Below are 72,089 nucleotides of genomic sequence, written 5' to 3'. Positions count from 1 at the left end.
TCCTAGACGTCATAATGGTAACGCCCACACAACGTCAAATTCTAACATCATTAGACGTTGATATTTAGTTAGTTTTAGGTTGTGGCATTAACTAACCAAAATCCAACGTCAAGCCAACGTCTTAAGCCAACGTCATATTGATGTCAAATACTGACATTTAGTCGTCAGGTATGGCGACCAAAACCCAACTTCTATTAGACGTCATAATGGTAGCGTCCACTCAACGTCAAACTCTAACATCATTAGACGTTGATCTTTAGTTAGTTTTAGGTTGTGGAATTAACTAACCAAAATCCAACGTCGAGCCAACGTCTCAAGCCAACGTCTCAAGCCAACGCCACATTGATGTCAAATACTGACATTTTGTGGTCTGGTATGGCAACCAAAACCCAACGTCTCGTAGACGTCATAATGGTAACGTCCACACAACGTCAAACTCTAACATCATTAGATGTTGATCTTTAGTTAGTTTTAGGTTGTGACATTAACTAACCAAAATCCAACGTCAAGCCAACGTCTCAAGCCAACGTCTCAAGCCAACGTCACATTGACGTCAAATACTGATATTTAGTCGTCAGGTATGGCAACTAAAACCCAACGTCTCCTAGACGTCATAATGGTAACGTCCACACAACATCAAATTCTAACATTATTAGACGTTGATATTTAAGTTAGACTTAGGTTGGGGCATTAACTAACCAAAATCCAACGTCGAGACAATGTCTCAAGCCAACGTCACATTGACGTCAAATACTGATATTTAGTCGTCAGGTATGGCAACCAAAACCCAACGTCTCCTAGACGTCATAATGGTAACGTCCACACAACATCCAACTCTAACATCATTAGACATTGATCTTTTGTTAGTTTTAGGTTGTGGCATTAACTAACCAAAATCCAACGTCAAGCCAGCGTCTTAAGCCAAAGTCACATTGACGTCAAATACTGACATTTTGTGGTCTGGTATGGCAACCAAAACCCAACTTCTTGTAGACGTCATATTGGTAACGTCCACACAACGTCCAACTCTAACATCATTAGACATTGATCTTTTGTTAGTTTTTGGTTGTGGAATTAACTAACCGAAATCCAACGTCGAGTCAACGTCTTAAGCCAACGTCATATTGATGTGAAATTCTGACATTTAGTCATGAGGTACACTGTAAAAAAAAAAAAAAAAAAATCTATTTTACGGAATATACCTGTACATATTTACAGTATTTTTCTGTTATTTTAAATTATAAGTAAAATTCTGTAAAACAACATCTATAAATTAAAAACTTGACTGTTATTTCAAGTAAGCTATTATATCTTTAATGACAAATTATAGTAGTTCTCATTTTTTAACACAGGAAAATGGGTGTATTATTTATACTGTATTTTTTCTGCATTCTTAAATTGCATGTAATTTAAATGTAAAAATTCCCCAAATAATCTGTAATATGTAGCTCATTATATTAAAGGTTTATGCCCATACTAGCTGTTTAGCATTTTTCTTTGTAATTTTAAAGTACATCATATTAGTTTTATATTTAGGTGTTTTTACATTTAACAATTCTGAACACAAATATAGCTGACTTACATCAAATAATGCATAGTCTGTTTTTAAAGAGTAAAGCTGCACTACTCTCCAGGTTGAAACTTTCAGGCCTCTGCCCAGACACCAGTTGATCCAAATTACTTTGGAAAGGAAATTGTGAACAGAGAAAAGTACACATAATCTTTAAAAGCTCAAACTCTCCAAAATAAATCCATTGACTTTCACAAACATGGCATACAGCCATTGTAAATTATTGGTATGTTATCTGATCAGAATGTGCATTTGTTATTTGTGTGAGAGAAACCCTATACCTACGGAGAAATTTGAAATTAGAAAAAAACAGAGCATGGAGAAAAGGGTCTGAAAGGACTGGATTGCATACCATAAAATTTTGAATCCTCGATTTGTCAAATGTGCATGTCTGCATTATGGAAAGACCATAATTTACCATAGTTTACATTTTCCCATACCATGAATGCTGTAACGGCATTACCACTGCAGTCAACAGTGTAATCTGTAGACAAATGTTGCAATTATGACAGTATTTGCAGTAAGTGTTACTGTAGACAAAGGAATAAACCAACAGGTGGTGTAACACTGTCTGCAATACAGCAAAGGGTCAGATACAGAAAATGCCACAGTTGTATGCACAGCTGCATTTAGGCATAAGAGTGGTTATACAGTTGAGACAAGGGATTTGCTAAAGTTCAAAAGGGTCATTATTGGTCATGTGAATGTAACTGTAATTTACGAGTATAGACAGACATGTACACACTGTCTGTACTCCTAAACCTAACCCTATTTCAACTCTAAATTCATAGGGAAATTATAGGTGAATAGTGAATAGCACACATACACTTGTAAGCATAAGTGAAAACACCATTTTACCAATTAATTACATGTAACAGCCTAAAAAATAAAAATCAATATACATACATATTTGCAATTTTTTGTTTAAAACTAGTTTTTTTCTACAGTTGCAATGTTATTTGATGTCTCTCTTTGTTGCTTTGGTCGTGATTGGTTAATCTAAACGTCATCCAGGAATCTGGCCAATGACAACTGGGCACGCCTCCTACCGCTCAAATTTGAATTTACACACCAGTCCATTGCTGCTCTGTTTATCTGCAGTCCTGCTCCGTTCAGTGCAGTAGTAATGGCTTTTACATGGATTATCACATATCTGACAGATGAATTCTTATTTTGACCGATTTTGAGTTATGCGGTGCAGATTGAGAACGAAAAAGCGCGAATATGAACACGGACACAATGGCTAATGGACACATATTGCAAACGGCAGAAGGTAAATACCATTTATAATTTTTCTACTGTTACTGTTAAAGTGATATGCTAATCGCGATGACATAATCTGTTATTGTTTTGATATTATGTTTTAATAAAGATAAGGCTGTGTGTAATGACGATGTTGTGGCCATGATTTAAAGTGACTACTTTGTGTTTTTAAATATTTGTTTATATCACGGAATGTAAATATATCCACATAACATAGTGCTACGAGTTACTGACGTTTTAATAGAGAAACATGCATGAATGACAGAATAAATAGCGGGACATGTATGATGTTAATACAGAAGGCCGCCGTTTGCTGATCTTATTTTTAATAACAGTATGAAATAGTAAAAATAACTAACGTTATATTGTTATTTTATTGTAAAATAAAATGTCTCACTGTGCAACATGAAAAACTGGCATATACACTTGTTCAACAGAGAGGACATGAAACCACCATTCTTGGACTCTGAAGAATACTATGCAAACCATGCTTTTGGATCTACTGTTAAGTTTTTGTAATAAAGCTGGTGAGTAGGCGTTTTTTAAAAGAGCGCCGTTCATCCACTCATCTACATTTCCTGCCAGTATTGAGACTCGAATCCATGACCTTCAGGTTACAAGCCTGACTCTCTAACCATTAGGTCACAACTAGATCATTAAATTAGCCAGAATGTCTCATAATGTCAAATGTTGTTTATAGAAAAGGTACACAAATGAAGTCCTTTTCAATAAATCTCTTTTTTTTATTTTATTTTTTTTATTTAACCCCCAGATGCAGCAAGGATCCAGCTGATTACTTCAGATTTGGTGGACTGCTCTTTATCTGCTGTGACTGTCACTTCTGGTGCAGAATCATGGACCTGTATTTGTATGTTTTGATTTTACTTATTACACTTGTGTAGCTAGTATTCAGGATTAAAATACAATGTAATTTTTGTCCACATATATTATCAGAGCTATATGGAATCCAAGAGGGTCAGTCAAATATTGAGAAAAAACACTATAAACCTGATTGGGAAAATACAAGCTAAAATACAGTTCTCTCCACAATCTTTTTCAAAGAAAAAATCATGATACTATAACCCTAACTTGTAAGATAAAAATGTAATTTTTAGTTTTTCAATTGCTCCTCAAGAATTCCTCCTCTGGAATTTGTTTACATAAATTTACATCTAAATAATGAAAGTTTTAAGCATGGAATACACTACACGACTTCTGAACAGATTTTTAAAACAGATTTTTGACTTACCGACTTTGTAAATAATGACAAAGGAAAGCTGGGCATCATATACTTAAGCCTGTAATACACTACACGATTCTTGCCCTGATTTTCCGCCAATTTACAGTCAGGAGAAGTTGACGCTAGTTGCCGAAAGTCAGAGCCAGTCTGCAGATTTGAGATGACAGATTCCATAGAAAATTGCAAAGTGTATGATAGTCACAGACTCTGGTTTTTTAAGCTTCAGACTCTGATTCTATCCAGTCGGAGGATATCAAACGTTTGATATTTTCAGCCGATTTTACAATGCATATTGTTTTCATTTGTCATGCGTCTCCTAGCAACAAGGCTCATGTTTCTGAGTGAGTTTGTTGTGATCGGAACAACTTTAAAGTCTGGTAGTGTATGATCCTCAGTCATGTAGTGTATGATGCCCAGTTTTCCTTTGTCGCTATTTACAAAGTCAGTATATGTATGATGCCTAGTGTTTTAAAAATCTGTTCAAATTTTAAAAGTCATGTAGTGTATTCCAGCCTTTAGAATTAACAGTCATTTGAAACAGTGGCAGTCTTGTAGATGTTTTGTATTTCTTCTTTTGAGAATATTTAATTCAACTTCTGATCAAACTGTTCTGTTAATTGGTACAGTATTGTAAATGTTGAAATGTATTTCCTTTCAAATTTGTACTTTTTTTTTCTTCAATAACTGAATGATTACATTTTCAGTTTTGTACAGTATATGTACACTTTGTATTTTGTCTTTCAAAATAAAACTTTTAATCTACAATCTTGAGCATGCTTTAACACTTTCATTTTTTTGTTTGTTTTTTAATAACCTGTAAAATAACAAGTGTTTCTCTGCAGAACTTTTGGGCTAGTGCTTTCAGCAGTTTATTGAATGCGTTTGATCATAATAATCTAGGAAAAATCTGAATGATAGTGTTCCTCTGTACAGTGTTTAGTGATGTCACTTTATTGAATTTGTCAGTAATAATCTAAGACAAATCCATAAAATAACAGTTTTTGCACTGTAAAAAAAAAAAAGAAAGAGTCCAATGACTGGCAGTAGCGGCTGCCAAACAAAAACCATAAAACTGAAGTAAATTTTTTAAAAATGGGACAAACCACGCTCATATAATGGTGGAATACCATTCATAGGCCTTAAATACGGGACGATTCTATGTTAATGTCAAGCCCTGTTTGCAAATATGTGCTAATATTGCCAGCTTCTTGGAAAATTATGGCAGACTGCTGATATTACTGAACTCATAGTGTGAAATATCCCAAAACATTGCTTTTGGTGCCATATAATAGTCATAAATTGCTCAGTCAGTTGTTCTTTGTTCTCTCTTTTGTGTACATGCAACAGACCCAAGTAAATGTTAAGAGATGTGTTCACATCCTCACTGCCTTTTAGCATCAACATCAGGAAGGTTTTAGGTTTTGAAATTGCATTATATCAGTTGTGTCTCCAGAAGATAAAAACCTAGCAGTTTGGGTGGGCCCATGATCTTCCATCTACCACCACAGTAGAACCAATGTGACTTCTACACTAGATATGACAAACTTGACACAAACTATAACAAGCGGTTCATAATGTGTTATGTATAATCAATTATTTGGACATTTAACTCCTCTTCCTTTTGTGTTCACAGGTTGATGACAAATGTGGTAATGGCCAGTTTCAATAGGGATGTAATGCAATGTCTGTCCATTGGAGATTGACGGCAATTTGACGATGGGTTCTGACGTCAATCTTACGTTGGGTTCTGACGTCAACCTGATTTTCATTTTCAACCAAAATGCAACGTCTATCCAACGTTGGAGATTGACGTCAATCTTACGTTGGGTTCTGACGTCAGTCTGATTTTCATTTTCAACTAAAATGCAACGCCTATCCAACGTTGGAGATTGACGTCAATTTGACGTTGGGTTCTGACGTCAACCTGATTTTCATTTTCAACCAAAATGCAACGTCTGTCCAACGTAGGAGATTGACGTCAATCTTACGTTGGGTTCTGACGTCAGTCTGATTTTCATTTTCAACTAAAATGCAACGTCTATCCAACGTTGGAGATTGACTTCAATCTTACGTTGGGTTCTGGCGTCAATCTGACGTTGGGTTCTGACGTCAACCCGATTTTCATTTTCAACCAAAATGCAACGTCTGTCCAACGTTGGAGATTGACGTCAATCTTACGTTGGGTTCTGACGTCAATATGACGTTGGGTTTTGACGTCAACCTGATTTTCATTTTCAACCAAAATGCAACGTCTGTTCAACGTTGGAGATTGACATCAATATGACGTTGGGTTCTGACGTCAATCTGAGGTTTGGTTTTGACGTCAACCTGATTTTCATTTTCAACCAAAATGCAACGTCTGTCCAACGTTGGAGATTGACGTCAATCTTACGTTGGGTTCTGATGTCAATCTGACATCGGGTTCTTACGTCAACCTGATTTTCATTTTCAACCAAAATGCAACGTCTGTCCAACGTTGGAGATTGACATCAATCTGACGTTGGGTTCTGATGTCAACCTGATTTTCATTTTCAACCAAAATGCCACGTCTATCCAACGTTGGAGATTGACGTCAATCTTACGTTGGGTTCTGACATCAATCTGACGTTGGGTTCTGACGTCAACCCGATTTTAATTTTCAACCAAAATGCAACGTCTATCCAACGTTGGAGATTGACGTCAATCTTACGTTGGGTTCTGGCGTCAATCTGATGTTGGGTTCTGACGTCAACCCGATTTTCATTTTCAACCAAAATGCAACGTCTGTCCAACGTTGGAGATTGACGTCAATCTTACATTGGGTTTTGACATCAACCTGACTTTCATTTTCAACCAAAACGCAACGTCTGTTCAACGTTGGAGATTGACATCAATTTGACGTTGGGTTCTGACGTCAATCTGAGGTTGGGTTTTGACGTCAACCTGATTTTCATTTTCAACCAAAATGCAACGTCTGTCCAACGTTGGAGATTGACGTCAATCTTACGTTGGGTTCTGACGTCAATCTGACATCGGGTTCTTACGTCAACCTGATTTTCATTTTCAACCAAAATGCAATGTCTGTCCAACGTTGGAGATTGACGTCAATCTGACGTTGGGTTCTGATGTCAACCTGATTTTCATTTTCAACCAAAATGCAACGTCTATCCAACGTTGGAGATTGACGTCAATCTGACGTTGGGTTCTGACGTCAACCTGATTTTCATTTTCAACCAAAATGCAACGTCTATCCAACGTTGGAGATTGACGTCAATTTAACGTTGGGTTCTGACGTCAACCCGATTTTCATTTTCAACCAAAATGCAACGTCTGTCCAACGTTGAAGATTGACGTCAATCTTATGTTGGGTTCTGACGTCAACCTGATTTTCATTTTCAACCAAAATGCAACGTCTGTCCATCGTTGGAGATTGACGTCAATTTAACGTTGGGTTCTGACGTCAACCCGATTTTAATTTTCAACCAAAATACAACGTTTCTCCGACGTTGGAGTCCAACGCCAACCTGACGTTATATTGACGTCCGGTGCCTGCTGGGTACTTTTACTCTTACTCAAGTACATTTTTAGTGAAAAAACTGTACTTTTACTTCGTTACTGTGGGCGACGCTCCTCTCGTTACTTTATCTTAATGCAGTACAAGTTAAAAATCCTTCATGAGCGATGCCCGTTCGCGAATGATTCATTCTTTTGAGTCAATTCTGTTCGAAGGCTTGATCAAACCAGTTGGCAGACCAGTAAATCGGTTCGCGAATCAGTTTGAATGATTCGTTCAGTTCCCTGCCGCACGCGCTGAGTCGTCTGAAGCGGTTCTCACTCAGAGTTGTAGAAGAGCGTTGAAGACGTGGCTTTGGATCAACAGGCAGTTGAAAGCAAAGGCTATGGTTTGCTAGCTATGAAGACCTTTATTAGATGAACACCACGTGTGCTGTCGGTTCCACAGGTATAGATTCGATTGCAGTACACGATACCACTATGACATTGCCAGTTTGTTGTACATGTACCTTACACATTAAATACAATGTATAATTTATTCATTAAATAAGCAGAGTCACAGAGTATGAAATAAACACCCGATAACCCGCGTTAGTTCCAGGAGGAATGCTTTGCCTGGAGACAATTAATATTGATATTTTCACAATATTTACGCTTTCAGAAATAAAGGCTACATTTGTTTACATTTTGCAGAACAGACGGAAGAAGATCCGTCAATGTGCATTTTTTTCGTTATGTTCAGATGTTCTGTAGCGGTCATGTGAGGAATTTTCACTCTTCTCCGTGTCAGAGGTTATATACATATATACATTTATTATACATAATTAATATACTTTAAAATAATTTTATTTAATTCAGTGATGCAAATCTGAATTTTTATCAGCTGTTACTCCAGTTTTCAGAGTCATATGATCCTTCAGAAATCATTCAAATATATTGATTTATTACCAGTGTTGTTGAAAAAAACAAAAAACAAAAAAACAGCATATGCTGGTTAGGTATGTTTTGAAGCTGGGATGCTGGTTTATGCTGATCATGTGCTGGTCTTGAGCTGGTCGGACCATCGTAGGACCAGCACATGACCAGCTTAAACCAGCTAAGGACCAGCTTAAATCAGCTCAAACCAGCATCCCATGCTTCAAAACATACCATACCAGCATATGCTGGTTTTTTCATCAGGGAACAGTTTTGCTGCTTAATATTTTTTGGAACCTGTGACATTTTGTTCAGGGTTCTTTTATGAATAGAAAGCTAAAAAAGAACAGAATTGATAATAAATCAGGCTGATAAAAATTCTGATTTGCATCACTGAAATAAATTACATTTAAAAAAAAAACATTAAAAGTATTTTGAACGGCAGTGTGTGTGTGTGTGTATGTATGTATGCATGTATGTATATCAAATTTTATCTAAATATCTATTTATCTAAATAAGAGTATACTATATGCAGTATATGATCCAAAGTAACTAGTAACTAACTACTTGAGTAGTTTTTATCCGTACTTTTTACTCTTACTCAAGTAACTATTCAGACTATTACTTTTACTTTTACTTGAGTAAATATTTCTTCAAGTACTTTTACTTTTACTTGAGTACAGTTTTTGGGTACTCTACCCACCTCTGGTCATAAGCAGAAAGCCCCCTGGACAGATGGCCAGTTCATCACACACATTCATATTCACACTCACTTACAGTCTCCAGTTCACCTGTCCTGTATGTCTTTGGATTATGGGAGAAACTCAGAGGAAACCAGCATCAACACAGCGAGAACATACAAACTCCACACAGAAAGACTCCTGGAGCAGCTGGGACTCCAATACTGCACATACAGGACCTCATTATTCTAGATTGATGTTGTTTTTAATTTTTTTTTTTTTTTTTGCAATTATTGCTTTTTGAATTTTTTTATTGTATATTTTTCTCAACTTTTTGTATTTATTTTTGTGTCTTTTATTTTTCACAAGTAAATTTTGTATGTGTAATTTTTTTCACAAGTAACTGTTGATGAGTTTTTGTTTTTGGTATATAAAGAAATGCTGCTTTTCTCTTTCATTCTTTGTGCTGTAATACAGTCAGTAAAATTAAAAGATGTTATTCTTATCCTAAAATGAAATACTTGTGTGACAAATCATTCAAACTTTTCATTTCACTTTAAACAGTTTCAACCTCTGTAAAGTGAGGAGATGCTGGAGGAACATTCATTAGGCAGAGGGTCACTGTTGCAGTGTCAATATCACCATGTGTGCTGCCATCTCCAATGATAGAGTCCTTTGCCACATGCAAACTATCAACATACAGAATGCCTCATCACATTTCTTGATGCTCTAAATGAAAGACTGGTTTCACCTAAAGAGAGAGGGCTGTTGATGGATTTGCCATGCAAGTAGATATTTCCATTGGTGCATTGCAACACTGCAAGGGAAAACATCCAATGTGAAGTTCTGAGTATTTCAACTCTTTATTTTGTTTTTTACAAGTCAAGTCAAGTCAAGTCAAGTTAAGTTGAGCTTTATTGTCATTCCGCTACATGCGGGGGCATACAGTGGAACGAAATGTCGTGTCCCACAGGACCACGGTGCTACAAAAATACAGGTATACAGCAATGAAGTAAAACAATATAAACATATACACAACTATCCTACTGATAGATTTTGACTATAAATATACTATATATAATTTTTTTTTTACCTATACATAAACTAAAAAATACAAACTATACGAATACTTACAGATAAATGTAGAGATAAATACTGTACATGTGCGAAGAAACATTGTGAGTCAGCAGCTGGCTGGGGAACAGTGCAGGATGATTTGTAGTGCATGAGTATGTAAACATACATATATTACTGAGTCTTTTAGTGGGATTTGTATACACACAGCAGTGTGTGTAAAAAGTGACTAGTGCGCATAGAGGAGGAGAGTGTGCTACTACAGGTGGTTTGTACAGGCCCACTCACCTGTGTGTAGCACACTTCGATTGCACAAAAAAAAGTTCCATAAGTTTCAGATGGTCCATGTTTCAGGAGGTAGGGTGTTTGTATGGGGTTTCAGAGAGGGGTGGGGTGATTTGAGTTCAGGGCTCTCACAGCCTGGGGGAAAAAGCTGTTGAGCAGTCTGGCAGAGCGGGCTCTGATGCTTCGGTACCGTCTTCCTGATGGTAGGAGCTGGAAGAGACTGTGGGAGGGGTGTGTGGAGTCCTTCACGATACTGTTGGCTTTGCTGGAGCATTGTGTGAGGAAAATGTCCAGGATGGAGGGGAGAGGGACACCGATGATCTTTGCAGCTGTGTTCACTGTCCGCTGGAGGGTCTTGCGGTCTGCTGCAGTACAGTTCCCATACCAGACAGTGATGCAGCTGGTCAGCACACTCTCAATGGTGCCCCTTTAGAAAGTGGTGAGGATGGGTGGAGGGAGACTTGCTCTTTTCAGCCGGCGGAGAAAGTGTAGGCGCTGTTGTGCCTTCTTGGAGAGTGACATGGTGTTGGTGGTCCAGGTGAGATCCTCTGTGATGTGCACCCCCAGGAATTTAGTGCTGCTGACTCTCTCCACAGGCGAGCTGTCGATGGTCAGTGGGGGGTGATCACCGGAGTTTCTTCTGAAGTCCATCACAACCTCCTTTGTCTTACTCACATTGAGGGACAGGTTGTTAGTGCCACACCATTTCGCCAGCTGTGCCACTTCCTCTCGGTAGTGCGTTTCATCATTGTTGCTGATGAGACCTACCACTGTTGTGTCATCAGCAAACTTGATGATGTGGTTGGAGCTGGACTTGGCAGTGCAGTCGTGGGTCAGCAGCGTGAAGAGCAGTGGGCTGAGCACATAGCCTTGTGGGGCACCTGTGCTCAGTGTGGTAGTGCTCGAGGTGTTGTGGCCGACACGGACTGACTGAGGTCTTCCGGTTAGAAAGTCCAGAATCCAATTACAGAGGGAGTTGTTAAGGCCCAGCAGGTTTAGTTTATTTATGAGCTGTTGTGGGATTATTGTGTTGAATGCTGAGCTGAAGTCAATGAACAGCATTCTAACATAAGAGTCTTTGTTTTCTAGGTGGGTAAGAGCCAGGTGGAGGGTGGAGGAAATTGCATCGTCCGTAGAGCGGTTTGGACGGTATGCAAACTGGAGCGGATCAAGTGTGTTGGGGAGGCTGGTTTTGATGTTGTGCATGACTAACCTCTCAAAGCACTTCATCATGATTGGAGTCAGTGCTATGGGACGGTAGTCATTTAGACAGGACACAGGTGATTTCTTTGGTACCGGTATGATTGTTGTGGATTTGAGACATGTGGGGACGACTGCCTGGCTCAGCGAGGTGTTGAATGAATGAGGCATTTATATAGCGCTTTATTGTGTATTGCAATACACCCAAAGTGCTTTACAATTATGTGGGGGGGTCTCTCCTCAACCACCACCAGTGTGCAGCATCCACTTGGATGATGCGACGGCAGCCACAGGACAACGGCACCAGTGTGCTCACCACACACCAGCTATAGGTGGAGAGGAGAGAGTGTCATAGAGCCAATCAAGTGGATGGGGATTATTGGGAGGCCATGATTGACAAGGGCCAGTGGAGGGAATTTGGCCAGGACACCGGGGTTACACCCCTACTCTCTACGATGGGTGTCATGGGATTTTTAATGACCACAGAGAGTCAGGACCTTGGTTTAATGTCTCATCCGAAAGACGGATGTTGACGGTGTTGAAGATATCTGTTAGGACATCTGTCAGCTGTACAGCACAGTCTTTCAGTACACGGCCAGGTATGTTGTCAGGACCCGCAGCCTTGCGTGGGTTGATCCTAGATAGGGTCTTCCTTATGTCGGCTGGAGACAGACAGAGCGCTTGGTCGTTGGGAGGTGTGGGCAGTTTTTGTGCAGGTGTGTCATTCTGCATTTCAAACCGTGAATAAAAATGGTTGAGTGTATCTGGGAGGGATGTGTCATCATCACAGGCCTGTGGCGGGAGCTTGTAGTCTGTGATGGTCTGAATGGCTTGCTGAATGGTGTGTCTCTGCTGTCTGTGAAGTGATTGTTGATTTTTTGAGCATATGACCGTTTTCTATTTTGTACAAGTTAGACAAAAAAATATAAAGAAAAACAAAAAAACAAAAACAATGCCTTTACGATTAATAAAGACAGAGAGAGAAAGAGCAAAGGCTGCTAAAGGCAGTTCAACACTGCAAGCATGGATTCAAAGCTCCAGCAAGCCAGCATGTAAAACATCATATAGAATATTTAGCAGTTTGTCACACTTTAATTCTTGTAATTAAATATATTTCCCATTATAATCACTTGTCTTAGTTGATAGTAATCTATAACACATCAGGGGAGGATCTACTGGGGTGGCAACTGCCACCCTAAGAAAAAACTGTGCCACCCCAGAATTATCACAGAATAAAATATAAATGTAAGCAGTTGTTCATGTGCCACTTTTCAACTGCGGTGATGACAGCGTAATGGAAAATAATGGCAAAAAAACAAGTCTTTCATTAAACTGTGCATTATGGTTGCGCGCACACGCAGCGCGCCCAGTGTAGTCGGCTTCATTAGCAAATGACTCTTATGAACCGGTTCTTTTTGAGTCGAAAACACAAAGCGCAGCCCATTCACTAACAAATTGTTTTTACATTTGTGAATCAGATACTGCTTCTCGGTTTATTCAGAAGTCCTCTGAGAAATTTTATCCCATCCGGATATGTCTGAGATTCATCCCGTAATTGTTTGGTGATCTGATTCTCCGACCACTCGCTTCACTTTCATCATGGATATAGGCCTTTCTGCCATATCGGATGAAACAATAACATGAAATCAATAAGAAGATGCCGATCATGAAAACTAATAGCAGATTTAGGTAAGAATCTTGTATTGCAGTTTTCTCTATTGTTAACATAATATAACTGATTTTAGCTGGCCCATTTTCCCAAACCATTAATTCAGTTCTCAAAACAAAGACACATTTCTCAAAAAGTTTAACAATGAGTAAGTTAAACATTAGGTAGCAAAACTGATGACACCAATCAGAATCTCAGCATCCTAACAACGGAGAGAGGAGAGAGCTGAACGAATAATATAGCCTACATGGGTTTTATACTTACACATTCAGTATAATTACAGTACAGTACCAGTACATTAGATGATGGAAATTTCACTATTCTATATGTACAGTAAACTGTAGCACATGTTGTACACCTTCAAACTTGTTACTGTCAAATTTTATTTGTAACCATTTTTTATGTGTACTGCATGTCTGCAGAACTGAGAAATGACTGCCTAGAGATATAGCTAGTCTTGTGTCAGAAGACCAGGAAACTGCTATAGTACTGTATACTGTAATGAAATTTGACCAAATGTGCAGAGGATGCTGAATTTATTTATTTATTATTTTTTACTGTACTTTATTGTGGTGCATACCAAGTTCATTTACAATTCTTTGGTATTTGAACTTTTCTAGTGTTTTTCATCTACTGCAAGATTACTTTACAGTAGTAAAATTAAAATGATCTGTTCCCAAAAGTTAATTGCTGAATTATTAGGGGTTCAAGCACTTGTGCTGAAATCCTATTGTAATTGTTAGGATTTTTAAATTTTTTTTGAAATTATTATTCTTCTCCGGTAAAACTGATCGTGCAGCCCAAACCATAAGGCCTAGAGAACTGACACTGTAGTGTCTTCCGCTGCTGCTCGAAGAATCATGCACAATCTTGGAGTTTGATACCAAAAGGATAGACTTTATTATCTATTTAACAAGAATAAATCCGAGACCCTTTCTGCAGAAGAGTCTCTCGAATGTCTCTCGGCTCTGGTATATATACAAGTTTTTAAGGTGGGTTCCTATACATTAGGAATTTCTCTTATGTATACAATTCTACATTTCACTTACGTATGCAATTCTATCTCTCCCTTAGGAGAAGAGACCTCCTAGACTTGTTATGGTAAAGGGAAAAGCCCCCCCATTTCTCCAGATGTTTTCTTGTCTGGACAACCCTGCCACGTAGGCACTTTTTGCACAGAGGCCTTAGAACATAATGGAAGATTAAATGGATATATTAATGGAAAGATTCACCTTGATTATACTTGATTAATTTGGATCTTTAACAATAAAAATCTTCTTCAAAACTTGGTCAGATCGTAGTAGTATTGCTCGCTATTCAGATCCAAAGGCTCACCCCAATCGGCCAAACGGGGGCGCTACAGCGATCAAAAATGTGAAACTGTGAATTTGTATTAACAAGCACCCACCCCCTTAGTGCCATTTTTTTGGTTTGGATTTGGTTTGGGCCACTGCCCCTCAAAATGTCACACTACCAAACACTCCTGAGATAAGGGAACGAGCGTTGTGTGTATGGGGAAAACTCCTGTTTTACTCTGTACCAAAGCCTAGTTGTTCACGTTTGTGTAGCTGCACAAACCAATGGCGCTTTAGCCTGCCAGAAAGGGCAGAGCCGACGTGTATATAACATTCAACAGTCATCGATTCGCGTGCAGCTTATAGCACGGCAAGTGAAACAACGCTCGTTCCCTTATCTCAGGGAACTGAGGTTACGCGTCCAATCATGCCATGCTATGAGCAGATAAAGGACATCCTGCTCTGCGAGCCCAGTCTCGGCGCACTAATAAGGACCCCTAAAAACCTGAGCACATTGTGCTCCAAGCTAGTAGCTGAAAAGCACTAATATAACCAACTTCACCCATGGGGAAAGAGTGGAGCATCAAACAGACAGAACTCGCGCCTGCAAAGCAGGGACGTCTAAGTAATAAAATCTGGCAAATGTGGACAGCGACAACCAGCCGGCGGCCGCACAGATCTCACCAATAGAGATTCCGCTGGACCAGGCCCAGAAGGAGGCCATCCCTCTTGTGGAATGGGCCCTCACACCTGTAGGGCATTGCAAGCCTTCTGAGGCATAAGCCAAGGCTATCGCATCGACGATCCAGCGAGAAAGTCTCTGCTTTGTGGCCTGCAATCCATTTTGGTGGAGTCCAAAGCAAACAAAAAGCTGCTCTGACTGTCTAACAGGCTAGAGTGCTCTAACTGTGCGTTCACACCAGACGCGACTTGCGCAAATAAATTGCGCTATTCGCGCGTAGTTGGACGCTTGAACATTTTGAGTTTACTCATTTCATTCGCGTGTGAAATTCACTTCACAACAGACGCGAATTCGTGTCAGGGAGGGGCTTCTGCCAGGCGGCTCCAGTCTTGTTGTGAATGGCTGACATGGATTTTGTTGACTCTTCCACTTCTATGGAAGCAGAATAATGACAATAATTTTTGAAACATAAAGCATGCTGAATTCCACAAATCGAAAAAAAAGATGCATTGCAATTAACAGTGCTTGAATTTTAATGCCTTGTATTTCCAGGGCTTGCATTTTTAGGTCCTGAAATTTAAAATAGTTGTTTATTTAAGCTGTGAATATTTCAATTCAAAATATTTCACACACATTTTCATAATTAAAAATTCAATAATTCATATTCACTTTCCAGAATTCACTTCCAAAATATTCAATCTGATTAAAAATACGATGTATAATATTCGACAGGCAAATTTCAGTCATTTTATTTCACTTTCCAAATTCGCTGCCACAAATTTAGTGGTTAAAATTCGGCAGAAAATTCAGCGTTGCACATCCGGGAACCGCAGGAATAGCAGTAGAGCACCGATGCATGATCTCCAGCTGATGTCAGCCTCTCACCAGCAGGTGGCGCAAGCGGCTGTTGATGAAGGCCATATGTGGATCAAGTCACTCATTTACAAAAACTGATTTGCAGAAATGGAGCTAGCCCTAGAAGTTTTGACCCTTCCTAGCCCTCTGAGTTCGATTGCTTCAGTCTGTTGTGCTGCTGAGAGGTTTGTGTTTGTAGCTCCGTGTACCTTCGCTTTTTATTGAATCTCTACCTTACTTTCAATCCCTTTTGTCTAAAGTGATAATATATAACTTAATTCCCACCATATTTCTGGTGTTATCTTTCAAACTAATCTAACTAATTTGATCGTTCTCCTTTAAAAACCGCGAGTGCAGCTTGTTAGCCCGTTAGCTTGTCACTCGCGGTTCCATTTGCATTTCTATTCGCCTATTATTATTTTATTTTTCCTCGCTCCGTTTTCACGAGCTCATCAAACAACAGTGGTAAGTGGTAAGTTAAGTTGGTATCATTCATCAATCACGGTGAGTAATGGCTTCTTCTCCGGCTATTGTTGTTTGCACTGTTTGCCACATGTATAGTTTATCTGTCTCTGTCAGCAGTGAGGGATTCACATGTGATAAATGCAGGGAAATAGTTAGGCTGACAGAGAAGGTTTTAGAACTAGAGACACACATCCAAACTTTAGTTGAGGACAGTAAGAATGTGAGGGCTGTAGACACTGCTTTGGATGCGACTAGCTCAGGGAGTCCTGTACATTGTTCGGTTTCGGTTGAGCCCGTGCAGCAGGGCAACTGGGTGACAGTGAGGCAGCATAGTCGGGTCAAAACACCACTCTTCCGTTCCGAACAGAACATCAAACAGGTTCTCCCCACTCAGTGAAGCACCCACTGAGAAACCTGATGAAAGTGCTCTGGTTATTGGCGATTCTATTGTACGGAACGTGAAAATAGAGACACCAGCCACCATAGTCCATTGTTTACCAGGAGCCAGAGCGCCTGACATCTTGGCAAATTTAAAAGTGCTGACTAATGCTAAACGTAAATTCAGTAAGATTGTTATCCACGTCGGCGGTAATGATGTTCGACTTCGCCAGTCGGAGATCACCAAAAATAATGTTAAAGAGGTGTGTGAACTTGCAAGTACGATGTCAGACACTGTAATATGCTCTGGTCCGCTCCTGCTTACCGGGTGATGAGATTCATAGCAGACTGTCGTCACTTAATGGCTGGATGTCTAAGTGGTGCCCGCAAAATAACATAGGCTTTATAGACAATTGGAAGAATTTTTGGGGCAGACCTGACCTGTTGAAAAGAGATGGTGTTCATCCCTCCTGGGGTGGTGCCGCTCTTCTCTCTAGAAATATGGCACATAGTCTTAGAGTTTGTACTTGACTAACTGGAGCCCAGGTCAGGAAGCAGACAGACTGGCTAAACCGATCGCCTGCTAGCCGCCTCATGTCACCAAAGTCAGTTAACTCTCAGCACATAGAAACTTTTTCACCTAGATATCACTCTATAGAGACTGTGTCTGTTCCCGAACTAGAAAATACAGAAAACATCCAAACCAAAGTAATAGTAACAATTTAATTGATGTTCAACAAATAAAAAGCGATATAATACAGATAAACACATGATAAAGCTTGGCTTATTAAATATTAGATCCCTTTCTTCAAAAGCACTTTTGTAAATGATATGTTCACTGACCATAAACTAGATGTGCTTTGTCTGACAGAAACCTGGCTAAAACAAGATGATTACATTACTTTAAACGAGTCTACACCCCAAGATTACTGTTACAAACATGAACCGCGTCCAAAAGGTAAAGGGGGAGGTGTTGCTACAATTTATAGCAATATTTTCAGTATCTCTCAGAGGTTGGGTTTCAAGTATAATTCGTTCAAGTAATGGTGCTTCATATAACGTTATCCAAAGAAACAAGTGTTAATGATAAATCCCTGTGATGTTTGTACTGGCTACTGTATACAGGCCACCAGGGCACCATACGGACTTTATTAAAGAATTTTCTGATCTTCTATCGGAGTTAGTGCTGACTGCAGATAAAGTCCTAATCGTTGGTGATTTTAATATCCATGTTGATAATGAAAGAGATTCGTTGGGATCAGCATTTATAGACATTCTAAACTCAATTGGTGTTAAACAACACGTGTCAGGACCTACTCATTGTCGAAATCATACTCTAGATTTAATACTGTCACATGGAATTGAAGTCAGTGGCGTTGAAATTTTGCAGCAGAGCGATGATATCTCAGATCATTATCTAGTCTCCTGTATATTCCATATAGCTAAAGCTGTAAAGCCAACTTCTTGTTACAAATATGGTAGAACCATTACCTCTACCACAAAAGACTGCTTTATAAATAATCTTCCTGACTTATCTCAGTTCCTCAGTATATCCAATAGCTCAGAACAACTTGATGATGTAACAGGAACTATGGACTCTCTCTTTTCTAGCACTTTAGATGCGGTTGCTCCATTACGCTTAAGGAAGATTAAGGATAAGAGTCCAACACCGTCGTATAATGAGAACACTCGCGCCATAAAGAGAGCAGCCCGGAAAATGGAGCGCAGCTGGAGGAAAACTAAATTAGAGGTATTTCGTTTAGCTTGGCGGAAAGTACCCTATCCTACAGAAAAGCATTAAAACTGCTAGATCTGATTACTTTTCGTCTCTTCTAGAAGAAAACAAACATAACCCCGGTATTTATTCAATACAGTAACTAAATTAACGAAAAATCAAGCATCAACAGGTGTTGGCATTTCCCAAGAGCATAGCAGTAATGACTTTATGAACTACTTCACTTCCAAGATCGATACTATCAGAGATAAAATTGTATCCCTGCAGCCATCAGCTACAGTATCGCATCAGATAGCGCACTATAGACCCCCTGAGGAACAATTCCACTCATTCTCTACTGTGGGAGAGGAAGAATTGTATAAACTTGTTAAATCATCTAAAGCAACAACATGTATGTTAGACCCGATTCCATCTAAACTACTAAAAGAGCTGCTTCCAGAAGTCATAGATCCTCTTTTGGCTATTATTAATTCATCGTTGTCATTAGGATATGTCCCCAAAACCTTCAAATTGGCTGTTATTAAGCCTCTCATTAAAAAACCACAACTTGACCCCAAAGATCTAGTTAATTACAGACCGATCTCAAATCTCCCTTTTCTGTCAAAGATACTAGAACAGGTAGTATCCTCACAATTATATTCCTTCCTAGAGAAAAATGATATCTGTGAGGAATTCCAGTCAGAATTTAGATCGTATCATAGTATTGAGACTGCTCTCATTAGAGTTACAAATGACCTGCTTCTATCATCTGATCGTGGTTGTATCTCTTTATTAGTTCTACTGGATCTTAGCGCTGCGTTCGACACTATCGACCACAACATTCTTTTGAATAGACTACAAAACTTTGTTGGCATTAGTGGAAGTGCCTTAGCATGGTTCAAATCATACTTATCTGACCGCCATCAGTTCGTAGCAGTGAATGAAGAGGTATCATATCGATCACAAGTGCAGTATGGAGTACCTCAAGGCTCAGTACTAGGGCCGTTACTTTTCACGCCTATATGTTACCCTTGGGAGATATTATCAGGAGACATGGTGTTAGCTTTCACTGTTATGCTGATGATACTCAGCTCTATATTTCTTCGCGGCCCGGTGAAACACACCAAATTCAGAAACTAACGGAATGCATAGTCGATATAAAAAACTGGATGACGAGTAATTTTTTACTGCTAAATTCTGAAAAACAGAGGTGTTAATTATCGGACCTAAAACCCCACATGTAACCTAGAACATTATCTAACACTTGACGGCTGCTCTGTCAATTCTTCTTCATCAGTCAGGAACCTAGGTGTGCTGTTCGATAGCAATCTGTCATTTGAAAGCCATGTTTCTAGCATCTGTAAAACTGCATTTTTTCATCTCAAAAGCATATCTAAATTGCGACCAATGCTCTCAACGTCAAATGCAGAAATGTTAATTCATGCGTTTATGACCTCAAGGTTAGACTATTGTAATGCTTTATTAGGTGGTTGTTCTGCACGCTTGATCAACAAACTACAGTTAGTCCAAAATGCAGCAGCTAGAGTCCTTACTAGAACCAGGAAATATGACCATATTAGCCCGGTTCTGTCAACACTGCACTGGCTCCCTATCAAGCATCGGATAGATTTTAAAATCTTGTTAATTACTTATAAAGCCCTGAATGGTTTAGCTCCTCAGTACTTGAGCGAGCTCTTATCACGCTTATAGTCCTCCACGTCCGCTGCGTTCTCAAAACTCCGGCCGTTTGATAATACCTAGAATATCAAAATCGACTGCGGGCGGCAGATCCTATTCGATTTAGCACCCAAACTCTGGAACAGTCTACCTAACACTGTTCGGGAGGCAGACACACTCTGTCAGTTTAAATCTAGATTAAAGACCCATCTCTTTAGCCTGGCTTACACATAACACATTAATACGCTTCTATTATTCAAATCCGTTAAAGGATTGTTAGGCTGCATTAATTAGATCAACCGAACCGGAGCACTCCCCATAACACACAATGTACTCGTTACATCGTAAATTGAATGGCATCTACGCTAATATTTGTCTGTTTCTTTCCTAGTCTGTTTCTCAGTCCGTATCCGATCAGATGGTGGATCAGCACCAAGAGATGATGTCTACAGCCCTGATCGTCAGCGGAGACCAGGACACCCAGATGACCCCCAGAGATATATCCCCAGATATATCAACCAAAAATAACAAAATAACTAAAATATAATAAAATACCTAACTACATAATACTACTATTGTTAGAAATTGCAACAAAATTAAAATAGAAATATAAACTTTTGAACTGCGGGTTTCGTCTGGTCAGAGGAGAACTGGCCCCCCGACTGAGCCTGTTTTCTCCCAAGGTTTTTTTTTCTCCATTCTGTCTCAGAGGGAGTTTTGGTTCCTTGCCGCTGTCGCCTCTGGCTTGCTCAGTTGGGGACACTTAATTTCTAGCGATTATCGCCGATTTGATTGCACAGATACTATTTAAACTAAACTGAGCTAGACAATGACATCTCTGAATTCAATAATGAAATGCCTTTAACTGAAAATTGAGTGTTTAATCTTATCATTATACATTACTGACACTCTATCCTCCAATTTGATACTGTTAAGTGCTTTGACACAATCTGTATTGTAAAAGCGCTATATAAATAAAGGTGACTTGACTTGACTTGACTTGATTATCGGGGCCAGTATAAACATGTGGAAACGCTGATTGTGTGTATGTTTAATTCAACATTTTTGCTGTTTCCCGTAGCCTACATATAAGCAGCTTTCTCTACCACAAAGGAGATTATAATGCTCTTTTACCCAACGCTGAAGTACAGAACTAACATTACATCTGAGGAAGACATATATTGCTTTCGGTTGTTTAGTTTCTGTAACTCTGTATCATGGCTTGTGTGTGATTGTGCTGTAATACTGGGGTTCCCCTCATACTCACACTCCAGGATTCCCCAACGACGCGTAACGCGCCTCAGTGAACTAATACAGTGATATAAGACCTCAGATCTCAGAATACACCTTATTGATGATTATGCGAACTAAATGGACAGTTAAGCAGATGTAGAATATGAACGAACACGTAAGGTTTCACGCTGTTTCCCTCAGAAATCGGTTAAAGAAAACACATTACGTGGCTCAGTAGTGCACTAACACAATAACAGCTATTAGACTTGTTTGAGATGCGCCTTGCCTTAAATGTAGGCGAGAGTAGACGGCTGCAGTGAGGGGAGGAGTGAAATAAACGCAGTCAAGACGGACAGTTCAGACCTCTCGAAGTGGAACAGATAGACTATACGAGATCAAAGGCGGATATCGCGTTATTCTCACTCATGTGCTGTTCTGCTAATAAATGTGATATAATTTCAGTTCTGTTGCTTTTATATGCATATAAATATGATGAACAGGACACTCAAAGTGCTTCCTATTTAATCCCATACGAAAGGCGTATTTATCATCCATTCTACTTTACAAACATGTATTTTCGATTTTTATAGAAATATGACAACAATCACATATCTCACACAGAGATCGCACTGTCATAGTGTTTGGGAATATTCAAGCATAATTTAAATACACAATCACATGAAATCAGATAAAAAAAAAAAAAAAAAACATTTTAGCAGAGAACACAGCATCACAGTTGTCTGAACCAATGAACATTAATCTGTGTCGTCAGTCAGTCGCTTCCCATCCTGCTTTTGATCCGCACAGTCGGTGGAGAGCAACTGCGCGTGACTGCTCAATCCGACACAGCCGCCTCACCGTCCCAAGAGTTTTTTGGCACACGTCAGCATGACATGACAACAAGGCGGATGTAACTCGGACACTTTTTATTTATTTATTTATTTTAAAAGATGTTTATGGCAACTATTATTTATTTATTTTTCTCTTTATATTTCTTTTTTGTTATTGCTATTATCGAGGTATTTACTGTTTTGTATTCTGGTTGTGTATGTATTTTATTGCTTTGACTGTATCCCCTGTGAATGTTATATGTTTAATAAAAAATTTAAAATAAAAAGAACTCAGACACTTTTCTAACCGGCATGCATCTCGCGGTGATCACCGGTGATCGGTTCTGCACAGATTTTGTTCATCTCAAACAAGCCTATTAAAAGACCAAACTCAGATCTTACTAATGATGCAAACAGATGCAGATATGAACACAAGTTACGGAACGCGCAAAACTGCACGTTAAACATTTCCCATAAAGAAAACACTTAACACGGTTTGCCTCAGTGATAATAAATGATTAAATTCAGCATCTAATTCATAAAATATATTACTGTATATTATGAACATTTAAGCAGATGAGCCCACAACCAACAAGTTTCACCAAACCATTTTTTCTCCCATAGAAAACAAAGCGCGATATTATAGGTTTTAGGTTTGATATTCACTGCATATTCGCCTAGGCTGCTTTAGGGACCGTCTGCAAATTTACCTCACAGTACAAAACAAAGTAATTTACTAAATTATTTAAATGTAATTATTAAATTCAAATCATTTATTAAAATTAATGTTTACAGTAAATTAATAATTTACTCAAACTGACTAAATATATATTGCCAATAACTCACCTTAGACAATAATTTCCCTAAGTATGTACACTACACAAATATTTGTAAGAATTTTTAATTCACCAAAATGGGATTTTTCGTGTTCCAAATGCTGTATGTTACGAGTGACCAGACTGACTTACTACAGTTGAGATTTTGCCAATATCTTCCTCATTGTACATACAGTATATAATCATTCTTAAGAAATTAATTCACAAAGTTTTTTGTTTTTTGGCGGGGGCACTTAATTTCTAGCGATTATCGCCAATTTGATTGCACAGATACTATTTAAACTAAACTGAGCTAGACAATGACATCTCTGAATTCAATAATGAAATGCCTTTAACTGAAAATTGAGTGTTTAATCTTATCATTATACATTACTGACACTCTATCCTCCAATTTGATACTGTTAAGTGCTTTGACACAATCTGTATTGTAAAAGCGCTATATAAATAAAGGTGACTTGACTTTTGAGGTCTTACAGATTTTTTGTTTTTGTTTTAAAAATGAAAAAAGTAAATTGTACATACAGTAAGGGAGATATTGGCAAAATTTCACTACGTACTACAACCTGTAGAACATGAAAAACCCTTTTGGTGAATTACTGTAGTTTTTTTTACCAACAATTACCAACATCAATAATAATGATCACACAGTTGTTTTGTATCTAGCAATGTACTACAACCATTGGAACATGAAAAAAAAAAACCTTACCAGTACAGTATATATATTGACAAAATCTAATCTGTAGTAAATCACTATGAGCAATACAAGCTTTACAATTTGACTGTGTTAAATGTTAAAAGTCATTTTAATTTAAATACATTGGACGTTTTAACCCAGTTGGTGGAATTGTCAGACGGCTCCTCAGGTTTACATTTGCTGCACAAATACACCTAGGCAGTTTTGAACTCCTTTTTTTATGTTGATATAAAGTGGTTGCTTACTGTTAAAACTAATCGTGGTATTGATATCTTTGTAGGACTGTCGACTATAGATCAGTGGTAAGGGAAAGCAACGAAAATGCAGCGCGTTGCTTTCTTCTGACCTCATTTGCATGCCTGCATATAGTTTGCATAATCATCAATAAAGTGTATTCTGAGATCTGAGGTCTTATATCACTGTATTAGTTCAACTGAGGCGCGTTACGCGTCGTCGAGGAATCCTGGAGTGTGACGTATGAGGGGAACCCCAGTATTACAGCACAGCATCACACAAGCCATGATACAGAGTTACAGAAACTAAGCAACCGAAAGCAATATATGTCTTCCTCAGATGTAATGTTAGTTCTGTACTTCAGCGTTGGGTAAAAGAGCATTATAATCTCCTTTGTGGTAGAGAAAGCTGCTTATATGTAGGCTACGGGAAACAGCGAAAATGTTGAATTAAACATACACACAATCAGGGTTTCCACATGTTTATACTGGCCCCGATAATCAAAACTTCTAGGGCTAGCTCCATTTCTGCAAATCAGTTTTTGTAAATGAGTGACTTGATCCACAAATGGCCTTCATCAACAGCCGCTTGCGCCACCTGCTGGTGAGAGGCTGACATCAGCTGGAGATCATGCTTCGGTGCTCTACTGCTATTCCTGCGGTTCCCGGATGTGCAACGCTGAATTTTCTGCCGAATTTTAACCACTAAATTTGTGGCAGCGAATTTGAAAAGTGAAATAAAATGACTGAAATTTGCCTGTCGAATATTATACATCATATTTTTAAACAGATTGAATATTTTGGAAGTTAATTCTTGAAGGTGAAAATGAATTATTGAATTTTTAATTATGAAAATGTGTGTGAAATATTTTGAATTGAAATATTCACAGCTTAAATAAACAACTATGTTAAATTTCAGGACCTAAAAATGCAAGCCCTGGAAATACAAGGCATTAAAATGCAAGCACTGTTAATTGCAATGCATCTTTTTTTCGATTTGTGGAATTCAGCATGCTTTATGTTTCAAAAACTATTGTCATTATTCTGCTTCCATACACTTCTTTCTGCACACTTCCTCTGAATAAACACATCAACTCAATATGTATATATATATAGCTCAAATTGAGTAAAGAGCGTTTTTTACAACTTAACAGATTGTCCGACCTCATCACTCACTTTCTTCCAAGCAAGATCCATTTTATTCCTGTTTCTGTAAAAGTATGAAGATGTATCACCATCTGCAACAGGGAGTGCCAATAGGGGGATCACCTGAGCTCTGAGAGCACCTTAGGAACATAACCATGTCTTGGGTTAAGAATGACTTTACAGTCATTAGGCCCAAATTCAAGAGATGAGGTGCTAATTGACAGCACTTGTAAGTCAAGTCAAGTCAAGTCACCTTTATTTATACAGCGCTTTTAACAATACAGATTGTGTCAAAGCACTTAACAGTATCAAATTGGAGGATAGAGTGTCAGTAATGTATAATGATAAGATTAAACACTCAATTTTCAGTTAAAGGCATTTCATTATTGAATTCAGAGATGTCATTGTCTAGCTCAGTTTAGTTTAAATAGTATCTGTGCAATCAAATCGGCGATAATCGCTAGAAATTAAGTGTCCCCAACTGAGCAAGCCAGAGGCGACAGCGGCAAGGATCCAAAACTCCCTCTGTGACAGAATGGAGAAAAAAAACCTTGGGAGAAACCAGGCTCAGTCGGGGGGCCAGTTCTCCTCTGGCCAGACGAAACCCGCAGTTCAAAAGTTTATATTTCTATATTTTATTTTGTTGCAATTTCTAACAATAATAGTATTATGTAGTTAGGTATTTTATTATATTTTTAGTTATTTTGTTATATTTTTAGTTTTATTGTATTTTAATCAAGGTCTTCACTGGAGATATGTCTCTGGGGCTCATCTAGGTGTCCTGGTCTCCGCTGACGATCAGGGCTGTAGACATCATCTCTGTAAGTCACTCACTCGCTTAACTGACGGCAAGGCAAGGAGCAGGGCCGTTTTAATCAATAAGGGCCGCAAATCGGCCGAACTGAGCGGCCCGAAGGGGGGCCCTCTCAGGGCCCGCAGGACTATAGACAAGTCCCAAGACCACGCGGTCTGAGGACGAGGAGGATTCAGCCTCTGTGCACCCTTCAGGAACTTAACGATCAGGTCGTTTTTTTCTATCGATTGGCCAGCTTGGAGAGAATGGTTTGCTGCAATAGCTGCCACATATACTTTCAGCGTGGAGGGGGCGCACCCCTTATCCAGCAGCTCATGCAAAAAGGTTAGCATGTGGGACACGTCACATGATATTGGGCCCAAACTTAACTTAAACACCAGTTAAGGAAGACCAGCCATTTTAGGCTGCAAGTCATCTTGTAGATGGCGCTCTTGCCTCCAAAATGGTATTGCTTACACTCGCTGGGAGCTGATTAGGCTCCTGTCGAGGCACCATACATGAAGGCTCCACAGCTCCAGCCGGGGATGCCAAATCATGCCTTTCGTCTGTGAGAGAAGGTTTCTCCTCAGCGGAATGGGCCACGGGGTTGATGCTGAGAGCAGCACTAGCTCTCCAGGCCTGGTTCCTCCAGAGCGGGGCCACTAGGAGGAGAGAGCACTTCGTCTCCCTGACCCGCCTGATGACCTGAGGAATCAGGGCGATCGGGGGAAACGCGTATAAGCGAGCACTGGGCCAGTCGTGGGCCAGAGCATCTCGCTGTATCGAGAAGTATGTTGGGCAGTGAGAGTTTTCTTCTGAGGCATAGAGATCAACCTCTGCCATCCCGAAGTCTGACCCGATCTCTTGAACCGTTAGAGGGTGTAGCGCCCATTCGCCCGGGGCTACCTTACCTCTGGACAGCATGTCTGTGCCAAGGTTCAATCTGCCCGGCACATGAACCGCCCGTAATGAGATGAGTTCTTTTTGTGCCCAAAAAAGGAGGCGACGAGCCATCCTGTAAAGAGTGTGTGACCTGAGACTGCCATAGTGATTGATATAAGCCACCACCATCATGCTGTCCGACCGGACCAAGACGTGGGGCCCTTTTAACCCTCTGGGGTCTGAGGGTGTTTTGGGGCCCCGGAGAAGTTTTGACATGCCCTGATATTTGTGCTTTTTTCAGTTGCTTATAAACATTTTAATGGCTAAAGTCTAAAAACACTGTATTCAGCACAAACTGGGCTACAATAATATGTGAGCAGCATGTACGTACGTGCTTGTGTTTTTGAGAAAACAACGTTTATGCGTGGTTACAAAAAAACTAACATTTTAAAGTAACTGAAATAAGGCCATAAAACACATACAGAACATTTGTTCACAAGACTTTTGAGAACTGGATCTTGTAGCCTAGAATATTTGCTTCAAAATGATCTGAAAATAAGCTAACTCATTCAGAGAAAACAATATATTGATTTAAATTTTCTAAGTCACTTTTTGAGTAGAAAGGGTCTATGCGAGAGGGCATGAACTATCCTGGATAATGCTGTGACTCACACCTGAGAAGACAAAGGCCCGCATAATGAGCTCCATAATGAGCCATTCAGTCAGGTGTGTGACTGAGAGGGAAGAGTTACAAGAAAGAATGTGAGGAAAAAAGAAATGTGTATACATATAACTATCACATAAAATAACTTGAGATTCACTTGCGAGTGCAGTTAAACAGTTCATTAGGAACAAACAAACAAATAAACAACAGAAGAGTCAAGACATCGTGGGTGCAATATCCAAAACAGTGGCAGGAAACTGGAACCCAGGAAAACGGGAGACAGCAGAAACTGCATGAGAAAACACAAAACAGACGTGAGCGACACAATGAATGGACAAAGACAAAGCAAACATGGTGACAATACATACACTACCAGTCAAATTATTTAAACAGTAAGATTTGTAATGTTTTTTTTTTTAAGAATTGTCTTCAGCTCACCAAGCCTGCATTTATTTCATCCAAAGTACAGCAAAAACAGTACATTATATTTATTATAATATATAGGCCTACATATTGTTACTATTCTAAATAAATAAAGCACCCCCTCCACACACACACACACACACACACACTAAAATTAATAAATAAATTAGTGAGCATGTTGATAGGCTTATCAGGAGCAACTATATTATTACATTAGCAATCACCAATATTGCCCACATGATTTTATAACATAGATGCACACATGCTTTGCATGTATTATCATACAATGCAAAAACAACATTTTATAACTGAGAAACTAAATTATTATTGTTAAGCTTATTATAAACATGTTTGAGCAGGTATTTGCAAACAGAGTAGGCTACTTCACAGTAAAGATTGGTCTAAACTTTCTTAGACATTACTTTTATATCATTGTTTATAGAACATATAACTATCCTCACGTCATGCAACATTTAAATGCAGTGAAAGTTAGCCTATCATATTCACTCGATTTCACACATTTTATTCTGGAGTTATAGTTTGGGAAAAGTTCAACTAATAAATGCGTTCAACTTTGTCACAACAACACATTATCGAATGCCAATAAGAAACATTACTTACTCGGTATAAAATATCTCCTCCTCCGCCGACTCCAGCTGCGCTCACGTTCTGTTTGTGAGGTAAACAAAGCTTTTTCCTCTCAGCGCGTCTTCTTGCGGTAAATACAACTCTTTTTCCTCTCAGCACGTTTCTGAGGTAAATACAAGGCTTATTCCTCACAGCGTGTTCTTCCAAAACTGAAAAGTATCTGAGATGAACGCGTTGCTGCTTTGTTTACGGTGGTGTGGGCGTTTACATGCCGCGTCGCTCGCATGGAGATTTGTAATAACAAAAGTGCGAGCAGTGCGTGGGCGTGACCTAATTAGAGATAATGAGACCAGACGGAAAAACTGGACATGTCCTTGGTTTCATACGGATTACTTTATCACAGAATATTTGTTTTCTGTAAGACTTACTTCATTTAACAGCATATCTATAGATATATTTCTCATGTCTCTGTGTTGAGTGTTTGCTGAGTTAAAGTTCATTTTAGTGACCTGTTTCAAAAAGCAGTTCGCGGAGACGGAGAAGACAGAGAAGACAGAGAGCGCACCCTGTTTGTTTTCTTTATTCTTCAAAAGCACAAAGTTTAGTTGTTATTATGAGTTTATACAAATAAAAGTAGACTCCTTACAGATTCGAATGGTGTATTGCTCTTATCTGTACGATCAAAAATGGCAGAGTAATTCAAGCTCACTTCGGCCTTATTAGGAAAATCTGCCTCAAAACGCATATATGTGTTTGTCGACCCCAGAGAGTTAAGGCTGGAAGGAAGGTTTTCAGGGCTAAGAAAGCCGCCAACATTTCTAGGCAGTTGATATGCAGACGTTGCTTCGGGGCTGACCAGGAGCCGAATGCCGGATTGCCCTCCAACAGTGTGCCCCAACCTGATTTGGATGCGTCCGTTGTGACACCCTTCCTTCTAGAGGTCAGGCCTAATCTCATTCCTGTTTTGAAAAAGGCGAGAGGTCATCCAGGGGGCCACGGCCTTGATATAGCGGTGGTCTACCCTGACAGGAAGCCGCCCCAGGCGCCATGCGGCCATTTAATATATAGAGCAGGTCCAGAGATATTACAGGGGCAGCGGTCGCCATGAGACCGAGCAATCTCTGAAAAACCTTCAAGGGACGTGTCAAGGGATTGAAGGATGCCGCCAATCGCTGAATGGTCAGGGATCGTTCCAGCGTGATCCATGCCCACATTTGGGCAGAGTCTAAAGCCATTCCCGTTCTGATCTGGCTAGAATCAGGCAATCATCGAGATTCAATATGCGGATTCCCATCTGTCTCAGAGAGACAAAAAAAGTGTGCAGGGCCAGAGACAGTCCAAATGAAAGGACTGCATATTGGTAGGCCACTCCCTTGAAAGTGAATCTCAAGAACGGTCTGTGATGGGGGGCTATGTGGATGTGAAAGTATGCATCTTTCAAATCCACTGTCAGAACCAGTCCTCAGGTAAAATGTGTGCAAGGATCTGTTTGACAGTTAATATCTTGAACAGCCGGCACATAAGAGAGCGGCTCAAATGCCTGAGATTCAAAATGGGTCTGAGCCCGCCATCTATCTTGGGACGAGGAAGAAGCGGCTGAAAAAGCCTGACTTGCTGTTCGCTGGCGGCACTATATCCACTACACTTTTTGCAAGCAGTGTTTGCACTTCCTGTCGGAGAACGAGAGCTTTGTTGTCCGACACAGAAGTTTGAATAATGCCCCTAAAGCAAGGTGGCTTGCGAGTGAACTGAAGCGAGTAGCCTCATTGAATTGTGTTAAGAACCCAACTGGTATGGCTCCCCAGGCAGAGGATGTGAGAGGATCTATTTTTTTGCGAATGAAGGCTCGCTGCGCCTGAATTCGCGAGTGAGAGAGTGTGAAGAGGAAATTTGCTCTTTTCTCCGCTATCATGGCAGTAAAATATTCGGGTACACACTGCACCTGTAGGGCATGACCCGCGGAGAACAAAACTCCATCGCTCAGAGGTGTTCAGAGGGATGGAGGATGAAATCGAGCTGTTTTAAGGGAGTTCCGGCCGAGGCGAGAACTACTGCTCTTCCTCTCTGCAAAGTTTGCTTTGCTAGACCCAATGCTCTGGCAGTAAGAGCAGCCAGCCCCCATGAACGCAGCGTCAGTGGGTGTGGTCCAAATCGTTTAGTACAAAGCTATCAATGATAATAATCATTGGTGACAGCATTCTTATTTAATCCACCTAAAAAGATCAAACCGCTCACTAAATGAAGGGTGCTGATGATCTTCACGTGTAAACACACTGGCAGATCAAATTGCAGCGTGCATCCACCTTTACAGTCTTGAAAATACGGTAGGCTATAGTAAATTATTTTGTGGACCCCTGTCAATTTGAGAACTGCTGGTCTACACAAAAGAAAGCCCTGTATGACTTCTATCTAAGACTTGTAAAAAATCCTTGTTTGCAGATCACTGCCTGTACCTTTATTGGGTGCTTTAGTTGAAAATTTTAACTGTAAGAAACTTATTAGATCATGATGATATGTTTTACCTGACTGAAGTTATGATTACTGACTTTATATATTTGAATGTGTTGAGTATATTTTCATCCCGGCCTAGAACGATAGACTTGACATCGTTACGACATCGCGAATGATGTCATTAGGTTAGGGCATAAAAGAACCAGTGAACCATTTTTTTTTAATCATTCATTGAAACGAACTGTCTGAAAGAACCAGTTCATGGAACAGAAAGGGACTTCCTACCACTAGCATGCAGTTTAATCATGAGTGCAATCAGAGTTGCAAATGAATGGCTTGCAATCAGCTGTCTCCTCAAAACAATTAGTTTGCAGCAGGGATGCCCCCTGTCCCCATTCTTGTTTAATCTAGCCATCAAACCGCTTGCAGAGGCTGTACGGATCAGCAACAATATTTGGGAGTATATCAGGTTACAGAATAAATTTATCTATGTCCAATATTTAAATATGCCAATCTCTTGTAAATTAAAGAGAATTTCGCCCTTCTCCTGGGCTTAGACTGGATTTAAGTATCTAGGGGTGAATGTATCTCCCAAACTCAAAGACTTATTTTGCATGAACTATCCCCCACTTCTTAAAAAGATTAAGGAAGATTTGGAACATTGGAATTTGCTCCCTATCTTATTGCTTGGAAGAATCAAAGTAATAAAAATGAAGACTTAAAAGACTTAATTTTTTATTTCAGTCGCTGCCCTGTTACCTGAATAAAGATTTTTTTTTAATCTTTAAACTAATTGATAAGCTCCTTTATTTGGAAGAACTCAGCACTTATAATATCTTTTAAAACACTAACTAAAACTAAAGAGAAGGGAGGACTGGGTCTTCCTGTATTATTGAGCTGCTCAGATAAAAGGTATGATTGGCTGAATGCAAACTTGTAGAACTGCTCACTGGACAGATATTGAAGAAGGCCTCTTTCTCCTACGCCTCTGACATCTTTACCTTTTATTAACAACATAAATACATTACTTTCAGTGACAAGAACTTATGTTGTTTACAACATCCTTCGGGCCTGGCAAGATGTAAAAAGGTTTTGTGGTTCTTCTGCTAAAATCTCTATGTCGGCTCCTCTGTCCTCCAATCCAGACCTACCATTCTAACTGGGAAAGTCTCTGTTTATAAAGTGTAAAGAATATGGTATATGTCAGTTTCAAGACTTGTTTACCAATTGTTCCCTTAAGTCCTTCTCAGATTTAAGGGTAGAGTTCCAGATTCCAAGACAGGAGTTTTATAAAAAAAACTACTCTTGAAAAGACAGGACGAATATCTCTGGAGTGGTCCAGGATAGAGGAGATTTTGATGAATTCCCAAATTTTGAAAGGAAGGATTTCTGAGATATACTCGGCACTGTTAGACTATCATAATTCTTCCCTGGTCTCACTTAAAAATGTGTGGCAAAGGGACCTAGGGTGTAACTTCAGTGAAGAACACTGGGGGACTATATGTCAGAATATTTTCACTTCATTTTCTTGTAACAAAATAGCTGAACAGAACTATAAATTTATGCATAGGATGTATCTTACCCCACTTCGATTGAGTAAAATGTATCCTAATGTATCATCCAGATGTCACCGATGTAAAACCTACATAGGATCAGATATGCACATCTTTTGGGAATGTAGAAAACTAAAATATTTCTGGAAAGCTGTACAGGATTTCACAGCCAAGGTTTTGCAAATTCCATTGGACAATACTCCAACACGATATCTCTTTGGAACGGAATTGGATAGGACACTTGACTCTATATCTGTAAAGAGGCTTGGCATAATATCATACTTAGCAAAAAAATGCATTTTGCTCAACTGGAATCAACCAAGGCCTCCAACATTTGAACTGTTTAAACAAATTTTGAATGAAACATTACGATTAGAACAGTACACCTACAACTTGAGGAACAAGGGTGATGCTTTTCGTATAATATGGATGGCTCTCATAGACCTATGACCTTTTTTTTTTTTTGTTATAATTTATCTTTTGTTTTTCTCTCTTCAATGCATATGTACTGTATTTTCCATCAGTTTATTATATTTAAATACTGCTGCTCTTATTATTTTACTCTATTTGACCTTTGTTACTGAATGTTCCTATTGTTTTCGTTTTTTTTGTTTTTTTGTTTTACGACTCTCTCATGTACAGTATATTAAAATCAATAAACAAATAATATTAAAAACCAAACAAAAAAAAAAATTAGTTTGCAAGACTTTGTGCGACACACATAAAGTAAATGCAACTGTCGTTCACTTTGCCGCATATAATAACACCAAATCAATTAAAAACACAATATATTCACCCGTGTTCCATTTTCTATCATGCGGCATGCACATTTGTGATGACGTAGGATGATTGCAAACCCATCAGCTTTCGAAAGAATCAAGTGATTGTGAAACCAGACTAACGCTGTGGGGGATGCTGGGAAATATCGAACCACAGCAAACGTGCCCAGTATGAAAGCCCCCTGAATGTGAAAGCAACTAGGACTTGGGTGTGCAGTTGATCATGAGATAAAGAAACGCACATGTATTTTGACCAGTGACGACGTCATTAGTTCAACAAAACACATGTAAGGGTTGACAGAAGATAATTTACCTTGCATATGAGCAAGAGTGAGCATGCAGTGTAATTGCATATATAAGTGCAATCAGAGCAGCTAATGAATAGCTCGAAAACAGCTGTCTCCTCAAAAGAGTACATTTGCAAGCCTTCATGCGAAGCACATACAGTAAACACGTGTCGTTCACTTTGCTGTGTATAATAACATGAAATTTAAACACACACACACAATACATTCATCCGTTCTCCATTTCAGTGTTTTTTTTTTTTTATCTCCTGGGTTCAATATATTTTTGTAACCACGGGTAACACATACAGGTGTAGGGGGGATACCATAAATCTGAGAGTATATATACACAAGACCGAGCTGTTGAGTCCAATTGTATTTTATTCACATGTATTGTTTAGCATACAAACTAATCAGTATGGATGAGCATTATGATTATTAATTTATTTTTCTTTGTATTTTAATCTTTACTAAACTTTTAAATAATGAAATTGCTCTGTTTATACTTTGAATGATAATTGACTGACTTTGTGGAACTAAGTCTCCAGTAGACATAATGACACCAAACAAGACTGATGCATATGCTGAAAATATGTTTCTCTGCTATCCATTTCAGCCAGACTCCTGTCCCAGAATACATCGCCTCACTGCAGTTAAAGTGGCTATGTATGTTTTAATGCTGCTCATTATTTTTCTTACAGTTTTTGGGAACATGCTGGTTATCATCTCCATCTCTCACTTCAAACAACTGCAGTCTCCAACTCATCTGATTGTTCAGTCTCTGGCTGCCTGTGACTGTCTGCTGGGCACTTTGGTCATGCCCTACAGCATGGTGCGATCTGTTGAAGGGTGCTGGTATTTTGGAGATGTCATTTGTAAAGTACATTCTAGCTTAGATATGTCTTTATGTATCTCTTCTAAAATACATCTTAGTATAATATCTATGGACAGGTACTGGGCCATCTGTGACCCTTTAATGTACAAAACAAGGGTCACAAACAACAGTGTGACTGTATTTATTACCTCGGCATGGCTGTTTTCCTTTGTGTATAGTTTTTCTATTGTGTTTTCAGGGATAAATTCGGTAGGTCTAGAGGTTCTTATGTTACAGATTTCCTGTTTGGGGAGTTGTGTTCTGATATTTAACAGACAGTGGGCACTTATATGTTCAGGTCTTACATTTTTCCTGCCTGGCGCTATCATGAGTTCTCTGTATATAAAGATCTTCCATGTAGCAAGGAAACATGCAAAAGTTATGTCAGAAAGAGTGCCTTTGGGTGAAATAAAGAGCCAAACATCTGCACAGAGAGAGAAAAGCAGCCAAAACAGTGGCCATTGTTGTAGGTGCTTTTTTGCTTTGCTGGCTGCCTTTTTTTATTGCCACTGCTCTTGACCCTTTTCTTAATTTTTTGACTCCAGTTGATGTTTTTGATGCTTTGGTGTGGTTTGGATATTTTAACTCTACCTGTAATCCTTTGATCTATGGTTTTTTCTATCCTCGCTTTCAGAAGGCATTTAAAATTCTTATATCCACTTATATCTGTGACTTCAGTGGTTCAAGCACCTTGACATTTGAATGAATCTGTTGCTGTATTAATCTTAATAAATGAGAGTGCTAAGAAAAGAAGTTCTGATTGTCACACAATTATGTTTGTGGGGAAGAAGTTAGTTTAGGTTACTTTTCTCATGTAAATTAACCCCTTAACCAGCACCTCCACAAGCTCCATAAGCATAATCATTGTCTCCTTTGAAATACACAGGAACATTTCTTGTCAAAAAGCCAGAATTACTCAGAGTCATATAACACTTTAGGAACACATATAGGAACAGTTTTTCTATGTAATAATAGGAAAAATAAATAAATAAATAAAACAAAAATGGATTAGGTTTGTGGATGATTCTTACAAACCCAGGTGAAAAAGACATAGTATTAAATGTATTAAAAATATACTTGAAATTCAAGAACATAAAATGCTTACACTTTTCGTAGGTTTTTAATGTACTTTATATTGCAGTAGGCCTACACATGGTTATATTTTAAATAGCCTATTTATGTATTTATAATTTTAATATTTGGAAAAGTACTATATTTTGAAAAATATTTTTAACATTTACAATGTACAAACCTTTGTCAAATATTATTAACCATTGCAATATTTAAAATATGTTGTTTAATATGGGTTATGCTACTTTGGTTGATTAGGCTGTTGTTCAGTATGATACATTAATTGTTATAAGCTAGGTGTTTATAAATTTGTTCAAGCTTGATGCCTTTATTTTCTAATATATATTTCTGAAATTCCCACAAGGATTTCAACATCATATCTGAAAAAAAAAAAAAAAACAAAAACGTTTATTTGTGTTTAAATTCAAACAACACTGACTAAACCTGATTGGTTCCAGAGCCATTGAAGGGCTCTGATTGGTTCGTATGATAATGAGCTCGCAACAGAGAGCTTAGTAAATCAGATATGATGTGCATGCAAATGTCCTTTGAATGTGCATTTAAGTCTAAATTTAAACAGTATTATAGAGCGATCGTGTCTCTTTAGGGCGCTTGGAGGAAACCACGCAATTCATATGGATTACTTTGTCGATGTTTTTTTGTGATTAACTTTTTGAAACGTGAACATCTTTGATTAATCTTTTCATCGGAGGAACATAAATCTCTCAGATTTCATTAAAATATCTCCGCTTTTCTTTGGAAGATGAACGAAAGTCTTAGATGGTTTGGAGCATCTTAAGGGTGAGTGATGACATAATTCAAATTGTTTTGGGGGAACTATGAAATTAATTAGAAAATATGTAAGGGATAATCAACGGCTAGCTGTGCATTAAACGATTTGAATGCACGACGTGGAGGCGAAGAACCACCCGACGCACAGCGGAGTGCATTCAAATCGTTTAATGCACAGCTAGCCGTTGATTATCCCGTTTATGCCATGGTCATTTGCCAGCATTCACATATTAAAGATGTTAATAATATTTGGACTGCAATATTTGACCGGAACGATAAAAATGACGGTTATTTTCGTCTGTATTACTATTCAACTGTAACTGTATGTTACTATGGTTACCAATGTTTATAGGAAGCGCATTAATATAGAATGTGATTAAACTGACCTGGAACTACCTGTGCAGTTCAACGAATTTAATCAACACCTGCCAGCCAATCAGAATTCAGTATTCAGACAGACCATGGCATAAAGCGGTATGTTCTTATTTTTACCAGCTTCTGCAAGCGTGTATGGCGTCTGGCTGTTGGAACCTCACTGTGACTTCAGGTAAGATTTGTATTTAATTAACGTTATTTGTCTGTACCAGTCTGTTTTTGACAAATGCATTGGCAGAAAAAATAAATTAAATAAAATTAGTCATTATAACATGTACAACATTAACAGTTTTTATTTGCAACATGAAGTGTATTTATTTCTGATTTCCTGAACAATTTGGCTTCATTGTAATAAGGTTAATGATCTTTGAAAAACCATGATTATGAACATACAGTTACTTTGTCTTGAGCTGTTTATATTTGGTGTTTATATTTGTTCAAGCTTGACAACCTTATCGACTTTATTTTCTAATATATATTTCTCATTACAGATAAGAACAAAGATTAAATTGTAAGAAGAGCTGCTTGTAAGAGCATACAGTACATCTGAAACTGCTGAGGCTGGGAAGGTTTTTGACTGTATTTCCGACCAGGTACATTGTTCTGTCATTCTTAAATAGAAAACAAATCATCAATCATCATTTGCCTTTTTTTGTGCGTGTGAGAAATATTAACATTTGTTGTTTTTCAGATCAGCTGCTATAGAAGACAAACTGAAATCTGAGTGCAGAGACAAGCAAAGGAATAGTAAGTATATTTTAATATCGTATCACCTCTGTTATAGAGATTTTTGAATCAGGCCTAATGGAGGATGATTCGGTCAATCTTGGAAGAAAAATGTTAGCAATGTGTCCATTCCAGGTGGCTAATTTGTGCTTCCTTTCAGTCATTCATGTAAAAATCCATTATCTAATTTTGTTTCTCTTTTGTTTTTTTCTAAAGCTGCAAGGCACTTGTGCAAAATATTGTATGCCAGGACGACTAGGCTGTGCCCAGGTCTCCGGAACCTGCGACGAAGCTCAGCTACATCGGCCCTCCATCTACACCTTGGCTCCTCCCTCCCTCGACTCCGCCGTGTATTGTCAGCACTGGGATGCTCTGGGTCTGTGCCATGTGTCAAACTCCATCTAAGCCGCCAGGGCATCATCGTCCTCCTCCCATCACCATCCCTTCACCACATCCTGCCATCATCCCGCACCTTTGCCTCTCACCATTCCTACACCATCTCCTCGTCCACCTCCAAAACCCCCTCCATCCCTCCCTATTCTGTTGCTTGAACTTTATCATCTTCAGTCTTTGCACACACATCTGTTCACTTCTGCACTTAGTTTTTCTGTAAATGTTTATGTTTTTTTTTCTTCAGAAAATTGCATTGGAATTTTTATTTATTCATTGATGTAAAATTCTTAACTTTTCAGTAATACAGGTATAACTGAAATGTTCTACAAATGGATAAGATAGCTTTTCCATAGCATTTGTCTTTTTTTTCCATTTATTATAATGTTTTTTTGTATAATGTTTTAAAATGTACTTGAGTATGTTTGTAGTAATACAAATATACTATAAACATACTTGTATTTGAAGTACATTTTTAATACATTTAATAGTATGTTTTTTGTTTTTCACCAAAGTATATATGCTGCTGTACTTTTTTTTAATGAACTTATGAATTTGAATAATGTACTTATGAATACTGTATGAATATTTGTAATGTACACAATGTGTAATACATTAAAGTTTTCTACATATCAAAGTGTATGTGTGTGGATATACTGAAAAATATAATACTAATAAATATAATATGCTAGTAGTGTAATGCTAATGCATTTCTAATGAGCTGAAATACAATTGAAATGTACTTGAAGTACATTAAAACGATACTTCAAATATATTCTACCTGTAGTTCATGAAGTATTAAAAGTACATTTTAAATGTATTTTAAGAAATACACTTAAATTGCACTAAATATACTTAAAGTGGTTCCAATTTAACACAATTTCAATATATTAAATATATTACAAATAGATTACAATTGAATTTAAACATATCTTGAAATACACTTAATGTTGTTTCAAAATAATACATTTAATATGCACTTAGTATAGTATAATATAAATATATTAAGTGTGTCTGAAAAAGCACAATTTAAATATATTTCTTTTTCACCTGGGAAGCTATATTGTCTACAATATTTTTTCAAGATCAAAGCACACATTAAACTTAAACTTTCAACTTTCCAGAACATACAGTATTTTTCAATTTCAAAAACTAAATACTTTATTTCTACTATAATTCACTATGTATGTATACAGTGTAGCAGAAAAAAACAACAATTTGTATAAACAATTTACATGTTTATACAATGTGTATACAAATATAATGTATATATACATGTAGTCAAATAAACACATACGTTTATTTTATTTTGTTTTATTTTAGTCAAATAAAAACAGAACCAGATGGAGATGCCAAAAGACCACTAAACCAGCCTCCTTGAATTTACTGCTGTTTGTTGTGTTGTGTCAGCAGGGATGTAAAGTAACGAATTACAAATACTCATGTTACAGTAATTAAGTAGTTGTTTTTTTTTTTTTGTTTTTATCAGTAATTGTACTTTTTTAAGTAGTTTAAAAATTATTTTACTTGACTACATTTTAAGTGATGTATCAGTACTTTTACTTTTCCCTCTGTTTGTGGTCATTACATGCTTATTTTAATTTTATTTTTATCCATCTACGTAATTGGATAGAGCGAGTAAGCGGTCTTGTGACTTTAATGGCAATGATGTTCTTTTCATTGCCAATAAAGTCTTCTTGTATAGGCCCTGTACTGCAGTTATGCTGTATTGTGCAACATGTAGCAAGTGCTGTGGTTACAGTAGACTTGGCAAGTGTTTTTTTTTTTTTTTGTAACTTAGCCTTCCTATAAAATTTTTGTACAAAAAATATTTGCCTATGGAATATTTCACCCGCATAGATTAATAACCCGCACGTGTGATCTTCCTTCGCGCCAAAGGTCGTTGTCCTGACAACCAGTCTCGCGAGCAGCTGATTACTTGTAACAGACAGTAAATCAGCGTCTTTTCCGTAGTGTCCTACGATGGATGTAAAGTATAAAATACGTTTTGGTTTGAAAACATCGTTCATATTTGAACTATCACAATTAAAGCACAAAGACATGACAACATTACACTCCGAGACCATTCACAAGTGTGACAAAAGAGAAGAAACGCTTTCCGGAAGAGAAGTTCATCAGGCGAGCAGGAGACTAGTCGACTCATCCAGTTTAGCGGTGAGTATAAAGTCTAATGTCCTCATATATCTTTAGTTATAATTTTAGAGAGATGTAAAATGACTTGATCTTATTCAACCCGCTGAGATGAGAAGAAAATGAGAGGAAACGCCGCTTCAGTACTGATCTGTAGCGCGAGGAGCTTGTGATAGAAAGACAAACAACTGGTTTAATGCTGTTTTTACTACACTTTTTCTATAATAAACACCAACATCTCAATCCAACCAGTGACAACCCTGTGTATGTATTCAGGGCTCTCAAGTTATAGCGAAAGTTTGGAGTGAGATTAGGGGAGGGGCCACACGAAGGGGAGGAGTCACTCAAAGGGGAGGGGCAAGTCAAAGGGGAGGAGCAACTCAAATATTTGCAGCACCCAAGTTTTTGCTATAGCAGTTCAATTTTACCTATTGTTCATAATTGACCAGCACAAATAGAAGTTATAACATTTGGTAAATCTGATGAAAGACAAATTCATTCTAATAAAATAAAAAGATTTATGTATTTAAAAATACAAAAAGAAATTTTGCCTCAAACGAGCCAACTGAACAGCAGTACTCAATGTACATATTGTACACACATACATTACAGTACTTACCCTGAGCATGTATGTCAAACCGTGTGTGTGTGTGTGAGAGAGAGAGACAGAGAGGGAACACATTTCAGCTTATGTTTCTTTTTTTCTGTTGTAAATGTTTGTTGCACATTTTGATGCCTGACAGGGGTAGAGGACTCCCACATAAAGCACTGTCTTGATAGATAATAGCGTTCCATCCAGAGCCAAACTGTTTCTAGTTTTGGTTTTGTTCAAACCCACCATGGAAAACACACTGCATCTGAATTAGAATTTGGGGAAGCCTCAGTGCTTTATATGAGAGCCCCCTACCCCTGTCATCAAGATGTGCAACAAACACAACAGAAAAAAAAAATTCATAAGCTGAAATGTGTTCTCTCTCTCTCTCTCTCTCTCTCTCTCTCTCTCACACACACACACACACACACACACACAGAGAGAGAGAGCTTGACATACAGGTGCTGGTCATATAATTAGAATATCATCAAAAAGTTGATTTATTTCAGTAATTCCATTCAAAAAGTGAAACTTGTATATTATATTCATTCATTACACACAGACTGATATATTTAAAATGTTTATTTCTTTTAATTTTGATGATTATAACTGACAACTAAGGAAAATCCCAAATTCAGTATCTCAGAAAATTACAATATTGTGAAAAGGTTCAATATCAAAGACACCTGGTGCCACATTCTAATCAGCTAATTAACTCAAAACACCTGCAAAGGCCTTTAAATGGTCTCTCAGTCTATTTCTGTAGGCTACACAATCATGGGGAAGACTGCTGACTTGACAGTTGTCCAAAAGACAACCATTGACACGTTGCACAAGGAGGGCAAGACACAAAAGGTCATTGCAAAAGAGGCTGGCTGTTCACAGAGCTCTGTGTCCAAGCACATTAACCCTTTAACGCGTACGATCACACCGGTGTGATCAGTCTTGGCTGGTCCCAGGAGTGTACGATCACACCGGTGTCATTAGAAAGTTCAGTGCGTCACGTCATCAACTGCTGAATTCAAATCTGCTTTCTGGCGCGGAGCCAGATCAGACACACGAGCGTTTGTCATATTATCACTTATTCAGTGTTTTCAACCATATAATGCTTATTTTAGATTTCAGACATTTAAATACACATAAGTACTAGCAAAACCATACATTTATAGTTTGTAAAATATGCACTGATGTCTATGGAAGCAGCAATAATGATCCTTACAAATATAATCTGACGACATGTTTTATTGATATCATATACAGATTGTGTAGATAACTTTAAAGTTTACTCTGCTCTTCTCCCAGTTTACTGGAAACGCCTTCCGCGTATGACAGATACCGGAAGTAAGAGAAAAGTGTTTATTACGTTTGAAATATGGATATTTTTCTTATGAAAACCCATGGATTCGCTACAGGAGGCCTTTATTCACCCCCCAGAGCTGTGTGAGGCACGTTTTATTATGGATGCGCACACTTTATTTGATGACTTGTGGACAGTTGAACAGAAACACCCACTGACTGCAATGATAGAGCTTGGAATAGCCAGGACAATTTTTAATATAACTCCGATATGATTTGTCTTAAAGAAGAAAGTCATATACACCTAGGATGCCTCGAGGGTGAGTAAAACAGGCTAATTTTCATTTTTGGGTGTAATAAACCTTTAAGTCTGACTTACTGCTCACTGTGATCATCATCTTAATGGTTCCCCCTACTGGTGATGATCTTCTCTTCTTTTCTGCTTCCTTTTCTACTCACCCCTTCTGGTTCATACCATCCACGTCCTCTTTTTTTTCTTTCTTCTGATTGGTCAACTCCCTTCAATTTTACAATGGTAATTAAAAGTTGTGTGTGTTCATCCCAAAACTATCACAATAGGGAATAGTGAATGAGGGTATGTGGGCAATTTCAGACACAGTCACAGTCATAATAGACAGTGTGGATATTGTATACACCCACAGTGGTGTTGATTCACAATACATCACAGTAAATATCTTTATAGGAAACAGAATGCACTGTTTTTCACAGTATAGTACTTTTTTTAATGGAAAACATTATTTGACTGGTTTTACAGCATTTTGTTACAGTGTAACAGACAAGTACTTAATGATACAAATTGTAATTATGTTCAACAAATTTTACAGGCTACTGATTATTTACTAGGGATTTGGTCATTATTTGTTCATGATCAACCAGTGTTTATCAAGATACCAATTCCAATTTCAAGATACCAAGTGAAATAAGTGATTCATAATATATCTTCAAATTATGCATTTAATAATTATTAGTTTGTAATGATTTTAAGATTTACAAAAACAATTTTATGACAACAAATTTGTAAGTTAAGACATTATTTTAATCATCTACAAATATGTATTAATGTTTAGTAGATTATTAACTCATTATCGACAAAAACTGAACACTATTATGAAGTGTTACCACAGTAGAGAAAACATTTACTTGTGCATAGGCACTGAAAGATGCATTAACTTTACATCTAACTTCCTCTATATGTACTATAAGAGAAACGGCTCAGAAGCAGAGGAACATGGTACTTCTGTAAAGGATCAGTAATGGTGAAGACAACCTGGAGAGAGAGAGAGAGAGAGAGAGAGCGAGCATACAATAATTATTAACACAATAACAGTTGTTATTAGAAGGACTGTAAAGCAGTGGTTTTCAATCCTGGTCCTGGGGATTTGCACATTTTGTATATCACCCTTATTAAACACACCTGATTAAGATGCTATGTGTCATGAATCCGGTATGTGAACTTCCATTCACTCAGCACCAGAGGTCACTCACTCACCACAGTGACTCTGGCACTACACTAACTGTTGCATGTCACCTCCGGACTACAGTTCCCATCATCCATTGCACTGACAACAAGCACACAGCTGATTGCACTGATCACACACAGCTGATTCCTATTTGCACACCTTACTTAAGCCATGGACTTTCTCTCCCTCACTGCTGAGTATTGTATGCACCTATCGCTGCCCTAGCTTTAGCTACTCTACAGAGCCTTTGATAGTTTTCCTAGTCTTGCCTTGCCTTGCCTTGTCTGTTTCGGGTTGTGTTTTCCCCTGCCTGGACTTTTGCTTACGTTTTCAGATTACCTCTCTCGTCAAGCCCCTTTGGAAATTGTTCGCTGTCGACTTACTCATGCCAGTTTTGCCTGTGATATTCCTGTTTGCCACTTTTTGACTCTTGCTTGTTTCCTGACCACGCCTCTCTAATAAAGCTCACACATGGCTCCGCATGTCTCTCGTCTCATTGGCTCATTTACACTATGAGAATGTGAAAAATATGAATATGAAAATATGAATTTAACTGAGTGTGTCAGGTAAGAGAGACAAATTTCCTCTGCAAAGTAGTGGATCACCAGGACCAGGATTGAAAAAATAATTATCGTAGGTAATTGTTTAAATGGATGTTTAATTATCTCATACCTCAACATATGGATAGAAGCATGTCTCCCCCAAAGCATCCCAGTATTTTCCAGTCTCAAAATGCATTTTATACACACCGGCAATGAAGCTTTCTTTGCTGATTAACCCAGGACACCGTCCATCATCATTAGTTATCCTATAATTAATACATTTTTTCATTTTTATGATTTTGAGAAGCTTTTGAAATTGATTTACTTGGAATTGACAAAACCGCTACATCATCTTAAATATGCATACAATCTGGTTTATACAAAACTGAAGACATTTAATCATTGGAATAATTTGACATTACACTTGAATTAATTGTTTACCGTGTTGTGAGTAAATTCCACTCTGATGAGATGGGGTTTAGGTGATGGAGGCTAATGGTCATGTTGGCTCCAGGAACTCCATGGTCTATATTCAGCACATGAGTTGTGAGGGGGCTTGGCAGGATAGCAGCTATGTTCATATTCTGTGGCAGAATCTGATATTACATTAATGCAATATAAACCAGCTGCTGTTAAACTATAAAGCATTTTGAAAATGAGGATGATCTGTAGAAGCTTAATGATAGGAATCCTGCTCAAACTTCCAAAATGTTTACATTTGAAAGACCTGTTAAAATACAGTGTTTTTCTTGACATAATCAACACCAAATGTTAAAAACACACCAAAACACATACCCTGAAGAAGGCTATTTGTGCCGTTACGCATGGGTTGCTTTTTTCCCATGTCTTTTATATTTTCTAATATGAAATAGCCAGTAAAATAAAGGCTCTTTAAATAATTTTGAAGAAGAGTGCCTTGGATTTCCCTTTCTTATAGTTAAAAACACACCATTTCAAATTTCTGAATATTGAGAACATAAATGAGAACATGATTGTTTTCCTGTCAGTTCAAATCCAGAAACCTTTTGTTTTGCAGAATGCAACTAAAAAAAGTATCATTTTTAATTTTAAGCATTTGTAATCCAGAATGCTGCTGCAAGATTAATCTTTAATGAGCCGAAAAGAATGCACGTCACACCTCTGTTCATCAATTTGCACTGGCTACCAATAGCTGCCTGCATAAAATTTAAGGGATTAATGTTTGCCTACAAAACCTCCACTGGCTCTGCACCCCTTTACCTAAATTCACTACTTTAGACTCATGTGCCCTCTAGAAGCTTGCATTCTGCAAGTGAATGGCGCACTATTGTACCATCCCAAAGAAGCACAAACTCACTTTCACAGACTTTTACCTTAACTATTCCCTCCTGGTTCAATGACCTGCTCAACTCAATCCGAGCAGCCGAGTCCTTAACCATCGCTAAAAACACATTTCTTCCATCTTTATTTGACCCTCTAACTCTAGCACTTTCTATTATAATTCTATTTTATCTATTTGTTTTATTTTTTATTAAAAAAATACAACACTTGACCCTCTAACATTTGCACTCTATTCATTTTCTAACTCCTTGTTTTCTCTTATTACAATTAATGGCAAAATGAATGTTTGGAAATGTAAACTGATATTTCCTACTGACACACTACAGCAAAAGATAGAAATAACTGACTTGAAACCATTTTTCAGCTGGTGAATATACTAGTGTTCTAATAATGTTGGCCACCACTGAATGTTACATAAGACATCCTTTAGTGACTGACTCAATGTCATCAGGTACTTTCTTATTTACTTTATTACTATACAAATTTAATTGCTGGTTGATTGATGTAGATACACAAAAATAATCTTACCTTATCTGCTGAAACAATATGACCCCTGATATGTTCAAGTCTGTTCATCTGAAGTGTGTCTTGTGGTATTGCACACCAGTGGTTTAAATTAAATATAAAATGCAGTGACGAACAATGAAACGAGCAGTGATATATGAGCAGAGGCAGTATAGTGTGAGATCACAAATGAGCCAGCACCCAGCAACTCATGAAAGACTGTCTTGTGAGAAGAAAATTTTAATTGGTTCGATACAGATTCCTCAACTGAGCACAAATGCTGGTTGTCTGGTTTCAGAGTTTTTTCACTAAAAATGTGGACTGTGTGTCTGCAGAAGTGTAAACAACAAGTCAGTGACCTCTGGGTAATTTGCCTTGCATTGATAACTCGGTGCAAAGAGCGATGAATGTTTCCAATATTAAAATTACTGTAAGGAGCTTTATAAATGCATATTGCATATTGTATACATATATTTAAATGCAAAAATGATCCTTATACACTATATTTAAACTTTTTTTTTTCTTTTTTCTTTTTCTTTTTTTGTTTAAATTATGTTTTTCTTGAAGCATGGGACTCAAAAGGCTACACAAGTGCAAAAAAAAAAAAAAAGATAAATTAATACAAATAAATAAAAACCTTTATGCAACATCCCTTCAGAAATGAAGAAATGGGCATGATTTGCTGCTCAATAAACATTTCTTATTATTTTCAATGTTAATGTCTGTTTCAGTGTTTCAATGTTGTGCTACTTAATATTTATGCAGAATCCATGATATACTACCATTCAAATGTTTGAGGTATGTGTGTGCATTTTTGATATAAAATTAATGCTTTTATTCAGAAAATATGCATCAAATTGATCAAAAGGGACATTAAAAACATTTACAATATTACAAAAGATTGTATTAATTCTATTCTTTAAAAATTTTGATTAATTAAAGAATTCTGAAAAATGTTAAACAGCAAAAACAGTTTTTAACATTGATTATAATAGTAACTGAGCACTAATAATAATTGAACAGTGAAGCAAATAATAATGATTTCTGAAGGGTCATGTGACACTAAAGAGTGGAATAACAATGCTGAAAAATGCAGCTTTGCATCACAGGAATGCTACAGAGGTATATATATATATATATATATATATATCTTAATTGAACCTCTCATTTCTTTCAAGACAGTAATGTTTCTTATTACACTCAAAAAAATAAATTGTTGAATGAACATGATTTAATCGCAGCACTCATTATGCATCTAATCAAATCAAGTAAACTTGGACTGCTCCGAATATGTTAATGAACACAATATATATTTGTAGATTAAACATGATTTTAATATGTCAATGTAACTTCTTTGCAACTATCTGAATCAAAATGTTTGTATTTTGTTAGTCTAATCAAATTTATTCTTATTCACTCAATGTCGGTAAAGCACTTCAATTCAACAAAATTCTGCCTTGTTACATTAACTAGTTAATGTCTTGTTCATGTATGTTTTTAGTAGTTTAATGAATATTGTTCCGTTTTTCTTCCCACGGAAAGGGCAACCCAGTGTACAAAGGATATTACTCGGTATTCCACATGTGTTTGTTTATTTTTTTTTTATTTTATTTTTTTTCACAAAGGATAACCAGGTAATAAACCTGAAAAACAGGAAATGCAACATTTAAATTTTCATACATACTACAAACAGCCCCAGTTCATTACCTCAATAACAATAAGCAACAATAAATAACATTAGTCAAAAATACAAATATAATAATATTAAATGTACTATAATAATAATAATAATCATCATCATCATCATCATCATCACTACTTCATAATTTGTTTGTATGTACACGCTTCACACTTCAAACATAAAGCTAAAGAAAGTAAACATAGTACAACAACATAGCATGGCGACAACAGACAACATGAATCATAAAGCAGACAAGAAAACATTTGAAATTAAGAGAGTTTACCAAGTGGCTGCACACCGGGTTGAAAGTCATTACAAATTAAATGAATCTCCCACTTCCTTTTTATAGTAAACACCGGTCACATGTTTCTCACAGGACACTCCTCTTAAAGGGGCACTACACTATAAACTGCTATTTGCAACATGTATACAATTTTTATACATTGATAAACATTGGATTAAACAAAAATCTCACAAATGACCGAACTCCGCAGAAAACACAACACCTCCCACTTAAGTTCCTGATCTTATGATCCAGGGAACTTAACAAAATCACTGAAAGGACCCCTCTTAGTGACACCCTTTTTTTTTTTTTTTTTTTTCACAAGAGGGCCCTTTGCTTTGCACAATGTCTTTGTGTCTAATGAAGGCACGACCGATGGAGGAGCAGCTTAGTCCAATGTCCAAGTCAATCACATCCCTTTGGCAGGTGTGTGGTGTACTGCCCGGGTATGCGAGGTATGGGATGTGCATGCTCTTACTTCATGTATGTGCAATGTGATGGGCATGGTGGCAGCGTTAGGCGTACACCAACCAGCCAACAGGGGTAAGGATGATGACAGAGTGACAAAGGTTTGGGCCAGGGGAAACGGCGGTGTGCAGAATGAGAGGGGTTCAGGAAGAAGCAGGTGTCATGGCGGCTAGGGTGGATGAGTTTTTTCCTCCACCGAAAGAAGGACCACCAATCTTCTCACATCTCTTCTGATAACTGTCCTGGGTAGTGAAAAACTCCTCTTCTTCTGGCCACCCACCAGGGAAACAGGAAGGCCAGCACATGTCACGATGTCAGCATCCCTGACAATTCCTTTACTGTCAGGATATACTGTCAGTATCCGACCCAGACGAAACTGACCTCTCAAAGCATTTGGGTCAGCAACCCAGACAAGATCGCCGACTTTGACGTTCCTCTCTGTCCGGTGCCACTTATGTCGAATGAACAGATTTGGGCCAGCTAGTTCCCTCCACTTTGCCCAGAACCAGTCCACTCCAATTTGAATGGCCCTTAAACGACGCCAGGGATGGGTTTCTAGGTCAAGCCCGCTGGTGTCTCCTCCAATCGATGCTCGACCCAGTATAAGGGAGTTAGGTGTTAAGTACTCGACCGCGTCCTCCTGTTCTTGAGCTCTGGCATCGATTGGGCGTTCGTTTGTCAGGTTGGCTGCCTGATAGAAAAGAGTTTGGAGCTCCCCCCATGTGAGAGACCCTACAGCTCCTCCGAGGCTCAAGAGCGCCCTCTTCAAAAGGTTCACAGCAGCCTCCGCAGCTCCATTCCTGTGGGGTGCATCTGCAGGGTGAAAGTCCCACTTCCACTCAGTCCCATTCTTAGCAGCTACATCTTCTATGGACGTAGCCTGCAGGCAAGCCAGATGTTTATGCAGCTCACACAGAGCAGACTTGGCGCCAACAAAGTTGGTGCCTCTGTCGGACCATAGTTTCTGTGGATGCCCCCTCAGAGCAACAAAGCGGGAGTATGCTTGGAGGAAACTTTCTGCCGATTGGTCATCGGTGAGGTCCGCATGGACGGCTCTCGAGGCCATACAACAGAAAACAATACCCCAGACCTTCTTACTTGTCCTTCTTTTAACAGCGTCTTTCACCTCGAAGGGGCCAAAAAGGTTGTGGGTTGTATACTCGAATGGACTTGCTCTTTTAGTACGCTCTTGAGGGAGATCACTCATTACTTGCTGACACATCTTGGCTCTTTGCTTTCTGCAGGTGACACAGTTGTTCAGTGCCTTCTTAACTGTTCTTCGTCCCTGCATGATCCAGGCTTTCCTTCTTGTCCGTAGAAGGGTAGAGGCCTTCATGATTTTCTTCATGTGCCTCCCTGGCCAGTAGGGTAGCGAGCCACGATTGGCATGGGATTAGCGGTACAGCCACTCTATCCTCATTCCAGCGTTGGATTCTCCCTCCGCAGAGCAAAAGTTCTGTCTTTTCCTCCTTCTGAACAACTAGGCGATCCAAGGTTGTGTCCCGGAACTCGACACCATCTTGAGCTTCGAGAGCTAGATCTTTGAAAGCTGTTGCTCTTTTTTCCACAGACAGGTATGGTCTTGCCTCCCACTTTGACCGAACTGTGGCAGGGCTGTTGCCTAGCCAGATTTCTACTGCTTGTCTCATCCAAGCGATGGTCCCGCATAACCGTGCCAGTGAACTGAACCTTCGGGGGTCCACAAGGCGTACAAGTGCAACACTGGTTGGGCCTGACCATTTCCTGGGCTGGGCTCCTATTGTAACCAGTGCTGAGAACGCCTTCCTCCGAAGTCCCCCGATCTCTTCGACAACAGAGGGGTTGATCTCACCGGCAGTTTTCACAGGCCAATCTGATTCAGGCAACTTCAAAAATTCTGGGCCTTCCTGCCAGACTGATCCTTCAGCAAGCTCCTCAGGGGATGCTTCTCTTGTGAGGAGGTCAGCGACATTCTGTCTTCCTTCGACCCACCTCCAGCTATCCACTGATCCGGCCTTGTGGATTTCTCCAATCCAGTTTGCAAAAAATGTCTGATAGCCATAACTATCCTTCTGGATAGCTCCCAGGATTGTCTGACTATCGACAAAATGGATCCACCGATCGACCTTGATGTAGCAGTGCTTCTCGAAGTATGTCTTCAGGCGGGATGCAAAGACAGCCCCGCACAGCTCTGCTTTAATGACATCACCTTTCTGGTCTAGAGGGGTGAGCTTGGCCTTTGATTCAACCAGCTTCACTACGACTCCATCTTCTGTCTCCCACCGTAGGTAAAGAACGGCTCCGTAGGAAGCTTCACTACCATCAGAAAACGTAATCCCCATTGGGCGACCTATAGCTCCAAGGGGTGTGAGACTCCTGTTGAATTTAATTTGGCCAAGCCTCACATTTTGTTCAAAGAGTTTTATTGCAGCCTCTCGAAGACGTGGCGAAAGAGGATCGTCCCAGGTGTCCTTGGAGGGATGGTCTCTTCCTGCTTCCTGAAAGGACTTTCTTATGAGCATCACTCCTTGTTGCTTGGCAGGTGAGGCCAGGCCGATGGGGTCATAGAACCCTGCAATCTGACTCAGCAGCATGCGTCGGGTGAGAGGGTCGGGGGTGCTGCCTCTGATCTCATCCTCTCATAGATCCAGACCAGTCCTCATCTTTCCTCGCCTCTTTGAGAAGTTCACTGACGTCAGCACTCGGAGTTTATCAGATTCAGGTTCATATCCCAATCCCAATGCCTTGTTCTCCTCTTCCCGCATCTGGTTGGGAAGTATCAGAGTCTTGGGCTCTGTTGACCTGACGTTGCTGGGGTCAATGGGATTTTCACTCCTCCCACATTGGCCTGTCAGGACCCAGGGCTTGAGGGCGAAGCCACCTGCTTTTAGGATCTCTTCCACTCCTTCGGTCATCCTAATCAGAGTTTGTAGATCATCATGCGACGTCAAGATGTCGTCCACATAACAGTCCTCTGTCAGGATCCGACGTTCTTCAACCATGGATGTGAACTGAGGCAGGTTTGCCGTCTCTCTCATGGCAACCTGAGCGATGCATCCGGCAGGCTTGTCACCGATGTTGACTCTGACAATGGCAAACACACCGATTTCATCTTCGGGGTTATCCCTCCAGAGGAATCGATGGAGATGGACCTCCTCGTCCTTCAGCCACACGGAATTATACATTTTCTTTACATCGCCAAGAGCAGCATACAATCTGCTCCTGAATCTAAGCAGGACACCTCGGATCGAGTTGAGGACATCAGGGCCTTTGTGCAGGAGGTTGTTCAGGCTCAACCCTTTGAACTCCTGGCTACTGTTCCAGACTATCCTCACTGGCGTTGAGCTAGAATGAGGATTCGGGGCAACCAGATGGCTGATGTACCAGAATGGGCCGTTCCAGCCCTTGATCTTTTCCTTCGTGAGCTCGATAGCTGCTCCTCTTGATACCATCTCGCGGATCTGCGCTCCATATGCCGCTTTCCACACAGGTTCTCTTCCCAGCCGAGCCTCGGTGTTCAGGAAGGTTGCTTCTACTGCTCGGCGGTTGTCTGGCAGAATCGCTGGGCTTACTTTCCATGGGTAGGCCGCATCCCAGTGCGGGGCGTCGCTGTGTTTGTCCGCTAGCACATAAGAGAGGCAGTCCTTTATCTTTTCCAAGTCCTTTTCTTCTCCAAGGGTCATCTCTTTGCCTCCCGGAGGGCACTTACTGCACTTGCAGCTCCCGCATTTCGGGTCACACGCTGCTCCAATACTATCCCATTTGAACCACTCAAACACTTCCTTATTTGTGACAGTGGTGCTGCTGAGGGTCACTTCTTCCATCCTCGTTGGGTCCTCACTCAGGTCTTTGGTGTCCACAAGGACCTCCTTGTACCCTCTTGAGGATGTTCTCATAGACCTTGCAAAGTGAGTCTCAGACTGGTGCAGCATTAGGTCAACCACCTCGAATAGATCAGGGTGAGTACCGCCAACAGTTTTGCCCAATGGGCTATTCCAGAGTACTAGATCTCCCTCCAACTTGAACGGCTGTGGAACTAGACGACCTTCCCGGTGACTGATCAGAAGATCGATGTTCTCAGGGCGGACTAGCTCTTCTGCAGCGACGTCAGGAAAGATCTTTTGCAGTTGTTGCGGAGTAACAGGCTGACTTATCTCCGCAATACTCTCCAGACCATAACAGAGCAGTTTGTGTTCCATTACCGTCCCCTTAATGGTCTTCACTCTTAGTCGAAGGGAGTACCTTTTGGTTGTGACTGTCGTTCTCATCCCTCCTATTCCATGAACAATTAACTTGATGCGCTCGCCAATCAGTCCAAGGCGCTGGGCAGCTTTGTTTGTTATATAATTGGTGTCAGAGGCAAGGTCAATAAGAGTGCCTATCAGCTGGCCTGAATTAGTTGTCACTTCCAGTAACATCATTATAACTGGGTACTCTTTCAGTCTACCTCCAGCAGTGCAGATCGTAGTTGAGGCTTTGTTGGAAAATGCCTTCCTGAATTCTGCTCTTAATTCCGGAGTGACTTTCGCCAGGAGCTCTTCTTGCTTGCCGGTCAGACCAAGGCCTTTTCTCTCCACCCTTTTTGTAACTTGCACCTCGCTGCCAGCGTCTTTCTCTTGAGCGATGGACTTGGGGCAGAGCAGATAATGGTTTAGCTCTTCTTTGCGGCAGTCTATTTTACTGCAGAGGAACTTCGGGTTGCATCGGCCATCCTTCAGATGGAAACACAGGTTATTGCATACCCCATGGGTCTTTAAATGGGCTTTCCTCCCCTGGATATCTAACTCTCTGAAGGCTTTGCAGGCAAACAGCCTGCCAGCGTGTGCCTCATCAGCACAGGCAGTGCACGAGCCCCAGCGTGGCTTCAACTGAGACTCTCTTCGGCCTGAGGTAGCTTTGGAGAATGCTTTCTTGACTCCTCCTTCGGGCTTATCTGCTGGGCCTTTAACTGAGGATCTTCCCTCTCTAGGGCCTACCTCCAGCTGATCCAGCTCCTCCAGGATTGCTTCCTGCTTCTTCAGGAAGCGCAGTAAGCAGTCGAAGTGGTTATGTGAAGCAAACCCATTCACAGACTCCATCTTGTGCGCAATCCATTTCTCCTTCAGAGAGCTTGGTAGTTTGCTTTCAAGGGACTGCGCTACCCAACGGTTCTTTATAACCTCCTCTTCTCCCAGGATCACAAGGTTACTAAGGGCCCGCTCCACAGCTTGGATTAGCTCAATTGCTTTCCTAGGGTTTTCTCCCTTTACAGGGGGTAGGCCCTGAACCTCCTCGGATATCTTCAGGACGATTTTCGCCTTGTTCCCAAAGCGGTTATTGAGGCGCCTAAACATTTCATCCGCTGATGCACAGCCAGACAGAACCAAGTCTTTCTTCACCCTGTCGTCGAGACTTGCCAGGAGGTGGAACCTTGTAACACCAGCCGTCTTCTGTGGGTTTCCCAGCTGTTCCAGCTCTTCCCACTCAGCCTTCCACCGATAGTAGTCAGTCATATCACTCGAGAACCTGGGCAGGCGTGTTCTTTACATTTACATTTACATTTAGTCATTTTGCAGACGCTTTTATCCAAAGCGACTTACAATTTGGGGAACACATGAAGCGATTCATCTTGAAGAGGCAATTCGGAAGTGCTTGTAACAGTCTCAGGCATTGTTTAAATAAGTACAAGCTAGCAAGGGAAGGAATAAGTAAGGAGAAAGAGTTTTTTTTTTTTGTGTGTGTAGGTTGAAGTCAAGTAGTGTCGAAAGAGATGAGTTTTCAGCTGTTGCTTGAAGATTGACAGGGATCCAGTACTCCGAATATGGGTGGGAAGATCATTCCACCAGCCAGGAATGGTGAACGAGAATGTTCTGGAGAGTGATTTTGAGCCTCTTTGTGATGGTACCACGAGGCGTCGCTCACTAGCAGATCTCAGATTTCTGGAGGGGATGTAGATTCTTAATAGTGAGTGCATGTAGGCGGGTGCTGAGCCTGTGGTTGTTCTATGAGCAAGCATCAGTGTCTTGAACTTGATGCGAGCTGCGATTGGTAGCCAATGCAATGAGATAAAGAGAGGTGTAACATGGGCTCTTTTGGGTTCCTTGAAGACCAGTCGTGCCGCCGCATTCTGAATCATTTGTAGAGGTTTGACTGTGTTTGATGGAAGTCCAGCCAGAAGAGCATTGCAGTAGTCCAGCCTAGAAATGACAAGGGCCTGGACAAGAAGTTGTGCAGCATGCTCCGTCAGAAAGGGCCTGATCTTTCTGATGTTGTGTAGTGCAAACCTGCAAGATCGAGCAGTCTTTGCAATGTGGTCTTTGAAGGTCAGCTGGTCATCAAAGATTACACCAAGATTTCTGACCGAAGTTGATGGGGTAATTGTTGATGAACCTAACTGGATCGTGATGTCATGCTGTAGAGTTGGAGCGGCAGGAAAGACAAGAAGCTCAGTCTTTGCCAGGTTGAGCTGGAGGTGATGTTCTTTCATCCATGCCGAGATGTCTGCCAGGCAACCTGAGATCCTTGCAGCTACCGTTGGATCATCTGGTTGAAAAGAGAGATAGAGCTGTGTGTCATCAGCATAGCAGTGGTAGGAGAATCCATGTGCCTGTATGATGGGACCCAGTGATGTAGTGTATGTGGAGAAGAGGAGGGGTCCAAGAACCAATCCCTGAGGAACCCCAGTGACCAGTGTATGTGCTTTGGATACCTCCCCTCCCCAGGCCACCCTGAAAGACCTACCAGTGAGATAGGATTCAAACCAGCAAAGTGGAATTCCAGCGATGCCCAGTGATGAGAGAGTGGAGAGGAGTATCTGATGATTGACAGTGTCAAACGCGACAGATAGATCCAGCAGAATGAGGACTGATGATTTGGAATGGGCTTTTGCAATTCGCAGGGCTTCAGTGACCGAGAGAAGTGCAGTCTCAGTTGAATGGCCACTCCTGAAACCTGACTGTTTAGCGTCCAGTTTGTTGTTCTGTGAAAGAAACAATGAGACCTGGTTGAAGACAACACGTTCAAGTGTTTTCGCTATGAATGGAAGGAGAGAGACAGGTCTATAGTTTTCTATAAGAGAAGTGTTTAATGTAGGTTTTTTGAGCAGTGGGGTTACCCGAGCCTGCTTGAACGCAGTGGGGAAGATGCCTGTGAGGAGGGATGTGTTGATGATGTGTGTGAGTGTCGGTAAGAGCGTGGGAGAGATTGCTTGCAGAAGGTGCGAGGGGATTGGGTCAAGAGGACATGTTGTAGGATGGTTGGAGAGGAGAAGTTTGGATACTTCAGCCTCCGTCAGGGGACAGAAGGAGAAAATGGGAGGTTTAGCAGTGGAAGTGGTTGGTTGGGGGTCCTGTGTGCGTGGAGGTGAGAACTGATCACTGATCGATCTAGTTTTGTCTGTAAAAAAAGTAGCAAAGTCATCAGCTGTAATAGAAGTGTTTTATGTAATATGTTTTCCTGTAGCTCAAATAGTAGAGCATGGCGCTAGCAACGCCAAGATCATGGGTTCGATTCCCAGGGAAAGCAAGAGCTGATAAAATGTAAAAACTGTAACTTGAATGCAATGTAAGTCGCTTTGGATAAAAGCGTCTGCTAAATGCATAAATGTAAATGTAAGTGGTGGGAGGTGGTGGAGGGGACAGAGGAGAGAATTAAATGTTCTGAAGAGATTACGCATGTCTGGAGCGCTGTTTTACAGTCGCTGTGGTCGCTTTTAATTAGCACAACCACCAGCCAATCGCAGGGCAATGGCTCAAATCGAAACTAACACTTTGCACTTAAGTGCAGGAAAGGAGTTTAAGCTAAAGGGCAGTTATTATAATGATCAGTTAGTGCAATCAAAAATATAAACCACAACGAAAAAGCAGAATAGAAATAGGTAGGAAACGAACTATTCTTTCCTAGCAACAAGGAATTAATTTAAACAACAGAGCTAAGAATGAGTATTAAAACACTTACGCACTGCCGTATGTCTCTTCTGGTGACTAATCGCCTTCTCCCGGGGTCTAACAGTGCCCGAACAGTTTAAATAGTTTTTACAGTCGCTGTGGTCGCTTTTAATTAGCACAACCACCAGCCAATCGCAGGGCAATGGCTCAAATCGAAACTAACACTTCGCACTTAAGTGCAGGAAAGGAGTTTAAGCTAAAGGGCAGTTATTATAATGATCAGTTAGTGCAATCAAAAATATAAACCACAACGAAAAAGCAGAATAGAAATAGGTAGGAAACGAACTATTCTTTCCTAGCAACAAGGAATTAATTTAAACAACAGAGCTAAGAATGAGTATTAAAACACTTACGCACTGCCGTCTGTCTCTTCTGGTGACTAATCGCCTTCTTTCAAGGCTGATCTGTGGTCTAAAGCCGTACGTCCCAGGATGCAGGCCAGGGATGCTTTGTAATGGTGCATACGGAAGTGCAGCTGCTCCAGTACTGGATACAGGTATTACACTGGGGATTTGGGGCTGCGTGCCAGCTCTACTGGGCCCCTCACCGAACTCGCTCTGCTCTTCATTAGTACCTGATTCTTCAACCTTTTCCCTCCCATCAATCTCTTCTATCCGCTTCAACTTTTGCCAGCTCCGTACCCAGTCATGCAGTCTGTTGACCAGCTTGTATTGCTGCTGCTTATACACTGTTGTCTTGGCTCCAGGGACAAGACCTTCCCATTCAAACACCTTCTGCTCAAGCATTTTAATTCTCTCCACCAGGCCCTCTCTCAGGACTTGAAAATCGTCCTCCGATAACTCCTTCATATCAGAGTTCTCCACTTCAGTACATTTCTCCTCTGCACCGTCAGCGTACAATTTAAGGTCGACATAGGCGAATTTGGACCATAACGTCTCCTTAGCGAGCCGGAGCGTTTCTGCATAGGTGGCAAGGCACATCGCCATTTTCTCCTCTACATGAACCGCTTCTTTTCCTGCTTTTTCTTCCTCACTTTCCACCTCCCCTAGAGCATCAACATATTCAAGTCCAGTGTCGTGCAACTTTCCAAAGTCCACACCAAGTGCTCTGATCTCGTCGATAAGCACCCTTTTTTCTAGGAGGTCTACAGTGAGGGACAGCCTTTTGGCTCTCTTGCTTAAAGAGCTCTGCGCTGTTGAGCGCTTTCCTTTTAGGGCCACTAATTCTACCGCATCCATTTTCCTTTCCATGCACGGAGCAAGGCGCTGTTCCACAGAGGGGTCTATTCGGCCTATACCTCTTCCCTTGGTGCTCCTTCACTGGTCAATGCTGATCGGGCAATGGCAGACTTGGCTTAACGCTCTCGAACCGTTGGTTTATTACTGTTCCGTTTTTCTTCCCACGGAAAGGGCAACCCAGTGTACAAAGGATATTACTCGGTATTCCACATGTGTTTGTTTATTTATTTTTTTATTTTATTTTATTTTTTTGTTTTTCACAAAGGATAACCAGGTAATAAACCTGAAAAACAGGAAATGCAACATTTAAATTTTCATACATACTACAAACAGCCCCAGTTCATTACCTCAATAACAATAAGCAACAATAAATAACATTAGTCAAAAATACAAATATAATAATATTAAATGTACTATAATAATAATAATCATCATCATCATCATTACTTCATAATTTGTTTGTATGTACACGCTTCACACTTCAAACATAAAGCTAAAGAAAGTAAACATAGTACAACAACATAGCATGGCGACAGCAGACAACATGAATCATAAAGCAGACAAGAAAACATTTGAAATTAAGAGAGTTTACCAAGTGGCTGCACACCGGGTTGAAAGTCATTACAAATTAAATGAATCTCCCACTTCCTTTTTATAGTAAACACCGGTCACATGTTTCTCACAGGACACTCCTCTTAAAGGGGCACTACACTATAAACTGCTATTTGCAACATGTATACAATTTTTATACATTGATAAACATTGGATTAAACAAAAATCTCACAAATGACCGAACTCCGCAGAAAACACAACAAATATCTTATCTTATTTTATTTTTCATTAGGCTTTAACATGCACCAATTAAGTTTAAATGGCTTTCTTCACTTTAAGTCTCCTATCCATTTGAGTGTTTGTAACACAATGTATAAGAAACATTTAGCCAACAAAATCTTGGCTCTTGAGAAAACTGATCCCCAAGCAACGCTTGTAGGACTTTAAAGCCCTTTTGGTCTTAAAACTTCTTCAAAATTAAGCCATTTTAACACTACCCTTTTTGGGAATTTGTAAGGTAAACCTTGGCCTGACACACAAAAAATAACATTTAAAAACGTAAACATGAATGAACATAACATAAAAGAAACAATTGTGAGTGTAACAATTTTTTGAGCTGTAAAATAATAATAATAAAAAAGAGATAGTCTGATGTACACCAGTCTTGCTCAAGCTCACTTGCTCCAGTAGCTTGTTTTTGAGGAACTGTGCCTTGGATGACAACCTCTGTCCATTTAGATTTAGAAAGATCTTCTGCAAGACTTCAAAAGTGCATGGTGGGTAGCTCAGGTTCAAACAGTATATGAATCCAAATAATAGAGCACAAGCCTGTGAAATGCTACTCAAGTCACTGAGGATTTCCACACCTTCAATTAGGACACCAGTGTCCTGTGGGTCATCGTCAGGCAGCACTCCCTCCTTCAGTATGACATACACTCCCATCACAGTTTGCTCCATGGTACTTTGTGACTCAATGTCTGAATCCTGTGGGACCAAATAAATGAAAGATCACAAACAAAAATTAGCTCAAATATTTATTACAAGAATTTCACACTTATGCACTCACTGGTCACTTCATTCGGTAAACCTGTAAAGTAAACTTCAATTCAATACATGAGCTCTGCTGTGAATTCTACATTTACAAGGTTATAACTTCTCAGTTTTTAAGTTGAAACTGTCAGAAAGGTGATTATTCTACTATATGTTTATTATTGAGGTCACAGTGGGTGCTGCAGTGTTATTGCAGTGCATTATATTATAAGATTGTTATAATTTATTTGGCCACCATATTTAAAATGAATGAGGTGGCTAAAACATTAGAACCATCTTAGAATATAATGCACTGCAATAAAACAAAAGCGTGCATGTACAATTTTCTGATGTCGTTTATTTTTTTATTTTTTTTGTGGCATGCCTCTTCTGCCTTTCAGATCACTTTAAAACTTTAGTATTGGCTTACACAATTTTGTAAATTAGGCCCTAAGAGAGCTCAAACGATATGAATAAAAAATTAATTGGTTTAGTGCATCAACCAATTCACATAAGAACTTTGTCATGGTGTACCATCAGATTCCTATAAATGAACAATTTGTCCAGCTCAGTGAAGTAATGTGTTCTAACATGTCACTTTCTTGTTGTAGCAAATAGGAAAAAACACAACCCAAGTACAGAATATATGGGCTTTTGATTTTCTCCTCAACTCACCAAATATGCTTTCACTAGTTTTTCAGGGTCTTCATTCAAGTAGGTGCACAGAGACTTGATGACACAGGCTCTTCTGGTATGCATAGTGTCATCCTGTGGGGTGGGGACAAGATTAACTCAAACTTCAGTAGCGGCACAGCTTGAGTGTACTGTTTGGGAAGAGAATGCCAAACTAGGGCTGCACGATTCTTGCTAAAATGTGAATCACGATTTTTCTCCATGGGAATTGAGATCACGATTCTCTTACACGATTCTCATTTTTTCAACCAAAATTTATTGCACTCAAAAAAAAAAAAAAACACAGGACATTCAGTATAATAAAGTGCTGGAGTAACAAAAAATTGTCTCTTTTCTTTATTTTAGACCCCTTAAAGTGAATAATTTTAAAGCTTTAAGTTAACATTAACAATAAGAACATTAACAATAATAAATAAAAATATTCACATTCACACGGGGCGTCGGCGTCAACGCCTCTCGTTTACTTTGAATGGAGTGACGTCAAGCGTTGCCGAACTGAATTGTGAGTCCGTCACGTCGCGTCGCTTCACTGGCGTTTCTCGTGGCAGAAGTTGAAAACTTTTCAACTTTTCAAGCGCCAACGCAGGCGTCAGACAATCAGATCGCCTTATGCAAATACCCTAGTGCAGACGCTAGCCAATCCCGTTCATGCAACGGCCCGGGAGTATGTGATTGGCTGTTAGCACTACGATGACACGCCCTCCGTTAAGTGTTGACACTGATGCTGCTTTCAAGTGCTCCTGGGACGTTCGTACTTACGAGTTGACGAGTTGTTATTACAACGTCGGTTGCGTTCAAGTCACTTTGGTCGGAAAAAGATGGCGATTTAACTTTTCTACACAATTCAACTATTTTTTTTAACTCTACATCTACAAAATATTGAAAGAAGAATGTGCATCATTGTGTTTTTACTTTTTTCCATTTTTATTTAATTTATGAAGGTGATGTAAACTGAATAATTATATATTCTATTATATTTATACATTAATATAATATTTTGTGTATGTAACTTATATAGTTTTATTGTACATTACAAAAAATAATAATTTTATTCATTTCAACAACTTTACCGACGCTGCATATCTTTAGTCTTTGGCTGCGTCCATTGCATCCGAAATGTTTTTTCATTGACACGCCCCCAACTCGGAAACTCGGGGCTTAAAGAAAAGTTTCCCACTCGAAAAAACGACTTTGTGGTGGCGTTCATGTGCGTTCAGCTCGTAAATACGATGTGTCCGACATGACCATGTATCCGATGCACCATGACGCCCCTTGACGCCCCATGGGCGTGTACCGTTACAAATCCACCAAGTAAACTGACTCCGTTTAGGTCTGCCGCCTTGTTACACGTCATGTGAGTGACAGTGGAACGTGGCCAATGAGGGAGAGGAGAGAAGTGATCAAGATTTATGATTGATTGGTGAATTAATAGTGTTTTGTTATTGTGTGAGTGTGACCAATAACGCATGAATGCAGCATGATCTGAATGCAGGGAAATACACGGAAGTGAATCGCCGTCATTTAGAAATGAGATCGCATTTATGTATGAATCGAGATCGTGATTTTTTTTTCGATTAATCGTGCAGCCCTATGCCAAACTACATCTGTCTTTCCATCTGCATTGAGAATGACTATTAAAGCCATTTATCAATAGGCCTACAAACCTTGGAGATGGAAACCATGATCTGTGTGATTTTTTTTTTTTTTCTTTTCCTGATTGCCCGCCTTTTCTACTGAAGATCTCCATCAATCGTGCTCAGTTCTGGTCAAGCTCAGTGAAGAACATAGAAAGCAGTGGTACAGATGAAATCCGCAAGAACTCCCTATCAATCTGAAAAACATTGACAATGCATTTGTTAACTCTCATCATAACCGAAGTATGAAAATAAAAAAACCTGTTTTAACTATTTTTCTATCAGCAATGAGAGAGTTAAGACGACATGATGTACCACAGATATGGCCTACTCTGTTTTTTGATTAAAAGTATAAGAGCTGACGTGAGTTTTAATTCCTGCTCATGTCTTAAATGTGCATGGACAATTTAAATATACACAAACATAATGATTGCCGCTTCCAAAACAATGGTTTAGTTTATAATGCTTAAGTAATTTGTACGTACAACTCTCCTTTGCAACACACTGCCACATACATGTCACTGAAAGAGAAAGAAAAGGAAAGTTCAAGGATAGTTAGTTTGACAATTCTGTATGTGATTGTTAAGAAAAAACTACTTACCATGTAATAAAGGTGAAGTTCACACCAGAAGAGCATGGGGACAGCTTTATATTGTGATGTAGCCTATTTCTTTTTTTGAATAAAAAAAAAGGAACATTTCCGCTGTGAAAAAAAAAATAAAAGTGTATAAAGTTAACCTGCAAAACTGCAACTGATTTACCCTAATGTGTATGCTAAGGCCAGAAAACAGAAAAACACACAACAAGCAGTATTCTCCTAATTTCAAAGACTGACTTTAAAAACTGGGCCAAAGAAAATTACCACTAACGTTACTGGCTGCTGTTACTAAATATCAAGAGTTTTACTTATGTTTATAACTATATTCCCTAATATTTTTTTTTCCCTAAAAAAAAACATGCATACCTATTCATTCATAACTTTACCTGCAATTTGTTAGGACATTTCAAATATATGGTCGACTGCATCATATATATTACTTGACAATTTTTGCATACTGTATTCAATAAGCTGGGTAGCATTGTGGCATTTTGGAACTCTATTAAGTTTGAAAAGACAGAAATGTCTAGTTGTAGAACGTTGTAGTAATATTTCACCGATATACACACACGAAGGGCCAGGCCAACGTTAGTTAATTTAGCTAATAACAACAACAGTCCCTACTTGGCACACTAAACGAAATCTAAAACAATAATAATAATAATGAAATAGAAAAATATATATTTTTTATTTTTCTATTTTATTTTATTTTATTTTTTAGATTTATTAATAAAAACTCTATAAATGTTAGCTAGACTGAAAAGAGCGATGAGAAGTGTACATTGATTCAACATTAACTTCTGGTGTTTCGGATTTAACCGATAGGCCAAGTTACGTAAATGTACCCAGGTATATCATAAAAAATGGCACATTACGCTAGATACATTAACTTAAATTACAAACAGGAAAAACGGGTGCATGGTGTGTTTGACTCTGCATTAACTTTATCTCCCGTTTTCCCTTCCCATTGTTGGGGTAGAGTTCAGGTTTAACGTAAGTTATGTAGTTAATGGTTAGGTGTAGCTAGCATTGAATTGTGACATAAATGCACCAAATATCGACGAAAACACGGAATTTAGCCCAACACATGTGCTTAAAGCCTGGGAAAGTAAGCCTGCTTAGAAACATCGCCACAGTGTCTAATAACTTATTTTTAATCTATAATCCCACAGTAGTAATTACAAGCAGGTACATATCAAGTGCTTACCTTCAATATCAAGGATGCAGAATGATTACCGAGCAAACACAAAAACTCGGGAGGCCATGGCGGGTCTGCCTCCGAGACCTCGGCCCCAGCCCCCACCACGGTCTCTACGGCAGGAGCCCTACTATCCACCCCCCCCCAATTAGGGGTAGTTTGAGGCTGGCGTTCAGGGGGAGCGGGCTCTTGGGGGCGCTCTGGCAGCGCGGACTCTTGGGGGCGCTCTGGAAGCGGGGACTCCTGGGGGCTCTCTGGAAGCAAGGAGATAGGAAGACGCCTTCGTGGCGCAGGCACTGGGGGGCGCTCCGGAAGCGCAGACTCTTGGGGGCGCTCTGGAAGCCCAGAGATAGGGAGACGCCTTCGTGGCGCAGGCACTGGTGGGCGCTCTGGAAGCGCGGACTCTTGGGGGCGCTCTGGAAGCGCGGAGCTGGACGGGACCAGCGGGGACTCTTGGGGGCACCCTGGAAGCGCGAAGATAGGAAGACGCCTTCGTGGCGCAGGCACTGGGGGGTGCTCTGGAAGCGCGGAGCTGGACGGGACCAGCGTAGACGTAGGAGAGCTGGATGGGACCAGCGGAGACGTAGGAGGGCTGGATGGGACCAGCGGAGACGTAGGAGGGCTCTTGCGAGGAGCAGGCACTGGAGGGCACTTGCGAGGAGCAGGCACTGGTGGGCACTTAAGATTCTCTGGCGGGCTTGCCATACTCTTAGACGGCGGGCTTGCCATTCTCTCTGACGGCGGGCTTGTGTGGGCCGGGATTTCCCTGCGAACGGCGGCCGGGATTTCCCCGCAAATGGGGAACATATTTAAAAATAACGTAACCAAAATAAAACATTTTAAAAACGTTGTAAAAATACCAACCTGGAATGTTCTCTTTAAGTAGTAAAAAAAAATTTAAATATCGCGTTTGTCTACGACCAAACGAAACAAGACCAAACTGCAACTTTTGAAATATGTTATATTCAGGTGTTAAAATAACGTAATAAATGTAAAAACAGTACCAAAATACAACCAGGCCAAAAGTTTGTGTGTGTGGAAATTGGAAAATATTGTGATCAGTAGGCTACAACTGTCCATGGACGGCGATTTCTGTCAAACAAAATGCACAGAAATTAAGATTCTTCCAGAAATTAACAAAGTCTACAAAAAAAAAAAAAAAAAACAGGAAAGAAAGATACGCTGTGCAAAAACTAATTGTGTATGTTTTCTTTAGCTGCAAAACATTAACATTTGGCCAACAACGAGAAACCAGACTATATTAAAACTTTTTTAGGACGTTTTATTTAGGTGTTAAAATAACATAATCTGCACGTTGGAAAGAAACGTTTTTTGAATGGTAGTGTATGTTTGAGGTATTACTTACTAGTCATATGACTCATAATGTCTAAAGATGTTCTTCGACAGGAGATACGCTCCAACTCTAGTGTACAGCCATCAGCGTAGAAGAATCTAGGAACATAAATAATCTGTCACAGAGCCAACAATATTTATTATACAATGCCAGGTTTATAATAAATAAACTATAGCAGAGGTGAAATGCAGAAAAGAAAAAGAATAATTTACAGAATATATAAAAAATTTTTTAAAAAAAAATACATTTTTAGATTTACTTATTTAGTAATGCTCTTACAGTGTTAATTATGTTTGGGCATTAAAATAACTAACAAGCAAACAAACACACACACGTATGTATGTATACATACAGGTGCTGGTCATATAATTAGAATATCATCAAAAAGTTGATTTATTTCACTAATTCCATTCAAAAAGTGAAACTTGTATATTATATTCATTCATTACACACAGTCTGATATATTTCAAATGTTTATTTCTTTTAATTTTGATGATTAGAGCTTACAGCTCATGAAAGTCAAAAATCAGTATCTCAAAATATTAGAATATTACTTAAGACCAATACAAAGAAAGGATTTTTAGAAATCTTGGCCAACTGAAAAGTATGAAAATGAAAAGTATGAGCATGTACAGCACTCAATACTTAGTTGGGGCTCCTTTTGCCTGAATTACTGCAGCAATGCGGCGTGGCATGGAGTCGATCAGTCTGTGGCACTGCTCAGGTGTTATGAGAGCCCAGGTTGCTCTGATAGTGGCCTTCAGCTCATCTGCATTGTTGGGTCTGGTGTCTCTCATCTTCCTCTTGACAATACCCCATAGATTCTCTATGGGGTTCAGGTCAAGCGAGTTTGCTGGCCAATCAAGCACAGTAACACTATGGTCATTGAACCAGCTTTTGGTACCTTTGGCAGTGTGGGCAGGTGCCAAGTCCTGCTGGAAAATGAAATCAGCATCTCCATAAAGCTTGTCAACAGAAGGAAGCATGAAGTGCTCTAAAATTTCCTGGTAGATGGCTGCGTTGACTGTGGACTTCAGAAAACACAGTGGACCAACACCAGCAGATGACATGGCAGCCCAAATCATCACTGACTGTGGAAACTTCACACTGGACTTCAAGCAACATGGATTCTGTGCCTCTCCACTCTTCCTTCAGACTCTGGGACCTTGATTTCCAAATGAAATGTAAAATTTACTTTCATCTGAAAAGAGGACTTTGGACCACTGAGCAACAGTCCAGTTCTTTTCTCCACAGCCCAGTTAAGATGCTTCTGGCGTTGTCTCTGGTTCAGAAGTGGCTTGGTAGCCCTTTTCCTGAAGACGTCTGAGCGTGGTGACTCTTGATGCACTGACTCCAGCTTCAGTTCTCTCCTTGTGAAGCTCTCCCAAGTGTTTGAATCGGCTTTGCTTGACTGTATTCTCAAGCTTGCGGTCATCCCTGTTGCTTGTGCACCTTTTCCTACCCAAATTCTTCCTTCCAGTCAACTTTGCATTTAATATGCTTGATACAGCACTCTGTAAACAGCAACACCTTTCAGTAATGACCTTCTGTGACTTACCCTCTTTGTGGAGGGTGTCAATGTTCGTCTTCTGGATCATTGCCAAGTCAGCAGTCTTCCCCATTATTGTGGTTTCAAAGAACAAGAGATACCCAGAATTTATACTGTAGGGATGGTCATTTATTCAAACTCAAATATAAATATTCTAATATTTTGAGATACTGATTTTTGACTTTCATGAGCTGTAAGCTCTAATCATCAAAATTAAAAGAAATAAACATTTGAAATATATCAGTCTGTGTGTAATGAATGAATATAATATACAAATTTCACTTTTTGAATGGAATTAGTGAAATAAATCAACTTTTTGATGATATTCTAATTATATGACCAGCACCTGTATACACATATAAATTTTGCAAAAGAAAATTACAGATGCATGGTGATATAGGCGAAATATACTGTGAAAGATGCATGTAAAGTTAATTAATAAGCTTTCTTAGATCACCTGTGTTTTCATTATCTCTGTCGGCAGCTCTCTTCGGAAATGTTAAAATAAGGAACTTCTGTGACATAGAGGGTTTTTTCTGACACTCCTGAAATCACAGAACAAGTGGTATCAATATGTGTTTACCATGAAAGATCAAAACCTGTTTTAAACCTGTCATTATATATAGATCAATGGTTTCAGCCCATTTTCACGCTCTATGTAAGTGATGTATCCGATTAATTGTACAGTGCATACTTTTAGGTTAAATTAATTAGCTTACTTCCATTCATCCGTTGACAAATTGCCAGCAAAACCTTTATACATACATATATAAAAGCGCTCATCTACACATAAGATGACATTAAAAGCCCAAACTTTTATAAACAAGACCTCAAGTTAACGTTACCTCTTATGTTAGCCTTACGGTTGAGATGCTAACGGACTTTTCCCGAAGATACTAAACCATTTCTGATCAATTTAGTTAATTACTATTATTATTATTATTATTGTTATTATTTATTTATTATGTATTTAGTAATATTATTACTGCTAGTATTACTATTATTACTTATCACCTTCCTCACCCTCCATCCTCTAATGTTTGCTATTAATGCTATTATTATTATTATTACTGTTATCATTACTATTATGGTTTTTTACTATTGTTATGTCTGTTGTACTTTCTATTTATTTATTCATTAATTATTACTATTATTATTTTTTTTTCTTTTGTTTATATACTTCCACCTCCAGCACCCAGTCACACTTACACACACAGACACACTCTGTCACGAATCTGGTCTGCACTTCCGTTCACTCACCACTAGAGGTCACCCGCTTATCACATGGACTCTGGCACTTCACCATTTAACTACATTTCCCATCATCCATTACTGATCACAGCTGTCACCAATCACTCATTGCACCAATCACCCACACACCTGATCCTACGCACACACTGATCACATACATATTTAAGCCACGGACTTTCTCTCCCTCGTCGCCGAGTATTGTATGCATTATCGCTGCCCTACAGAGCCCCTTTAGTTTTCCTAACCTAACCTAGCCTAACCTAGCCTAGCCTAGCCTAGCCTTTGTTGGATTGTGTTTTCCCCTGCCTGGACCATCGCTAACGTTTTGGATGACCTCTCCTGTCTCGCCCCTTTGGATACTGTTCGCCGATCGTCGACCCACGCTTGTCTCTGTTTACTCTTTGTCTCGCCCATGTTATACCTGTTTGCCACTGTTTGACCCTGCCTGTTATGACCACGTCTCTGCTTAAAAGTCTGCAGATGGATCCACACGTCTCATGTCTCATCAGCCCCGTAACAGAATACTCGGCCACACAAGGATCCAGCGGCTTTTCTAGTGGACATTGGCCAGGTATGGACGCGGCGATCTTGTTGCTAGCCCTCAAGCAGGGTACGCGATCACTCGAGGGTTACATTACGGAATATTTGGCTTTGGCTAATGGCTCCGAATTACCGGACCAGATGTTAATAGATTTTTTCTGTGAGGGTATTAACCAGCCACTCAGGTCACGACTAACCCTTGAAGCTCCCTGTTCGTCTCTAAGTGACTTTATGGATTACGCTTTAATGACTGTTGGTTCAGCGTTTACTGTGGGTGTTGCGGAGGAACGTGACACCACATTCAATTGTATGATCACAGCCACGCTAGAGCACGCTCACAAAATGGCGGCCACCACAACACCCCGTCATGTCATTGCTGCCATTCATGAGTCAAGTCACAGTTGATCTTCATGAGTCAAACCAAGTCAAAGCTGATCTTCACAAATCAAGCCAAGTCACAGCTGATCTTCACAAGCTAAGTCAAGTCACCGTTGATCTTCACGAATCAAGCCAAGTCAAAGCTGATCTTCAAGAACCAAGTCAAGTCACGGTTGATGTCAGAGAGTCAAGCCAAGTCACAGTTGGTCGTCATCAACCGAGTCACGTCTCAGCTGATCATCCAGAGTCACAGCAGCACGTCACAGCTGTCCGTCCAGAGTCACAGCAGCACGTCACAGCGGACCCGTCTGCTCCGCCCTGGTGGTCTTCTGCTCCACCTGTTCCGTCTGCTCCGCTGTGGTGGTCCACTATCTGGCTCTGGTGGTCTTCTGCTCCGCCCTGGTAGGCTCCTGCTCTATCTGCACCGCCATGGAGGTCTTCTGCCCTGTCCGCTCCGCCCTGGTGGGCTCCTGCTTCGCCCTGGTGGGCTCGTGTCCCGTCTGTTTCGCCCTGGTGGGCTCCAGTCCCGTCCACTCTGCCCTGGCTTCCTGCTCTGCCGGCTCTACCTCGGTCCCAGATCACTCCGCTTCCACAAGGACCTGGCCCTCCATCCCTCCCCCTGTTCCACCTCCGCTCCACCTCCCTCCTGGATTATAGACTGTGTGGAGCGTCTGGAAGCCGCTCTTTGGGAGGGGCTCTGTCACCTGAATCTGGTCTGCACTTCCATTCACTCACCACTAGAGGTCACCCGCTTATCACATGGACTCTGGCACTTCACCATTTAACTACATTTCCCATCATCCATTACTGATCACAGCTGTCACCAATCACTCATTGCACCAATCACCCACACACCTGATCCTACGCACACACTGATCACATACCCTATTTAAGCCACGGACTTTCTCTCCCCCGTCGCCGAGTATTGTATGCATTATCACTGCCCTACAGAGCCCCGTTAGTTTTCCTTGCCTTGCCTAGCCTAGCCTTTGTCGGATTGTGTTTTCCCTGCCTGGACCATCGCTAACGTTTTGGATGACCTGATCTCGCCTTTGGATACTGTTCACGATCGTCGACCCACGCTTGTCTCTGTTTACTCTTTGTCTCGCCCATGTTATACCTGTTTGACCCTGCCTGTTATGACCATGTCTCTGCTTAAAAGTCTGCAGATGGATCCGCACGTCTCATGTCTCATCAGCCCGTAACACACTCATACTCACTCACACAAATCATGTTGGCTGTCATGTATGTTTTGTTGACCTTGGTTATTTTGTATTTGATTTGTCACCTGTAAATAGTATGTTTATTTGCATAATAAAAAATAAATAAATAAATAAAATGTTTAATTATACTGTAACAAGAACACCTTAAAATAAAGTGTAACCGAATGTAAAAAAAGGAAAAAATGGACTAAACGATTCTTGAAGCACATAATTTGCCTCTATGATTTTTTTGTATTCGAGTTACTCGAGGAACCGTTCAGCCCTAGTTTTATTCAAAACTCACTTTAAACGATTTCTAAGATTTTCTCGATTAATATAAATTTTACTTTAAACGAGTTTTGAGTAAAAGCATATATTAATCTCAGAAATTGTTTTATGTAGCTTGATGCTAAAGCTAGTCTTCAGTAAATAATGGGCAGGAGAACAAACTGGCGCTAAAATTAGAAGAAAGATGCAGACGGACGAGACAGGCGTTAATGTTGCAAAACCAGCTGAAAACCAAACCCCGTCGTATTCGGCTGAAGTTGAACTCAAAGGAAATGAAGTGAACCCCTGGCCATGTTTATGCTCTATTAAGCTGTGTTTGCCTAGGGAGACCATAGCAGCTTATAAAATCTCCACATCAACCCTTCGCGAGCATGTAGAGGTAAAGTAAATCCATGCATCATTGCACTGGTGGTTAAAATGAAGCTTTGGCAGTTTAGCAAAAAGGTTTTGCACAAATTAGCCAAAAAGACTGGTGCAGGGTGTGCGATATACACTATATTGTCAAAAGTATTGGGAAACTCCCTTCTAATGAACGGGTTTGACTACTTTAGTAATTTCCATGAGTACAAATCTGAATGTTTAAGCATATAATGATATTCTAGGGAATTGTGTGCTTCTAATGTTAAAGCAACAGTTTGGACAGGACCCTTTCCTATTATAACATGACAATGCCTCTGTGTATAAGGCAAGGTACAAAAAGAAATGATTGATTTAGTCAGTGTGGAAGAACTTGACTGGTCTGCATAATTTTGTTTATATTGATTTAATTTCCTGGTAACAGCCCAAATGTCTTATTATTCTAAATAACTGATTCCTTTAATTAAAAACAACTAGTTTGAGATTTATAGGCCTATCCCAGGGGTGTCAAACTCAGTTCCTGGAGGGCCGCAGCCCTGCAGAGTTTAGTTCCAACCCTGCTCCAACACACATACCATGTAGTTTTCAAATAAGCTTAAATGATTGGATTAGCTGGATCAGATGTGTTTAATTAGGGTTATATCTATACCGTGTAGGGCTGTGGCCCTCCAGGAACTGAGTTTGACGCCCTTGGCCTATCCCATTTTTGCGTCCCTCCCACTGTTAAAATGTAACTAAGTAATTTTTACTCTGAGTAAATTTTAAATGAGCTACTTTTTACTTTTACTTGAGTAGATTTTTAGACTGGTACTTTTACTTGTACTTAAGTAAAATTTCATTAATGTAATGGTACTTTTACTTGAGTAAAATATTTTTGTACTCTTGTGGTGGTAGGCTACTTGGAGAGCCAAATATTTCTGTGGTGGTATTATTATAAAATAAGGTTATTGTGACTTTTTTCTCAGAATTTCGTGATACAAACTCGCAGTTCTAACTTTTTTTCTCAGAATTGTAAGATATAAACGCGCAATTGCAATTTATAAAGTCATAATTGCGAGATATAAAGTCGCAGCGCCCCTGGGTAGGACCTAAAAATCCCAGTGATGTCATAGGTTGTGAATGGTAAAATTATATTTAAAGCCAGCACTATTTTTTTTTAAGGGGATGACTGCTGGTCAATGGATTGACCTCTTTGAAATGTCAGATTCAGTTACACCTTCTAAGGTGTTGTTCAAAGTAATTTTTCCCCTTGTTTACAACTTTGTTTGGTTACAGAATGAATCAGCTTTTTTTTTTTTTTTTTTTTAAGTCAGTTCTTAGCTGCCACCTTGTGGCGTAACTATAGCCTACACTGTTGTTGATAAATCGTCTTCATTAACATACAAAACGTTTCTCAATAATGTTAACATAATGTGAAATATCATATGGCTCTGATCGCAGTAATTTAAACTAGTGCTTAAAGGCCTGGAAAGTTCTGGAATTTAATTTCACAGTAAACCATCTCTACAAACCCTAGCCATTTTTTCCCCCAACACATCGACCTGCGCCCCTGCAAGTAGATTAGAAAATTAATTGACATCAATGCCTGCATTTTAGGCTACTTATGTTTATTTAAAGATGCATTATAGCCTATATTTAATTATATTTGTATGTATTTTTTAAAGCAAAGTTCAGAAATGCTATAATACACAAAATACTTTTTCAATATAACTAAATATAAAAATGTGCTGTGCTGTTGTTGGCTGCCACAGTAATACACAAAACCCCTTTTCATTCATGATATTGATATTTATCAATCAAGCAAGTAGCTAAGCGCACCAATATTTGGCCTGGTTTTTGGTACTGTTTTTACGTTTTTTAAACGTTTCTTTCCAACGTGCAGATTACATTATTTTAACACCTAAATAAAACGTCCTTCAAAAGTTTTAATATATAGTCCGGTTTCTCATTGTATAGGCCAAATGTTAATGTTTT

General features: G+C 39.5%; 3 protein-coding genes across 5 annotated transcripts; 1 reads left to right on the top strand and 2 right to left on the bottom strand.

The window, feature by feature from the left end:
• Nucleotides 1–34,399: 34,399 nt before the first annotated feature.
• On the top strand, nt 34,400–35,423 carry LOC131524069 (trace amine-associated receptor 4-like). The gene is made up of 2 exons (XM_058750811.1): nt 34,400–35,100; nt 35,132–35,423. The coding sequence occupies exons 1-2, from the start codon at nt 34,400–34,402 to the stop codon at nt 35,421–35,423; spliced, it is 993 nt and encodes a 330-aa protein (XP_058606794.1).
• A 7,331-nt stretch (nt 35,424–42,754) lies between these two features.
• uraha (urate (5-hydroxyiso-) hydrolase a) lies at nt 42,755–46,258 on the bottom strand. 2 transcript variants are annotated; one of them, XM_058751754.1, is made up of 4 exons: nt 45,982–46,258; nt 44,575–44,729; nt 44,264–44,399; nt 42,755–43,398 (listed from the first exon to the last, which is right to left on the bottom strand). In XM_058751754.1, the coding sequence occupies exons 1-4, from the start codon at nt 46,027–46,029 to the stop codon at nt 43,309–43,311; spliced, it is 429 nt and encodes a 142-aa protein (XP_058607737.1). In that variant the 5' UTR covers nt 46,030–46,258; the 3' UTR covers nt 42,755–43,308. The 2 variants fall into 2 exon arrangements, with proteins under 2 accessions (XP_058607737.1, XP_058607738.1); XM_058751755.1 differs by having other exon boundaries at nt 44,575–44,717.
• Nucleotides 46,259–58,392: 12,134 nt separating this feature from the next.
• LOC131524558 (uncharacterized) lies at nt 58,393–65,008 on the bottom strand. Of its 2 annotated transcripts, none has more exons than XR_009267005.1 (4): nt 61,886–65,008; nt 61,431–61,597; nt 59,749–59,841; nt 58,393–59,028 (listed from the first exon to the last, which is right to left on the bottom strand). XR_009267005.1 is itself a non-coding variant. In XM_058751748.1 (4 exons), the coding sequence occupies exons 1-2, from the start codon at nt 64,001–64,003 to the stop codon at nt 62,065–62,067; spliced, it is 837 nt and encodes a 278-aa protein (XP_058607731.1). In that variant the 5' UTR covers nt 64,004–65,008; the 3' UTR covers nt 58,393–59,028; nt 59,749–59,841; nt 61,431–62,064. The 2 variants fall into 2 exon arrangements, 1 of the variants encoding a protein (XP_058607731.1); XM_058751748.1 differs by having other exon boundaries at nt 61,431–62,103; nt 63,206–65,008.
• Nucleotides 65,009–72,089: the final 7,081 nt, after the last annotated feature.

Source organism: Onychostoma macrolepis, chromosome 18 (assembly GCF_012432095.1).
Source record: "Onychostoma macrolepis isolate SWU-2019 chromosome 18, ASM1243209v1, whole genome shotgun sequence".
In the NCBI taxonomy this organism is placed as follows: Eukaryota; Metazoa; Chordata; class Actinopteri; order Cypriniformes; family Cyprinidae; genus Onychostoma; species Onychostoma macrolepis.
This window is presented reverse-complemented; position numbering and strand designations above follow the sequence as displayed.

What these genes read in the sequence shown, in the direction of transcription:
- LOC131524069 (XM_058750811.1), top strand. Translation starts at nt 34,400, where the DNA reads ATGACACCAAACAAGACTGATGCATATGCTGAAAATATGTTTCTCTGC. An exon ending in AGGAAACATGCAAAAGTTAT is followed by an intron (nt 35,101 to 35,131) that starts GTCAGAAAGAGT and finishes GGTGAAATAAAG; the next exon opens with AGCCAAACATCTGCACAGAG.
- uraha (XM_058751754.1), bottom strand. Translation starts at nt 46,029, where the DNA reads ATGAACAGACTTGAACATATCAGGGGTCATATTGTTTCAGCAGATAAG. An exon ending in TGGAATTTACTCACAACACG is followed by an intron (nt 44,400 to 44,574) that starts GTAAACAATTAA and finishes TATTAATTATAG; the next exon opens with GATAACTAATGATGATGGAC. An exon ending in GCTTCTATCCATATGTTGAG is followed by an intron (nt 43,399 to 44,263) that starts GTATGAGATAAT and finishes CTCTCTCTCCAG; the next exon opens with GTTGTCTTCACCATTACTGA.
- LOC131524558 (XM_058751748.1), bottom strand. Translation starts at nt 64,003, where the DNA reads ATGTTCCCCATTTGCGGGGAAATCCCGGCCGCCGTTCGCAGGGAAATC. An exon ending in CTGCATCCTTGATATTGAAG is followed by an intron (nt 62,104 to 63,205) that starts GTAAGCACTTGA and finishes TTTTTTTCACAG; the next exon opens with CGGAAATGTTCCTTTTTTTT.